The following is a 72,089-nucleotide window of genomic DNA, read 5'->3' on the forward strand; positions in this document are numbered from 1 at the left end:
ATGACCCCTGCTGAACTGGTGGGAGGTGCTGGTGGCAGGGCTGGTCTTGAACTGCCTGGTGAGAACTTAAGGCCAGGGGTGTCCATTGAGTGGGAGAGTCCAGTCAGCCAAAGGGTCTAACCCGGGCCGAAGCAGGGAGCAGAGGCAGCTGGCAATGCTAGAAGTCACCACAGATAAAGAGAGGAGCATCTTGGACTTAGCATGGTCAGAATCATCAGGGAGATTTGTTAAAACATCCACTGCTGGACCCCATTCCCAGACTTTCAGCATCAGCGGATCCGGGATGAGCCTGGAGGATCCGGGTTTCTAGCAAGTTCCCAAGTGATGCTGGGATCCAGAGAGCGCTCTTTGGGAGCCAGTGGTCTGGATCTCCCAGTGATCTGCTTTGCACTTTCTGCCTGGAGCAGTGCTGGGAGGGCTGAGGGAGGGGGTGGGAGAACGTGAACTTGGACGCTCACACCAACCACTGTTCACTAGCCACGTGGGACTCCCAGCAATCCCGTGAGACACATACGACATCCCCTCTCCCAGACGAGGATGGTGGCCTAGAGGGGCTATTTCTCAGGCTTGCAGATTCTGCTCTCACTGGCCTGGGGGCCCATGCATCAGACTACCTATAGCTCCCGGGGGGTTGGAACGTGCAGCGAAGGTTGAGAGTCACTGGTCTGGGACTTTCACTCCGAACCCGCGGCCACCCAGCGGGTGGCACCCACTGGTCACCATGCCAGCATAAAGAGGAAACACCAGACAAGGTCCCGTTTCTGGGAGACTGCCGTGTGCCCTACCCCCACCACGGAAGCAGGATCCAGAGTGTCCCCCCAGCCCCTTCCTGCAGCCCCAGCACATGCTCTGGTCTGTGCAAGCCTCTTGAACTATAGCGTCCAGCTGGTCGTGAAGCCGCTGTCCCCTGTGGACCACTGTCCACGGGGGAAAATGCCCTTAGCCTTTTGACACAAGTCACTGCGGAGGGAGTTATCTCCCTCTTTCCCTCCCTGAGGATGAAACCCCCAGAGGGAGGTGTCCCCAGGTCACAGTACGATTGCACCTATGCACAGACACTCTCTGACTCTCAATAAAGCCAGAATCATGAGCTCCCTTGGCTGAATCAGTGGGAAACCATTTCCATGAACACTAGATAGAATAGTTAACAGGGGCTTTCACAAACATCTAGAAAACATTTTCATTTTGTACATCCAGTTCTCTTGGCTTCTAAGAAAATTCAGAGGGCGCCTTCACCAAGGGCTGTTACAACTGCACAATGTCATTGCTGTAATGAACACCTCATACTCCATACAGATCCCAGCCGTGAAAACCCATTTTTAAAGTCTCCTCAATCCAATTAAATGCCTTCCTGGTTGTCTGTCTGGTGTGTCGCAACACTCGATTCTATTATCCTAAAATAAGCCATTTATAAGCATGTGTGTCCGGGTTTCCGACGTGCCAGGGGTCAGGCTCCTGGCTGCTGAGCCCAGGACCCAGAGGCGGTTGGGTGTCACGGGAAATGCTTGAGGGAAGTGGTGAGGTTTCCGCGGCGGGCGGGGGAGTGTGAATACAAGGCACCCCCCGGTGGAGCATGGCCATGTGTGGTGTGGGAAGGCCCTCTGGGAAGTGACGCCTGCCCCCCCCCGACCCCGCTCCTCTGAGAGTCCAGCTTACAGCAAGGCCCCTGAACACCCAGCTGGCTGGGGTCCCAGCAGGAGGCTCTCACCTGTTTATTTTGGAGTCGCGTCGGCTTCCACTTCCCCCACCACTGAAGAGCCTGAGATCAGGGAACATCTGTGAAGGGCATTCACCCGACAACTGGTCTCTGGGAGCCTCCTGGGCTGGGTGGCGACCGGCCTGGCATTTGGAGAACGCTCGCTGAGAAGTGGAAACATACGTGTGGGCCCTTTGAGAAGGTACACCCCGTCCTACCCGCTGCTCGGGAGTTTTTAATGATGCAGTGGAGGGTCCAGAGAGGGGGGCACAGTGACGAGAGGTGTGACAGCTGGAAGCGAGCTGGGGGAGCGACCCGCACATTCTGACTCAGACGATCTTTTATGTCTTTAAGCCCTTTCACGGGTGTTGTTCCATGTAGCTCCAGCAGCGATAAGGCCATTACACAGATGTGGAAACAGAGGCTCAGAGACACCATGCAACTCGCACACACCGAGACCGCTGAGAAGTAAATCCAGGTTTTCTGACTCCAAATTCAGTTTTTAACAAAGCTGGACAAATCTTCAGAGAGCAAAGGAAAAACTAGCACTCACTGAAGACATACTGTGTGTCCAGCTCAGCGTTTTTCCTGTTAATGCCTCTCCCAGATCAGCCCAGTGAGTACGAACTGGCCCATTGTACTGAAGGGAAGCACGCACAGCGTTTGATAATGTGACTGGCAGAAAGTGGTAGGAGCTGGGGTTAAAACCCGGTTCTTCCCACCTTTAAAGCCACTTTTCTCTCATCTCTACTACTCTAGTCCTTTTAAATTACCTATGAGAGAGCAGAGACGCAAGGGGTTAAGTGACCCCCTGGCTGGCACAGCGGGTCAGAGGGAGAGCTGAGCCTGGACTCTGACCCATGACCCCGCCCGGCTCTGGGGCCGTGTTATTATCTCATTGTCCCTGCCCTGAAATCAAATTATACCATAATGAGGGACCCAGTTAGTTCTTTACAAGAAGCTCTAACATTGAGCCGAACTGAGTGAGGAAAGAGGTCTGGGACTTCAAAATGCCCCGAAGAATGGTATCAAAGCTTGCGGCCAGGGGTGGATCCGGGGCAGTCCTATATATAGATGCAATTGTGCGCCAGTATCTCCAATAGCTCGTCTGAGCTACCTCGTAAACTCTTTCAAGTCCCGTTTCTCCGCGGGCACCGTACACTGTGTCAGGAAATCTGTGGACCCCGAACAGCTAACGCTATTGATTATCTCATTGTCTGAAGTAGCCGACGGGACTCTATTCAGACAAAGAAAGGAACAATAACCCAACGGCAGCCAACTGAATTGTGGGCACACAGTCCAAGTGGTGGCCGGAGCCCTGGAGAGCCTCTGAGAAGGACAGGGACACAGAGGCTATTCCTAGATCCCCCGGCAGCCCTCACAGCAGTGACAAAAGGAGACACAGATGGAGGAGGGCGTTTTGACAGATGGTCTCTATCCAGGGAGTAGCAGCAGAGATGCTGACGTCAAGAAGAACTGGGGGCTGTGACCCTAGTGATGACTCTATTTCCTGTTCCAGGCTACTTGGCAGGGATTCTGGTACGAGGAACACTTACTCACTGTCAAGACTTACTGGTGTCTACGCGTCACAATTCTTTGAGAATCTGAAGAGACGCGAGCGTCTTACAAGCGGAAGAGGAATTTTTCAGGGACAGTGGGTGGGTCTCAGACGCTCTGAGTGAAGTTCTGCCAGCATCTCTTTGTTGTTGCAAATTTTTATAAAGACTAATTAGTATGCGGGAGGGGGCAGTGGATCTCTGACCCTCTCGAGGGTCAAGGATTGGAAAGAAGGTCTGATCCATGTTACAGTGAGGACGGCGGGGCCCAAGAGACAGCACTAAGGGCCGCTGTGAACGGCTGTGCAGGCTGTACACCGAACAACTCTAGGGGGCGCCATTTACTTCCTAATATCTTTTCACATTTGTGCAGTGTATCATGTGCGAATTGTATGTGATGCCCTGGGTGTCTAGAACCTTATCAGTTCCGAAACAGAAAGATCAGAGAACTGATTCCAGGGAGAACAGGTTGCTGATGCTGGAATCTGCCTTGATCCAGCTATCCTGATGCCCTGGTGTATCTGGAGGAAGATGGCTTCAGGTTTGTTTGAACTTGCAGAACTGGGGCACCAAGCACTGTTACAATTTAGGCCTCAGGCAGTTTTTTGGATGAAACAGCATTCTCTCCCAGTTCTCCAGAGCCAGGGTAAATTAAGAAAGGTTTACCCTGAGGCCAGCAGGAACAGATGGCCAAACAGGAAGCCCTGCCCTCGGGGACAGTAGGAGCTTGGCCCTCTAGCCGCGGCACAGCCGAGCGCACCACACTGTGGCCAGCGGTTTCCCCTAGTTCTGTGAGCTCTGGCCGCCGCAAGGTGGGAGGCAGGGCTGGAGCCTGGCAGCAGCAGAGCCCAGTGAACCCCAGCGATTCCATGGGCGTCACACCCACAAGGACAGTCAGGGAGCCAGGAGCTGTGGCTGTTTAAGTTCCAGGGGCCCATCTGTGAGTGAATCCACAGGACGCTGGGAGCCTCGGACACACTTGCGGAGGGGGGATCTGTGAAGACAGATATGGGCTCTGCAGAGCCGGGCTACAGGGATCCGTGGACGTGGCCTCAGTTGTATCCAGAGGCTGCCAAAGCCCAGGCAGGCTGGCTACGCGGGGAGATTCATTTCACTGCAGAAACGGGGAGCACCCTGATGCTTCATCCTGTATTCCTAGGACTACCGAGGGGAGTGCAGAGGAGGGGCTACACCTCCACAGAAAGACTAAAGCAGCCTGCACTTCCCAGGGGTCAGAGGAAAGCCAGTGATGGAACACGAGAACAGGGTCACGGGCCAGCAGGAATGAAGTCATGGGGCGTCGGTGGAGGCATGGCAGGTGATACTCGAGGTCTTACTCCCCAGACTGTCTTGACCTGGGGCTGGGCTCACGGCTGTCTAGGAAGAGGACTTGAGGGCCTTGTGGAATCTTCCCTGAGCTCCTTCCTCAATGTCTGGCTGGAGCCAAAATCAGGAAGAGAATAAAACCCACCCATTAGGATACGTTGGCCTCGGAAGTCCCCACTCAGCTGACACAACGGTTATCGCGCTGAGTGTGTTGACGTTGTCCAGGCCTCACCAGAACGTCCTGGCAGAGGTGTCTAAATTAATCAAGATTATGGACAACCTTCTATAAGAGGGAACAAAACTGTGGCCTCTTCTGTCCAGAATGATAAGGCCGAGGAGGAAAATCATAGAATTTCATCAGATTCATCCAAAGAAAAGACAGGGCAGTACTGTTTCCGTGCAGCAAGAAGAAAACATACGGATTTACTCCAAGAAGTGGTGCCCTGAATGTCAGGGCGCGTGGGGATGCCCTTCTGCACGTTAGCCGTTAAGGACAGCCGTGTCTTCTCAGAGCCTTGCATGGTGACCTGCTGTCGACAGACAGGCTTTGAACGGGTGGTTGAAAGGGGCGTGCATCTCACCCACTTCAGCGTTTTGTTTTGTTTTCATGGGATTTGGGGGGTTAAGAGCATTTGGAAGAATGCTGGGGAAAAATAAGCTGGGAGGTTTTCTGTGGACTCGAAACTAATCAAACTCTGAAAGTCACATGTGCGATTTAAAAAAATAGCAAACGGTACCCAGAAAGCATCAACCTTATGAAATCTGTGCTTCCCCGGAGCCCCGGGCAGTGAGTCTGAACCAAGAAAGAAAAGCAAGATAGACCAAACTGTGGCTGGTCATAGTTGAGGGTAATACAAACCTCTGGCGCCATTTGCTATGGAGAGAAAGTCTTACATAGTCTAGGAAATATCAGGCTCCCAGCATTATCCACGTACTGCCTAGAAGATTTAATTGGCAATTGATCAGGCTCCGCTCTGATCCATTACGTCTTTTCTTTTGTTGTCTCAAATAATTGGTTCCCAACCCGTGAGACAAAAATCACTGGCAGGGCATCAAACACAGCACACATCATCTGTGGATTTAGTAAATATTTATCACATATTATATGGACCGCCATTTTTCACATCGGTATTAATGGGATTAATAAAACACAAATCTAATAGAAAACGTTACGAAAAGTTATTGACCCTTTTTGTCATGTACTTCTTCAGTCAATGGGACTAAGTAAATATAAATACTATTGTAAGTTTATGTCTTTCAAACTGTGGTCTAAAAACAGCATTTATTATTACGTTCTTTAACTATAAAAAATAATGAATTCTTATCTACCATTTATTGACCAATTTTTATGTGCCTGGCTACGTGTGGACCCCTTCCCATGACGTATCTCATTTAATCCTCATGACAACAAGGTAGGTGTTAGCATAACCCCTATTTTATAGATGGAGAAACTGAGGCTTGAAGAGTTTCTGGAACTTACTTGTGGTCCCACAGGGAACAAGAGGCAGAGACCAGGCCAACCTATACTTTAAGTATAAGGAAACATATCTCTCGTAACCCTTCTGTTCAGACATAGGGGCGAAACGTTTTAGATTTTGTCCCTCTGGTCATTTTTTCCATGCTTTGTTTTTCTCCACTGAAGTGGTTTTATGCAGAGTATTTTGTCTTGTACTGTCACAGTGCCTCTTTATATATCAAATGTTTTTCTGTAATGTCGTGCATGGCTTACCGTATGGTTGAAATTTTAGAAATTTCACCAGTTCCCTATTTTTGGACATTTAGATGATTTCTAAAGTTCATTATTAAATAATGTTGCGTGGGAGACTGTAAAACCTGTCCAGCTAATATTTGCCTCTTATCAAGGAGAATATCAAGGTAAGGAGTCTACTTCTCCAATCTCAGATCTGTGCTGGCCACGAGGCTTGATTTGCCGAGGGGACGTTAGTAAGTGCACACAAGCGGAGACCAGAGGTGTGCTTGCACGCCAGGGTGGCTCCCTGGCTGTCCTTGGGAACCCTAAATGGCCACCACAGGGGGTGGTCTGTTGCTCATCAAGGCTACCTAATACATGTTGCAAAGAATAATCTTGCACATACAAGTTTAAGAGTAGAAGTTCCCACACAGGGTGAGAGATGGAGTAAGGCTTAGGAATGGGATCAGGTTTAGAGATGAAGCAAGGAGAAGGGGCTCAGGGATGGGACAGAGTCACAGATGGGATGAGAGTTTAGGATGGAGGTGGGAGGCTCAAGAATATGTGAGGATGTCTGTGTGCATTTGCTTGGGAATTTTCAAAATCGGAATGTCTCCTGGCTTATAATACTGCACCAAAATGTCATCTACCCGAGAGTGCATACTTCAGCACATACTGACCAGCAACACGTGTTTTTCTCCTCCCTCTTTGCCAGTATGGTAAATGTCACTGACTTCTGCTGGCTTTGATTTTGCACTCTGTGGTTACTGGTGGAGTTGAGTTTGTTTTCACAGAGCTTCTCCGTTGTTTTCTTTTCCCTGTTCATATCCCTGGTCCATTTTACACTGAATGTTTCTCTTATTCTTATTCCTCTTCACACCTTTTGTTACAGATGTTGCAAATATATTCCTAGTTTATAGGCTGCCTTTTAATTATTTTTACAAGGCTTTTAAAAGGTCAACTTGACTGAGATGCAATTTGTTAATAAAATGAAGTCATTTAAAGTGAAAAGTTTGATGAGTTTTGACAAATGTATGTACCTGTGTAACTTCCACCACAGGCAAAATTGAGAACATTTTCATCACCCTTAAAAATTCTTTCATGTTCCTTTCCAGTCAATTTCCATTTCCACCCTGGCCCCAGGCAACCACTGATCTACTTTTTCTATCATTATAGATGAAAATTGTCTAGGATTTTTGATATGCAAAATGTATTTTAAGCTTTTTATTAGTCAAATCTAACCCTCTTTTCCTTTAAATGTGTTGGTTTAAAAGACCTTTCCTACACCTAAGATCACATGAGTGTTTACCTTTATTTGCTTGTACTCATTTTGACATTTAAACTTTAGCTCATCTGGGATTTATTTTAATGTATATGATGAAGCATCTATCATGATTTCCAAAGAGTTTATCAATTATCTAAGATTATCTTTCTTCCTTTTTTTTTTGCCAACTTTATCATGTGTTGAATACTGGCGTACACACACACACACACACACACACACACACACACACGCACACTTGGATCTGTTTCTATTACCTTATTTGATCCTAAATTATTGCAGACTTTTATAATTGCTATGGTTTCATAGTCCTTTTGGGTAACTAAGTATAAGCACTTCCTCCCCCCAATCACTGCTTATAATTCATCTCAACTTTTTCTTGGCAGTTCTTGCCCATCCTTTAGAATCACTTTATCAGATTCTAAAAAAAAAATGCCTGGGAATCATGGTCCTTAATCATTATTTACATTTTTATTGTGATTTACATTTTCACTTCCTTAAGTCTCATTTGTCCAGGTAGGTTGCAGACTTCCTAAGGACAATAGCCATGTCTTACTTTACCTCCTGACACCTCCACTGTGCCTGATATACAGAAAATGCCCAATACGTGTGTGCTGACAGAGCAACCACTCCCCAGAAACCTCCAACGCCAGAGCTTTTTAGAAATGTGTTTTTAGACTACTTACCAAAAGGGGAAAATAATAGTGGATACGGTACAGCTGATTTTGAGATGTATTTTCAAAAAAACTCAAATGAAATAGTTTGAAATATCAACATTTAAATGGTTCTATACAAAATAAATTAATAGATGAAATTTGAAATTAATGCCAAAAAACTATCCAAAGCCTTTTTTGTACTTCACTTTTACTGTCATGTTGAACATTAAAGTCTAAGTAAGCCATTACTCGGACTTTGCATTGTTTTGCTGTGAGTGTGTGTGTGTGTGTGTGTGTGTGTGTGTGTGTGTATGTGATGAAACCTAGTAAGATTGACTTCTCTTACAAGAATGTCTCCACATACAAATTTTTAAAATATAAAACCTTAAGAAAGGTGAACTAAATCTATATGACTGATTCACAGTCCTGACTTTCCAACCTTGGCGGTGTCCGTTTGCAGAGAAATCTACAATATTATGGCTGAAAGTGTCCTCGAGAGCCAATTCCTCCATTTAACTGACAAGGAAACTGAGACCACTGAAGAGTAAATGGCAGAACTGGGACTGGGATCAACTCCGCTCACTCCCGCCTGAGTGGTATTTCCATTACATTAGCCTGTGACATTGCAAATGTCTTGACCTTTTCTTAAAACCAAACGAAAGTTGCTTTGTTAGAAGCATGCCTTGTAAAATTTCAGCCCTTGTTTTGGGGGAGAGGGTTCATGAAATCAAACAAACTACTAGCAAAGGCCCGAAAACTCTAAGAAGATGAATTTTTGCTAAAAGATGCTCTTTAAAATGACCAACATCTCTTTCAAAACAAAATGGCAGCCCAATAAAGCTACTGAAGATTATATACAACAGGCATAAAAGTGAACAGAGGGAGAAGGAGAGAAAATGCGGCACTGATACCAAAGGAGAGTCACTTTCACCAACAAACAGTGTAATGGCAAAATCCATCAGGCTACCGAGGAGCTGCACAGAATGAAAGCGAGGCAGCCAGAGGCACTCAGAGCGGGACTGATGGAGAAAAGGGAGAATGAAACATACTTTGAGCAACTCTGTATCTCAGAGGATTTCACACTCGATTTCAACTACGGGGACGAAGCGCCGTGGGACGAGGAGTTTCCTAGATTCTGCAGCAGACAGCTTTACAACCTAGCGAGTAAATAAATAATCTAACCTGGGGAGAAACACCCCCCAGTCGGAGGCTGTGCAGCCTGACCGTCATCTAACCAGAGACCATGCCTTGCCCTGAGCCAGGTAACAGTGGCTACAGAAGACGGATGACAGGCAGGGGACCCACAGCTCCTTCCCTATAGTGCGATAAGGCAGGAGTTCACAGATCCAGGCACTGCACCTCAAGCAAAAGGGAAATATTTATGTTCACTTTTAGAAAAATAAACACCAAGAAGAGCACAGAATAGAGAGATGCGCCCTCTTTGTAAGGATGAAATTCTAGGACGTTCCAGAACCATGGGTACACTGTTTCCTAACACTCACACAGCTGTCAATAAAGTGAAGCTTAGCTCAGCTTGATATCTTCTTTTTGCAGATGGGGGTAAAAGAGTTTTTTCTCCAACTAGGGACAAAATAACAAATAGGGCGGTTGTTCTCTGGAAGCCAGGTTTCTCTGGAATGCCTGAATCATTTAGCTTGAAACAACACAACGAATGGTTTTTGAAAGAAGCAAGGCTGAGTTTAAAGAAAAAAAAAAAAAAGAATGATTCTACCTCACACCATATGCAAAATCAGTTCCAGCGTGGATTGTAGATGCAAATGTGAAAGCGTAAGAAAGACAATAACGCTCTAGAAAATAACATAGGAAAATACCTTCATGACTTTTGAGATAGACACGTATTTCTCAGACAGAACACACGGAAAGCACTGATCTTAAAGGAAAAACTGACAGTCTTGACTGTGTTACAATTAAGAACTTCTGATCAACAAATTCACTACTAGGGGAGAGAGTGAAAAAGCAAGCCACAGAGTGGGAGAAGATATTTGTAATACATATACTCAGTGAAAGGCTTGTGCCCAGAATATATAAAGAATTCCTACAAATCAATAAGAAAAAAAAATAAGCCAACTTTTAAACAGGAGGTCAAAGTCTTGAATAGGTGTCACACCAAAGAAGATAACCAAATGGTCAATAAGCATATGAAAAGGTGTTCGGCCTTACTGTTCATCAGGGAAATGCAAAGTAAAACTCCAGTGAGATTCCACTACACACCCACCAGAATGGATAACATTAAAAAGACAAACTATTTCAACAGTTGGCGAAGATGTAAAGTAATTAGACCTCTAATACACTGCTGGTGAGAATGTAAACTGGTACAACCACTTTGGAAAATTCTATGATAACACCTACTAAATTTGAACACACGAAAACCCCACCAGTCAGCAATTCTACTCTTGGGTTTCCATCACAAATGTGCACCAAAAGGCGTAACCAACAATCCTCCTAGAGGCATTCATTGAGCTAATAAGGAATATCATTCATTATAGTTCCAAACTGAAAACCAACCAGGTATCCATCCACAAAAGAATGGATGAAAAGTGCTATATTCATACAATGGAATACTACGCAGCAATGAAAAGGAACAAACGACTATTAGCACAGCATGGAGGAGTCTCTCAAACATGACTCTGAACAAAAGAAACCAGACACAAAGGAGTACATACTATATAATTCCGTTTAGACAAAGTTCCAAAACAGGCACACTTACTTCTAGGGTGACAGAAGGCAGTTGGTGGTTGGTTACCTTTTGGACGTGGGTGGGTGGTGACTGGGAGAGGCGTTTGGAGGCCTTCTTGGGCACTGATGACATTCTGTTTCCTGATCTGGGCTGGATTACACGGGAACGTCCACTCTGTGGAAACCCATGGAGCTGTGCGTTTAGGCTTTGTGCACTTTCCTGCAGCAGTAGTTGTACCTCAACCAAAAGTTTATCTAAAATTATCTGCACAACATGAATGTGTGTGTGTATACACACATTCCTGAACTATACACTTAAAAATGGTCAATTATGTGTTACGTGTATTTTACTACAATTAAACATTTTTTAAATGAATTTTTACTAAAAGAAGGACCCAACCCTGCTGACACCTTATCATTGGACTTCTGGCCTCCAGAACTGTGAAAGAATAAATTCCTATAATTTAGAGCCAAATAGAATGGAAGAAAATAAAATGTAGCCAGCCTCCTTTCCTCTACACAATGGAATAGTGTTCCATATTTAGCTCCACTGAGTTTCCATATCAGTATTTTTTTAAAGCTCAACTTAGTTTCTTATATTGGGAATAGCTGTTCGCCCAAATAAATGTTTTCAAATACAAAATTTATCTCAATTTAAATAAGGGAGTCTCATCCACGCGCTACGGCTAGTAGAAACAGTACGCACAGCCCTGGGCCTCGCCAGCCTCTGGGATGAGGTCGAGCACACAGGCCTCGAAATTGAAGGGTGCTCCCCACGTGGCAGCCCGAGGCCCAGAGGACAGAGTGTGGAGGCAGAGGCGCCCACAGAGGCCCAACCCCCACCCCCCCACGCCAGCGGTTGTTTTCCTCATTCGTCTCCGCAGCGTGGGGCTGAACCGGTGCCAGTGCTGACCTCAGCTGCGGTCCCCATGGACCACGTCCAGATTGCACAGAGGGCCTGGACCAGATCACAGCTCGGCCAGGACATGGTCCCGGCTCTGCCGCTGACCTCACAGCACATTCTTCAGAGCACTGCTCACTGTTTGCAGGAAACCTAACAGGAAACACATGTAGCTGTGCTGGTCAGACACCCATCCACTCACTTATTCATCCAACAAAGGTTGTCCGAGCATCTGTACGTTTGAGGCACTTTGCTTAGTTTTCTACAGCAGAAAGAAGCCTAGGCTCCACGGAGACGATCTTGTTAGACGTGTCAAAGGCTTACCTCGTGGGAAAACCTAGGGCCTGGATGCCCCCAGGAAGGACTGGAGGGACACAGACAAGAAGCAGGTTTCTGCACCTTTCCTTCTGACGTCCCACACCCCTCCCAATCCCTGCCTACAGTCTGCTTCCAGAGCCCTCGTTCCGGCACGGGGAGCAGGTGAGGGTGCAGAGCCCAGCAGGCTCCACTTCAGCCTTCCCGTGGACCACTGGTGGGCGCGGTAAACCTGTCCTCTGACGTAGGGTCATGGACACCCTTGGGATTAGCTCCATGTTAAGTCATTTTCCAAACCAGCTCTCTTCTGGGAAAGAAGCTATAGCCGTCATGGTTCAGGTGTTTGTCAAACACGTTTCTTCCACTCACCGGTCCTCCTTCGGAGCAGAATCCTGCTTTTGTTGAGATTTCTATCCTCCTCGATGCACGGTTCAGGGGAGACTCCAGCCACAGCTTGGACCCTGACCCGAGGAGAGATCCTGAGAGGTATGAGCCCACTGTGGCTTTCCCTCTCCCTTTGCCAATGGCTGCTTCAGGCTGGGTTTGTCAGGCTGGTTAGTCTGAGACCCAGGGCATCTGAGGGGCTTCTGGGACGATTTGCTCTCTCGTGCAGAGATTGTTTGTGGACCGATGATGCCCGGCCTGCTCTGGCCTGGGCAGAAGGAACCTGGCCCATTCTGACACCGTAGCCACTCAATTCATCGCCTCTGGAGACCCACTCTGAGCCCCTTACGATGGAGGGAATACATTTCCTTATTATTGAAGCCTATTTGAGACAGGGTTTTTCCATTCGTCACAGACTAAGGAATCCTGATTGATAAAGAAACTCTGAGCAGAGTCAGAAATCCCCTTGCAATTGTTTAGTGAAACGCCGTCAGGTCAGAAGGGAGGCCCAGGGTCCACAAAATCTGCTCTGGGCCCTCGGTCCCCTAGTTTTCCTGCTGGCACATTGGCATGTAACACATCTGTTTAGAAAGGACCACACAACACACACACACACACACACACACACACACACACACACACACACACACACACACACACACACACACACACACACACACACACACACACACACACACACACACACACACACACACACACACACACACACAGTGGACCTGGATTTGACTGCTCATTGCTGGAATTACTTCCTGTTTGTGAATTCTCTTCTGCTCAAGAAGCAGCCTTCTCAACCTGCTGCCTCTCCCTTCAAGCCTCTTTGAAAGAAAATTGAAACAATCTCAGCAGCTGTCGGAGGCTGAACGCGAGCCCCATCCCGCCTCCTGCTTTGGGGTCTTGCCCTGTCCTGCTCCTCCCAGGGGGCCTGCCCTCTGGGTGCTCAGACTTAGGCTGCAAACACCGCCTCTCAGCCACAGCCCCTGGTGTTTTGCGAGCAGTGGGGACGTGCCCCAAGGACGTGCTGCCGCAAGTGGTTGAAGACGGGCCCCTCTGACGATCCCAGGCGCCTTAGCCTTTAAAATGCCCGTTAGCACCGACCCGAGGCCGAGCCCATCCCACGCACCCCCCGACCCTGCACCACGTGTGCTGCGTCCTGGTCCCCGGGCAGCCTGAGGGCAGCCGCGGGGCTGCACACCCCTTCGTCTGCTCGTTGCACGGGGGTCGGGGCAGGTGGGGGAAAGGAGACCCCCGGGCAGCCCCAGACCTTCACTTCGCTCTAGTCTCCACGAGGGGGAGGAACGTCATTTCTGCCCCGTGAGAAGCGTCTCCTTGGAAGAGACGGCTGACGTTGACCGTCACCTTCTCCCCCCAGCCGCCTCCCTCCTCCGCCTTCCCCGACCAGTGCGGCCGCCCTCGGATCCCTTTTGTGCCTTCTCGTCCCGCCTCAGTATCTTCAGTCTTCGCTCGTGTTCAAAACCGGACACTGTACATCACTAAGAGTCTGACTAACGCCCGGGGTAACAGCATTACTTCCAAGCTATGGCGTGATATGTTTCTTTTGGTATTTTTCAGGATTCAGCTGGCCCGTGGACAATGGGGCCCGATTAAGACCCTCTGCAGCTGCGGGAACACAGTCAGGAAGGGGCTGGTCCTGGGCCCCGGGGCTCTGAAGAAGCTCCTCGACGCGGAGCTTCCAGAACAGCCTGCCGAGAAAGGCGTGGTCCACACAGCCCCTGCTCCTGGAGGAGCCCTGAAGGGCCGTGCAGTGTCCCTTCAGGGTAACGCTGGGGTCACCCAAGGGCCCCCCAGGCCTGCCCGCAGCCCCCTTCAGGCACCACCACAGCCCCGGGGCGGGCCCATCCTCGGAGCAGGCTGTGTGCAACCAGGAACTTCTGGGCCTGGCCTGTGCCGTCCCGTTGGCCCGCCATGCCGCCTCCCCCCGCCTCGCCCCTCGAAGCACCGTTCAAAGGCTCCTTTCCCTAAGTGTCCGTGTCCTCTCTGGTTGCAATTCCAGGGCACGCGGCTGCAGGCTGCTGCTCCGATACCCAGCCCCGGCTGGGATCCAGCAGGGGTCTCCAGGACCATCCTTCCCCCCCAACGACTGTGCCACTTGCCTCAGTGGAGGGCAGGGGGGACTTCCATCTACAGAGTGCCTGTCACTTGCTGGGCATCACGTAGGTTGTTTTATAAAAGAAGAGCATGTTGTTCCCGGGTCTACTTCACGAGGCTGGCATTGTCACCCCATTTCACAGACGAGATTTGCCAAATAAAGCCAGAGAGCTAGAATCAGGGATTAAACTCAAGTCCCGCTCTTGCGGTGACTGTGTTATTGTCTGTTAACCTTTGGCATTACCACCGGGTACAGGGCCTTGCACATAAATAACTCCCAATAAACGCGTGATCCTGGAGTGTTGAGAGAAAGCCAACTGGGCGTCTGAAGTACTGTAGTCACTGGCACAACTTTCTGGAGGGGTATTTACACTTTAAACTGCGGAGGATTAAGAGAAACAGGTGAAGGACTCTCTGGACTTGGTAGAAAGCGGAGCAGCTTCCCGCCGCGGCTCCTGCCCTCTTTCCTACCAGCTGCTCAGAAGGGACACGGTGAGTATTTCCCCTTTACCCTCGCAGGAGCCGGGGGGTGGGGGGAGCCCCCGTGGGTCCCCCGGGACACCTCGCTCTGCTCGTCGTCACCGGTGTATTCTGGGCTCTCGTCACACAGGACAAGAATCTCTGCAGCTCGGACGGCTGTCCATCCAGCCCTCCGGCCTCAGCACCAAAGGCCACCGCCTATACAGCTGCTGCGACGCCAGCAAGGACACCTGCCGACTGTCCCCTCCTGTCTACACCCTGCTTCTCTGTGTCGTCTGGTGGCCGGAAGCCAAGAGCCCTCTCCCCACATCGGTCAGCTCTGGGGTTCCTCCTCCGTCACACCGGGAACGGGCACAGCCCCCGGGTTTGGCCCAAGCACGCCGGCCCCTGCTGAGCCAGGAAACGCCGCCGGGCTCCCCTGAGGGCTCCAGCACCCACCGGTGAGCATCCCCACCGCGGACGGTCCTCACCGCACGTAAATGTCCTCGGAGCTGCTCTGCGGAGAGCAGGGCCCGCCTCTCCAACATCCCGCGTTCACGCCCTCATCAGCCACGGCGTCTCTGCGTTCGCCACCAATTCCACGAGCAGCAATTCTGGTCTCGTCCACAGACATTTAGTTAAGGCTCCACATTCCAGAACTTCTGCTGAGTCACAGCTGGGAGCCTGCCATACGGGTGTCTGTTCAGTTCTCTCAATCTGCTTCCCTGAGTTTGGCTTCCCCTGCCCTGGCCATCTGACCTTGACCTGACTGATCTCAGAGGCGACGGTGGGAGCCCCGCAGGAGGCGAGGCTTCCGGGGAGGGCAGCAGCTGGGCTTCAGAAGAGCTGCTCGGCCTGCGGGGACAGGTTTCCCTGAATGCGAGTCTCTGTCCCTCCTGGCACCACCGTGGCGGCCCGGAGGGCATGCCTGGCCCCAAGGCCCCGCACAGCGGGAGGCAGGACAGGTTGCCGTGAGCATCCTGGAAGCCCAGTGGCTGGCATGTGGCCCTGGAGCTCGGCTCCCAGCCCTGCCACTCTCTCACTGGGGACTCCCTTCCGGGTTTGGAGATCTGTGAGCAAAATGAGAAGACACATAATTCTGTTCTTCTGTCCCTCTTTATGTAAGCATTCTTTTTCTTGGGTTCTTTTCTTGGGGGGCAGCAGGGAGCAAACCAAAGTTAAACGGAAAGAGAGCCAAAAGCAGCAACACCCAGGGCTGAATTGTAGGCCTGAAAAATACAAAGTTAAAAGTATGTGCAGCCATCTCTGTGATGCTGTGTGATTTTGAGTAACTTATTCAACTTCTCTGGACCTAAGACTGCTCATAAGATCCAACAGTGCTGTCGTCAGGAATATCTCGTGTGTGTGTGTGTGTGTGTGTGTGTGTGTGCGCACGCGCGCGTATGTTCCTTGATGTATGTGGTTTTCTGAGCCCACTTACACTTACGATGCGAAGAGCCCTCAAGGCACTAGGTGATGCTGTTATACGTGCTGTGGGCAGTACTGTGGTATTGCACTCAAGGAGCCAAGGTTGCTATTATTTTCTGTTTTTCCAGAAAGCTAAGGGGAAACACAGAGCTCTATTGTTGGGGGAGCCTCCTCCTTTTCTGGCGGGGCAAATCCTCCGGGCGCGCACGCAGACGAACGGCAACAAGTCCCTGGCTTTGCCTGTGGAGATACCAGCGCCCTTTGGAAAAACTCCCAAAGTTGTTTTTCTCACTCTGTTCTCCCTCATGAGGGGAGAAGAGGTGGCTGGATTTCGTTACTCAACAATTAACAGAAATGAGGCAAATGAGAGAGCCTTCAAAAAAGAACACTCCTGGGCTTCCCTGGTGGCGCAGCGGTTGAGAGTCCGCCTGCCGATGCAGGGGACACGGGTTCGTGCCCCGGTCCGGGAAGATCCCACATGCCGCGGAGCAGCTGGGCCCGTGAGCCATGGCCGCTGAGCCTGCGCGTCCGGAGCCTGTGCTCCGCAACGGGAGAGGCCACAGCAGTGAGAGGCCCGCGTACCGCAAAAAAAAAAAAAAAAGGATACTCCTGCTTTCCAGGGAGAAACATTATTTGGGACATCACACTGCATTCGCCATTTGACTATCTACTTTCCATTTTAATTCACGTCCCACAGGTGGGAAGGAGCCCAGGCAGGTGTCTAGCTGGAGGAGGAAGCGGAAAGGTTAGAATGCAGATCACAGATCCGACGCCGAGTAGCGCTACTACCACGCGCCAGCAGGCAGGGCGGCGACATGGTGAACACACGTCTTGCCAAGAAGTGCCACGTGCGGTGCGGTGATTATCTTGTCCTTGTCTGGCCGGCATGTTTTCAGCTGAGGAGGCGGGTGAGGAGGGAGCCCGGGAATTTCTCCTCACTCCCCTTTCACGGAGATTCCCACGCCCTCCCGTTTGAGAAGAGTTGTGCTTTTGGAGGATATTCTCCTAAAGACAGCCCAGGGCACGTTCATGCTATTAATGGATCAGAGATAGAAAATGAAATTCTGCCGTTTCCCGCCCAATCAAGTTGTTCCCCGGGCCGGAACCCCAGCCCAGGTGATGCGATCTTAGCACCCATTCGCAAGGCTCACCAGTCTTCATGATTTTTTACATTTAATGAAAAGATATCCTTTAAGCTGACAGGCAACGTTAAGTCACTGGTAGCCAGCGGACGCCGCAGGTCACGGATAATTGATATCCAGCGATAATCCCCAAACCTCATTTGCATCAGTAATTCCAAAGCCCCCCCTACTCTTACTGGAGCTGCTAATCATGCAGCCCCCTTGCCTGGTTTGCACCCCCCTGCTCCTGCCTCAGCTCACCTCCCCGCGGAAGCGCTAAGTACTCAGCCCCGCTGGCACACCGCCAACCGAGGGAGGAGCTGCTATTTCCCACAGCAGAAAATAACTGAGCCGCTACGTGCACGTGCCCCATTTCACATACAGCTAACACCCCACAATCCAAGCCTTAAAACCTGCAAATTAGTGCATGAGGAGTACTACGAACAGAGGTGTGTTACAGTGTTTTGCTTCATAAACAGACTCACTATGAGACTCTTTAGGCCAATGGGTATTAATTTCTACAGGTTCTCAGACTCTTTCGAGAAATTAAAGAACACTATGGATCCCTAACCCCCAAAATTGTATTCACACATATACACATAAAATTTCACTTACAATATTGTGGGTTTCACAGAACTGAGCAGCTTGTAAGTACAACACACTACATGAGGGCTAATGTGAGGAATAAACAGACGTGTGGAAGCAACCTAAGTGTCCATCGACAGATGGATAAATAAAGAAGAGGTGGGACATATACACAGTGGAATATTACTCAGCCATAAAAAAGAATGAAATAATGCCATTTGCTGCAACACGGATGGACTTGGAGGGCATTATGCTCAGTGAAATGTCAGAGAAAGACAAATACTGTGTGATCTCATATATAAGTGGAATCTAAAAAATACAACAAACTAGTGAATATAACAAAAAAGCAGCAGACCCACAGATATAGAGAACAAACTGGTGGTCACCAGTGGGGAGGGGGGAAGGAGCAATATAGGGGTGGGTGTTTAAGAGGTACAAACTATTGGGTGTAAGACAGACTCAAGGATGTATTGTACAACACGGGGAATGGAGCCAATATTTTGTAATAACTGTAAATGGAAAGTAAGATTTAAAAATTGTATTAAAAATTTAAAAAGAAGAGCAAATAGATGTGATTTTTTTCTTCTATTAGCTTACAGTCTATAAGAAAGAGGAATGTACCATATAAGACTGGCTGTGTTAAGGGCTGTAATGAAAGTGCACCAATAAAACATATACACAATTTAATTACGTGTGTTTTATCAGGTAGAATGGACAGGTATTAGTCAAATCTGTTTGGGTTACTTTAAAGACTACACTCTGACATCCTTATAAAAATTACTGCAAAATAAATATCTATTGTTAATATCTGAAATCTATTGGGAACCTCTGCATAGGTACACGAGAGAGCAGAGTAGGGATCAATTATTTCTGACCAGAGCAGGGCTGTCAAGAATGACATCACAGAGAAGGCGACATTCAAACGGAGCCCTGAGTGTAATATGAAAAGAACTTCAGTAGGTGGAAGGACATAACATTAACGTGTTAGGAATCGCGGCCAATGGAAGGTGAACCAGCAACAGATATTCTACCTCTCTGGAATTGAAAGTCATTGGCATTTAGCAAAATTTAGAAGCACGTCAAATGCATAGGTGATAGGTCTATCTGAAAGCCATTTTCTCCTGCCTTTCCTCATATCCTCATAGTTTCACTAAAGGAATGTGTTCCCTCCACAAAAAGAGTCTCACAAACTCCATCTGAAATGTTTTGTTGGTGCTCCAGGCCCTGGGCACGGGTGGCCTCTCCCTATGGCAGGAAATTGAAATGGAGTGCCACGTCGATATAAATGCACACGGGGAGATTGCCAGATGGGACCCCAGCCCAGGGAGAGAGGCTGTGGTGTACCAACGGAAACTGCAGTTTTAGGGGTCGATGGTTCCTAGGTCAGGATGGCCGCAATGGAGAATTTCACTTTGCAAAAGCTGATACTAGGCAAATTCAGCCTTTATAGTGCTTTGCACTGAAGCGCCTTGCAAACACGACCTCTTGAATAAATGAAAACTACATCCGTAAGGAATCCCCAAAGTAAAACTCCTTACCTTCCCTTAACAAGGGAAACTGGAGTTAACTGGCCATCTGTCTCTTTTTAAATCAAATTTTATTATGACTCTTTAGGCCAGGTGTTTTAAAAAGTTAGATCTGTTTTAAATTAGAACTGCTTTTGTTTCAAATAAAATCTAATAGAAGACTCCTGTAAAGTGGGGAGCGGCTCTGGTTAAAGCAGGGCTGGGGCGGGAAGGGGAAGCTTTCCTCCAACAAGTGGGCCATGGGCCAGCAGCATCGGTGTCACCTGGGGGCTTGTGACAACTGCAGCATCTCACATCCCGCCCCAGACCTGCTGCACCAGAATCTGCATTTTGACAAGATCCCAGGTGATTCAAATGCACATGAACGTTGAAAAGCTCTGCTCTAAGGAATCTCCAGCCTTGTGCGATGTTTACCAATAGAAAAGAAGAACTAGAAGTTGAGGTTTTCCTCATTTTGAGATGGAAATAAATTACAGGTGACATTATTTTCTCCGGCAGTTTATGAAGCAGGGAGAGACCCCATGATCGATCATCCCTGCCGAAGATGCAGGCAGACCAAGGCACTGGACCCCCCTGAGGCCCGGCTGAACTTTCCGGGAGTCCCGGCATCTTGCCTCTGGTACTTCAGCTCTGCTGCTGGTCTCCGCCTTGGGGGTCCCATCCTCCCCACTGAGATCACTGAGCCCATTTCAGAAACAGCAATCTCCTCCTTACCCCCTCCCAGCCCAAAGAGGGCACACACTACAGTCCCTTTAAAGATGCTGGCATCCCAGCACCAGTGTATTTTTTTTGAGTCGTCCTGGGGACATAGTTAGAAGGGGTGAGCAGGTTAGTACGTTTACTCCAACAGTCCCATCTCCCTGGGTTCGTATGCCTCTTTTAACCATATCTAAGAATTTCTGGCATCTCCACTTAACTTCATGCAAGCTACCTACATTTCAGTCAACCAAACAGGCAAACAGAATCATCCCCAGCTACTCAAGAATAAAAAATCTCCAACAAATGTACCCATATTGATAAATTTCATCCAAAAATCATCGCAGAGGAACTGTGATCCTGAGGTCCCTAGAACTAAAATAGTTCTAGGCAACCCACCAAGATCCTACTTGATTTGTATAAAAGCAAAGAAACAAACAAGCCAACAGAACTTCTTAGCCCGGTGACTGGCGGTCATCAGACCGATCCTGAGGGCCCAGGTCACTGTTACGGAGTCACAGCCACTCCCCCGCCCCAGGGTCAGTTCAGAGACACAGAATGAGGGGATGCGGCATCTTTGAAGCAAGATGCTGCAGGAACAGCACAAACGCACAAGATTCATCTGCCCTCCGGCCGTCATGAAGTTAACTGCCCTGTCCTTGGATCCTGGCTCGAAGATCACGTGAATGCCTGGGGCCTGGGAAAGCCTCTGAGGTTTACCAGGTAGAGGGGACCCTTATGAAGTTTACCTGATAGAAAAGGTTTCAGATCAGACTGTCCCCTGTGAACTCAATGAGAAGTCATGTGTGGCTACTGTCCTAGTTCCCGAACTGCACATTCAGAGTAGACATGCTTGGGAATCCCCACGTTGCCTTCCTGACCTGCGGAGTGAGGGTTATTACAGGGCGAAGTCCCAAGTGGAAGCCTATGCAAACACCCCTCCCAGCTAAATAATCAGTCAAGGGCAGTATGTCATCCAAGAGGAAATTTCAGAGAAGATTTTACCAGTTGAAAGATGCAGGAGCAAGGTCCTATCACACCCTCTTCTGACTCACCCGTGGCCTGTGTAGAAGATGGGCGTATGGACTGTTGTAAATCAACTGAGTGGGGAAGCTAACTGCACGTATGCTCCTCCAGGTATAGACTACTGACTGGAGAAAATCAGTTTAACTGCCAGAGGGGACTTCCCTGGAGGTCCAGTGGTTACGACTCTGAGCTCCCAATGCAGGGACCCGGGTTCGATCCCTGGTCAGGAAACTAAGACCACACGGTGCAGCCAAAAATAAATTATACACACATACACACACACACACACACACACACACACACACACACACACATATATTCTGCTAGAACATGTGTGTATATATACATATATACACATATATTCTAGCAGACTAAGTGTATATATACACATATATATACACACGTATATATACAAAAAATTGTGTATAAATATATATATATACACATATATTCTAGCATCTATCTATCTATCTATATATATATATATATATCTGCTGGAACCTCGTGTACAGCTATTGATCCAGAAAACACTCCTTCTTCTTCTCCCATAAGCAGAGAACACCAAACACATTTTTATTTCACCTGGCAAGGATGGCAGTACACTCCAACAGTCCCATCTCCCTGGGTTTGTATGTCTCTTTTAACCATATCTAAGAATTTCTGGCATCTTTACTTAATTTCATGCAAGGTACCTACATTTCAGTCAACCGAACAGGCAAACAGACTCACGCCCAGCTATTCAAGAATAAAAAAAATCTCCAACAAGTGTACCCATATTGATAAATTTCACCCCAAAATCATTGCAGAGGATTGCCTTACTCACGACGACATCGGTTCCAGGCCTCCGTGTCAGGTTTAGTCTGCAGAACATTTCACCCTGATCCATTACACTGATGATATAATGCTGATAGGACAAGTGAGCAGGAAAGAGCAGCTTTGTCACTTACTAGGACCTAACACCTCACGTGTCTGTGATAGAACACGGTGCTGGATGGAGCCTGCACAAGAGCTGCCGGAGGATAGCAGCACAGGTGCCCAGGGTTTGGCATAAATCCACGTCTGTCTCTTTGAGGTGCAGCTTTCGGCTTGCTACTACCTTTAACGTCTGAATGTACATGAAACTTCAGGTGCACAACACGAGGTTGTTATTCTGACCTGCCAATCCACCAGTCACTCATGTCCCAAAGCACTCCGTCGTCAGTAGCAGTGAAATGTCCAAACTGACCTGAGCAAGTGCTGAAAGCGTAAGTGATTTGCATTCACAAGTGGCTTCTACGTCCACGGCATCTGTTCCTGCAGCATCACCACCTCTCTTTCGAGCTACACCTGTGGCCTCGAGTGATGTTTCACAGGACCAGACAGACGGGGAAGAAAATAATTCTACCTTAGTCTGCAGACGGTTCTGCGTGATATGTGGATTCTACTCAGAGGGGGACCACTACAGCATTTCATCCCCAGCTAGAAGTGGCCCTGGAGCACAGTAGGAAAAGACGTTGTCTCGAGTGCAGAATTCCGGGGGGTACATCTGATCGTCCACTTAACCTGGAAGGAAAATCGGCTGCATGGATGGGTATACACTGATGGGCAAGCAGTGACTGAATGCTGAGCCAGATGGTCAAGGACGTGGACAGCTCAAAACAAGAGAATTACTGGCAAGGATGTCTGGGAAAAATACTTGTGGACGAGTCTCAGAAGGGTCGAGAGCATGGAGACTCTGTGAGTCACGTGACAGTCACCAAAACGTAGAGAGCGTGGCCTGGTCTGTGGACACCATTCAGTCTCGTCCTCTAGTCACCCACTCTTGGGAGGAGTAGCCAGTCACCTGGCGACAGGCTGGTAAGGTCGAACCCCTCTCATCATGGAAGAGGCACTGTTTCTTCCTCGTGAAGTAGATACGTTCGAGACCTGGATCTGCTTCTCCAGCCTTTCTCTGCTTCTTCCAAAGACACCGTCAGTGGGCTCGTTGAATTGTTTCATCTGATATTTCACTCAACATTGCCTCTGACTGAGGAATTTCATTTCATACCAAAAGAAGGGCTGATGGCTTTGCCCACGGGGTCGCTGGTCTTACCATGTTTCTTATCACTCAAGAAGCAGCCAGTCCTAATGGAGAATGGAGAACGGGGGATGGCCTGCGGACGACTCACAGTGCCGGCGAGAGAGCGCCCTTTGTGAGGCTGCACTGCTGCCCCAAGGAAAGCAGGACGTGCCCTGAACCAGTGGCCAATGGAGCTAGAAAACAGCAAGTAGGACAGCAAATCTCACTATCGCTCCTAAGGACCATTTACAGCCAGACCTCAGACCACTCATGCATAAAGGTTTCCATCCCCTCTACAGCAAAGCGCTGCAGACAGCTGAGGGTCTGGTCGAAGGCAAAAGAAACACAACGGGAAGTAGAGGGAAGGAATTTATGCCTACCAGCTATGGCCTCTGGCCCACTATAAAGACTAATATTGTAATAACCACTCCGGCATTTTACCCCTCTCTCTGTTAGGGATGTACTTACGCACACTAACCAACTCTCCTTTTCTCCCTCATTCTTTCCTCTGCTATTTTACATAGAGTACAGTCACACCTCAGAGATACTGGGGGTTTGGTTCCAGACCATCACAATAAAGAGAATATTCCAATAAAGCGAGTCACACCAATTTTTCGGTTTCCCAGTGCATATAAAAATTACGTTTACACTATAGTAAAGTAAGTGTACAGCAGCATGATGTCTAAAAAACCAACGTACATACCTTAATTTAAAAACGCTTTATTGCTAAAAACCGCCAACCGTCTTCCGAGTCTTCAGTGAGTGGTGATCTTTTTGCAACAGTAACATCAAAGATCACTGATCACAGGTCACCATAGCAAATATAATAATAATCAAAAAGTTTGAAATATTTAGAGAATTACCAAAACGTGACACAGACATGAAGTGAGTAAATGCTCTGGGAAAATGGCACTGACAGACTTGTTCTGTGTGGGGTAGCCACACACCTCCAATTTGTAAAACACTCAGCATCTGTGAAGTGCAGTAAAGCAAAGTACAATAAAACGAGGTCTGCCTGTAAATTGCTGGCTGTTAACTGTGTATTTTGATGTTGGGTTTCAGGAAATCAGAACAGGATTGGAACCGAACTGGAGGAGGAGAGAGCATCCCCGGGTGCGGAAGGCCCTTGGGAGGGGAGTCGGGGTCTCCTGTTTTGAGGAAAGGATGTGCACGTTGGTACGTGAATAGTTACGTTATGTCAGGGAAGCGTGTTACTACTGTTGTTGGTGAGAAGCTCAACCACAGATGGAACGTACGTGTGGATGTTGAGGAGCTCGAGGGATGGACCACTGTGCCCAGGTGCCGTGGGCCGGCTCTCCCAGTATCATTCTGGCCCCTGGTGGCCAGCCAGCCCATCCTGCCAAGGCCAGAGAGGTAAAGCTGCATTTCCCAGATTGTCTCGCCACGAGGACCTGCCAACTGGGAGAAGCAGGAAGAGAGGCAGGTGTGAAGCATGCACTTGGGCCATGGATCCTAGCAGCGCCGGCACCCGCAGCCCGTCTGGGCTGCTCCCTTCTCGGCTGCGGAGTCAGCGTTCGGCTCCTGTGCCGTCTGCAGCCCCAGGGGCAAAGCGCCCGTCACGGCAGAAGCTATAAGTACGAGGCTGGGGCTCCCTCAGAGAGAGCCCAGCAGCTGTGTGAACATCTAAGCCCCGGTACCAAACCCCTTTCTGCCCCGGCCGGCTAGAGAGGCTTCTGTCCTCCACCATGAGCCCTGGCTGACGCTCCAGGAGGGGCCAGTGTTGCCCGTAGACGCTCCAGAAACATAAAAACTGATGTCCATTCATTTGGGCACTATGGACTATTTATGGACACTGACAACGAGAAATGAAAGGAACATGCCAATTGTATAAGCCTATTATGTAAAGGGCCTTTTCAGAAAGCTTCAGAAAATACATCGGTCTAGTAAGTCATCATGACCCTTCGCCTCTGAAGACAATTGTGTGTTGGGGCTCCTGGCGCACATTGTACTTGTATTTAACACTGTGCAATCGCTACAAAGACAAATGTGCCCTGGCAGCAGAGGCAGCCCGCCCAGTGCTTTGGGCGCTAGGGCAGGTAGCCTGGGTTCAAACAGTGGGCCGACTGCTTGCCAGCCATGAGCCGTTAAGTGAGTTGCTTACCCTCCCTGGGCTTTATTTTCTTCTGCTGTAAATTGGGGATAATTATAGTCCCTGCATCACAGGGGTGCTGTGAAGGTGCATTGAACTCATGCACGTAAAATGCTTGGAACGGTGTCTGGGGCCTAGTAAACTGTGCACATCTTTGCTGTTATTATTATTACTATTTAATGTTAACATGTTGGCTTCTGGACTTGCCGGTAAAAGGAAGATGCAAAAAATATGAGGACAGAAATAAAGACATACTACACTGTGCTGGACACAAATAATATCTTTAGGTGTCAAATGTCCCCTAGACACAGCTCCCTGTGGGAGCACCTGACGGCACGTCGCCAGCCCCAAGGCCGGTGTGCAGGAGGAATCCCACTACACGTCCGCAAGAGGCCACGGCAGCCAGGAAGCACTCTGCCCAGGGATCGGGGAAGGCAATGCCATTGCCACCGCGACCTACTCACTGTGAGTGGCAGCGCCCCGCCCGGGGCCGAGGATCTACCTCTATTGAGCAACCCTCTCAGCTGGAAACAGGAAGCGCTTCCCGACCACCCCGAGGGATGTGGCCAGGCCGGGTGCTATCGCGGGTGTGAACATCGTCTGCCAGGCTTGAAAGGACACGGGCGGGTACGACGCCCCCGATGCCCACGGCCATCAGCGCTGGCCCACGTGTGCATGGCCCAGTGCAGTGGCCACCAGCTTCGTGTAGCTGCTGAGCCCTTGCACTGCGGCCGTTGTGACCGAGGCACTGGTTTTTGTATTTTCTTTCTTTTCAGTTGGTTTGGATTTAAAGAGCCACACGTGGCTCCCAAAAGTCGAGGGCTGTGTCCGTCGTCTTCCCCGCTGAGACCAGAGCTCAGCGACCTGGCCATCGCCCAATAAATAATGCGGCCAGTAAATGAATGTCCAGGTGACAAGTGCGGCTGCCGTCGTCCCGTGTCCGTGAGGAGTTACGGTGGTGTTCTTAGTGCCGCCCCGAGCAGAGGAACTTCTCACCACAAGGTGGCAAGGATGGGAGAGGGCAGCGGGGCAGACGCTGGGTCTACACCAGCAGATCCCGTCTGCTCAGGCCTGCAGGTGAGAAGCTGCAGGGGTCACTGCAAGGTCGCAGGTAGGACCTGGCCCGGTGTCAGTGCTCTGCCTGAGCCCACCGGATCCATCTGAAGCCAAAGGCAGCTCTTCTGGACAGACTGACCTCGGACTTCTCCGCTTCCCCGCCCTGCAGCAGGCAGAGAGCTAGAAGGGCCTAAGAGGCCACAGGTGTCCCCAGCTGTGGAACGAAGGCTGCAGATGAACACAGGCCCAGCCCCCCTGCTGTGGGTTGGGAGACTCTGAGCTATAACCCAGGCTCCAGGGTCCCCTGCAGGGCCGGGCTGAAGCCGCCTGAGTGGACTCTGCCTGCACGCGCATACTTCCCGTCTTCCTCCCCTTCCTGGTCCCGCTGCTGCCCCCGACCCCTTACCGCTCTCCCGAGAGCACGTCCTTGGTAATCGCTGCACATAAATCCTCCTCCAGAGATCTGCTCCAGGGAACCTTCCCTAAAAGGACACCTTGCTAACCAAACTCAGAAGAGGCCGGATAATTGGTGAGATCACCAGTTTGCTAACATCGTCTCCAAGCAGCCTCTGTTGGGGTGTAGCACTCGCCGCTGGGACGTGCTCTCAAGCTGAACCAGGCGAGAGTCCACGTGCCACTGGATGAACCCGAATCAGAGCAGAGCGTGGGAGGATTTTCAACGATGTTCCCGTCTCCTCCCGGGAGCCGGGCGGTCCACCAGTCATCCTGAGAGGAACACGGTCCTGGAGAGATGGTATTGGAACAGCCTCCTCTCCCTAGGCAGAGGTGCAGGGACCCATTCTTTGGCTCCCTTCAGGGTACCCAGAAGACCCTGTCCCCCTGCCCCCACTTTGATTTGGACAACACAGCAGTAGCTCAGGCTGTGACCACACACTTGGGCTGTAACATGGTCATTTATTTCTCAGTCTCAGCAGACCAGGCATGTTCTCTTGAGGCTACGCCCTGGCCGCTGTGTTAGTCAGGATTCCCTGGAGAAATCGGACTAACAGGGCGTGTAGACAGAGAGACAGATTTATCTTAAGGAATCGGTCCATGCAGCTCTGGGGGCTGGCGAGTGTCAAATCTGGAGGGCAGGCAGCAGACTGGAGGCCCAGGGAAGGGTTGTTGTGTAGCTGGAATCTGAAAGCCTCTGGAGACAATTTCCTCTTCTTTGAGGGACCTCAGTCTTCTTCTCTTAAGGCCTTCACCTGATTGGATGAGGCCCGCCCACATTAGGGAGGGTAATCTGCTTCACTCAGAGTCTACTGATGTAAATGTTAATCTCATCTGAAAAATGATACCTTCATGGCAACATCTAGACTGTTGTTTGACCCAAACCTAGATGCCATGGCCTGGCCAAACTGACACATAAGATTAATCATCACAACCACCTTGACTGAACGGTTTTCTGCACTTAAGACGACCTCTGTCCTCCCTTATGGACATGGGACAACTTGCTAGTGTTCCCAGCAACAAGCCACCACTCCATGTGGCTGATCTCACTCATCTTACGTTGGCTCTTGTTGACTTCAGCTTTCTGACCCGAATCCCAAGTTTTCCTGGCTATGCCTTCTTTGGGACATGTGTCTACCACACGGACTACACTGAACAGGGGACAGAAGAGTGTAGAGGTTAAGAGACTGGGACCCTGAATCAGACATGTCTTTGAATCCCAGTTCTGCCCTTTACACACTGTGCGATTTGAAACAGGTCACTTAGCCTCTCTGAGCCTTTCCAAGCAGTAAAACAGAGCAAGTATAGCATCTTAAGGACGTTGTAACAAGTCAATGGAAGCTTCCATGCTACAAATACTCATTGCCCACCGACTGCAAGCCAGGCACTGCAGCAGGCCCGGCCGTAGCGGTGGCAAATAAAGAACAGAGGTCTGAGTCAGGGGACCTTCAGTCAAGAGTGGAGCTTACATGTAAAACACTTGTCACAGTCCCAGACACATGGTCAAGAGTAGCTGTCATTGTTTACAGCTGAGAGCCACTGATCGCTAACAAAGGCCTCCTCTGAACAGGCAGAGAACCACTGTACATTTCCTGAAGAAAGCAAAGAATTGAAGGAGTGCTGTCAGAACACACAACCTGTACTCACTCAGACACCACCGTGGCCACTAGTGGCTCATGGCAAAATGAAGGGATGGTCCATCTGGGCAGGTAACTTTTAATCTGATGAAAAGGGAACACAGCAAGGCATTCGTCTTGGGAGGAACGTATAATTAGCATCCATGGCTTTTTCCTCCTCTTCTGTAATTAGGATTTAGAGCATCCAAACCAAGACACATGATCTGAGTGTATCTGAGGGAACAACGGGCAAGAGCTCTATGAAACTGGGATTGTTCCAGCAAACTCATGATTTGTAGCCACCGTGGAAGCAGGCTTCACTTCAAACTCATCTTGAGGAACTTGGTCTCCCAAATGCTTCCGTCGTCTCACTCTCCTAGCAGGAAGTTTCTGCGTTTCATGTCTTGCCAGTGTTATTAAGACTCCTTATAATTAGACGTTTACTTGATTGAGCTCACGTGGGAACTTCAATCGCAAACATACAAGATCCCGGTCCTGCGGAGCCTTGTCAGTGGGGAGACAGATAGAAACAATCGCTCCGATTTCATTACAAATTACATGAAAGAAAAGTACAGGAAGTTATAAGCCCATCACAGGGAACGTAATGCGGATGAGAGTCATAGAAGGTGCGTCAGTCAGGCTCTTGCTGGCAGGTAACAGTGACTAATGCTGGCTGACGTAAGCAGGAAAAATACTGTGCTGAAAGAGGCTGCTGGATACTTAATAGATTGCTGGACAGGCTGGAAACCTGGCTCAGAGCCTCCTCAGCCAGAATGGACGCCCACAGTCACACCACGAAATGCAGGGCAGCTGGGCCGCAGGCAGCTCCCACCCTCCTGACTCAGACCCGACTCTCCTCACGGCTCCTGCTTCGTCGCGTCACTAGCTTCTACCCCTATATCTGGGAGGAGTCACTGGACTGGGAAAGCCTCGGTCACGTATCTGCCCCTTTCCTGCAAAGAGACTGAGAACACAAATGCTCTGTGTTCTTAACAGAAATACTCCCCCTTAAGCTGTAAAGTCCTCGGCGTTCTTAAACCTGGCAAGAGAAGTTGCTCCATCCGTTTACTTTCAAGAGAACTGAAGAGAATAAAACAATTGCCACAGAGAAAACAGTTTTCAATTATTTTTTGAAGTCAGAACAGCATAAAGACGTTACCATCATACCCTTATTGGACGGTGTTTTGGGAGTCTCCAAGCTAATAAAATTGCACAGAAGGAAGAAGAAATAAGTGGTATGAAAATTGGAGGAGAGGAAGTAAAATTATTACGTCCAGATTTATGATTTCATTTTAGAAAAAAAAGTAAATAAGGAAAAATTAGCAAAGGGTATCAGTATGGTGGTCAGTTACTAATTTCAGAAGCAAAAGCGCTAGTTTTCATGTACAAGTAACAACCAGTTAGAAAATATAATGGAAGAAAATAACCTATTTATAACTGCAACCACAATGATAACACATACAGGAATCAACTTTTTAAAATGTACGTGTTTCTACAGAATGAAAATAGTAAACCTTTACTATGGTACGTAGAAAAATTAAACACTCACAGGAAAAACATACTGTGCTCTTAGAGAGATCTGATATTGCAGAGATGTCAAATATTCTTAATTCATAAAATTAATATGAACCCTACAAAAATACCACCAGGACTCATTTTTAATAATCTAGGCCAGCGGTTCTCGACTATGGGTAGTTTTGCCCCCGAGAGGACCTTTGACAATCTAATGTTTGGCAGAGTGGGGTGCTATTGGCTTCTAGTGGGTGGAGCTAGGGATGCCGCTATTAACATCCCACAAGGCCAGGACAGTACCCACAGCAAAATGTTAATAACACTGAGGTTGAGACTCTGAGACAGAAGGACTGACCCTTAAGTCCCCGGTTGAGGGGTGGGGAGGAGGTAGGGGTCACGCAAGACCAGTCAGGAAAATTCCTGGGGGACAAGCGCGGACAGTGTTAAGGGACTAGTCTATTTACATATTCAAGAGCATGCTATAGCATCTACAGAGGTTGGAACAGTAGGGTTCTCATCCTGGCACCACTGACATTTGGGGCCAGTAAGTCTTTGCTGTGGGGACCTGTCCCGTGCTCTATAGGATACTGGGCAGCCCATGCCCAAAATTCCAGCTGCACGCCTCTCCCCTCAGCTGTGACAATCAAAAATGTTTCCAGACTTTATTAACCATCCTTCGGGGGGCAAAACTGTCCCTGAGTAATAACCACCGAGGTAGACATATTAATGGAACCGAACAGAGGATCTAGAAATAGACCTAAATACATTTAGGAATTTGATGCGATAAAGTCAGTATTTCAAATCAGTTGGGAAAGATTAGTCAACAAAAAGCAAGAGCAATTCAGCGGACAAAGGGTAGCCTTTCGACACGTGGTGCTGAGCAACTGGACATTGCAAGCCAAGAGATGAACACTCACCTGACCTCATGTCTTATACAAAAGTTAGCCAGATGTCTGGTTTCTGCTTCAACAAGTCAAAAGCTTGGCAGTCATCAGTCCCACCCTCACAATAAGAAAAAAGCAAAGCAAACTGTAAATCTATAACTCTTCTTAGATCCTTCAGAGAACTGAGGTCACAGGGCAGACTGCTGCCCCCAAACTGGAAAGACAGGTAAGTACAGAAACTCACAGCTGAATACAGAGACTCATAGCTTACTGGAGACAGAAGCCACAGGGGCAAGTAACCAATGGACAGGAAAACTCGCATGGTAGCTGGCTAACTCTTTGAGCCTGAGTGTGGGCTAGCTTGAGATCCAAAACCTCTGGGGCCCAAGCTTGGTGGCAGGGGGTAGGGTGTCCTCACTTCCATGAGTTTTCCTCCAGGAGGCCCCACCAGGCTCTCAGGGTGAAGAGCAGAGAAAAAGCCCCTTCTGCTTGCAGCAGGGGACGGGGAGAAGTAACCATTTAAAAATATGCCCAGGGGGCTTCCCTGGTGGCGCAGTGGTTGAGAGTCCGCCTGCCGATGCAGGGGATGCGGGTTCGTGCCCCGGTCCGGGAAGATCCCACGTGCCGCGGAGCGGCTGGGCCCGTGAGCCATGGCCGCTGAGCCGGCGCGTCCGGGGCCTGTGCTCCGCAACGGGAGAGGCCACAACAGTGAGAGGCCCGCATACAGCAAAATAAATAAATAAATAAAATAAAAATATGCCCAGAGAGATCTTTTCTGATTAGCACTGGGCTTCCCTCAAAGGAAACTCCTTTACCAGAGACTTAACCGACAGGGCGTGGGGTGGGGTGGGGACCGGAAGTACCCAAGTCCAACCCCCTCTAGCCTTCCTGTCTCACCTGCGGGGCAGGGGATGAAAAGCCAAGAAGCACACGTGAAAGTCACGGCCCAGCAGCACTGCCTCAGCAAAGGACTGGGTCCTAATCGCAAGACCCTCCACACCTTACGACCAAACCAGTCGGCCCCTGCCTACTAATGCACATGGGATTGCAGCTGGAAGAACTACGAGGCTGAGATTCTTTGAAAGAAGGGGTCTCTAGAGAAACCCCAAGACCACTGAAGACACAAAAACAAGGACACTGGAGGACTGAAGACTCTGCCAGCCTTAAGCACAAAATAACTCCTAGCCAGATAAACGTAAAACCTCGCACTAGGGGCCTTCTGCCTCAGTTTCTGTTGCCAATGAATCGTATCTGGCTTTCAAAAGAAAATTATAAGGCATGTTAAAAAATCTTTTTAAGTCTAAGAGACAAAGCAAGCATCAAAACCAGACTCAGATATGACAGTTTGGAATTATTTTTGGAATTATCAGACCAGGAATTTAAAATAACTCCAATTAACATGCTAATGGCTCACATGGAAAAAGGCAGGCAACAGGCAAGAACAGATGCTTAATGTAAACAGAGAGAAATGAACTCTAGGAAAGAGTCAAAAGGAGATGCTAGAAACCAGAACCACTGAAACTTTCTGTTGAAATGAAGAAAGCCTTCACCGGGCTCATTAGCAGACTGGACACGGCTAAGGAAAGAATCAGTGAGCTTTAAGCTATGTCCATAGAAATTTCCCAAACTAAAATGCAAAGAGAAAAAGGAATAATTAATAAGAAAAGAAACATAATATGCAAGAGCTGTGGGACAATTACAATTGTTAGGATACACTTAATGAGAATACCAAAAGGAGAAGAAAAAGAGGAACGAACAGAAGAAATCCTTACAGTAAAAATGGCAGAGAATTTTCAAAACTTAATGACAGAAACCAAACTATGGACCCAAAGGGCAGAGAACACAAATCAGGATAAATACTAACAAATCTACACCCAGGCTTAGCGTATTCAAAGTGCAGAAAACCAAAGGCACAGAGAAATTTTGAAAGAACCCAGAGGAGCGGGGGAAACATCTTACCTATAGAGGAGCAAAGATAAGAACTACATCAGACTTCTCTTCTGTCTTTATTTCAAGATGGCATGATTGACTATGTACAAGATCCAAAAGAATCGACCAAAAAACTCCTGAAACTAATAATCAATTACAGCAAAGTTGCAGGATACAAGGTTAATTTACAGAAGTCAACTGCTTTCTTATATACCAACAATGAACAAGTGGAATTTGAAATTTAAAACACAATACCGTTTATATTAGTACCCCCAAAATGAAATACTTAGGTAGAGATCTGAAAAAATATATACAAGATCCATATGAGGGAAATGACAGAACTCTGATGAACAATTTTAAGGTAGAAATAAATAAATGGAGAGATATTCCATGTCTGCAGATAGAAAGACTCAATATTGTCAAGACACCAGTTCTTCCCAACTTAATCTATAGAGTCAGTGCAATCCCAGTAAAATTCCAGCAAGTTACTTTGTGGACATTGACGAACTGTTTCTAAAATTTATATGGAGAGGCAGAAGACCCAGAGTAGCCGACACACACAGAAGGAGAACAAAGTTGGAGGGGTGACACTATCTGAATTCAAGACTTACTATAAAGCTACAGTAAAGGATAGCGTGGTATGGGTGAACGAATAAGCAAATAGATCGATGGAACAGAATAGAGAAACAGACCCAAATAAATATAGTCACCCGCTCTTTGACAAAGGAGCAAAGGCGATATAATGGAGCAAAGATAGTATTTGCAACAGATGGTGTTGGAACAACTGGACATCCACAAGCGTAAAAATGAATCTAGACACAGACCTTACACCTTTCACAAAAATCAGCTCAAAATGGATCCTGGACTTAAATGTAAAATGCAAAACTATAAAACTCCTAGAAGATAACATAGGTGAAAACCTAGATGACCTTGGTTATGAATATGAGCAACACCAAAGGTGGGATTCATGAAAGAAAGAGTTGATAAGCTAGACTTCATTAAAATTAAAAACGTCTGCTCTGCAGGAGATAATGTCCAGGGAATGAGAAGGCCAGCTACAGACTGGGAGAAAATATTTGCAGAAGACACATCTGATAGAGTACTGTTATCCAAAATATACAAAGAATCTTAAACCTCAACAGTAAGTAAACAAACAAAAATTACTTCAAAGATCTTAACAGATATATCTCACCAAAGAAAATATACAGATAGCAAATAAGCATATAAAAATATTCCCCACATCATATGTCATCAGGGAAATGCAAATTAAAACAGCCATGCGCTGCCACTACACACCTATGCGAATGGCCAAAATCTGGAACACTGACAACACCAAACTCTGGCGAGTTTGTGGAGCCACAGGAGCTCTGGTTTATGGCCGGTCCCTCTGGAAGACGGTCTGGCAGTTTCTTACAAAACTGAACATAATGTGACCATATGATCCAGCAATTGCACTTTTTGATATTTACTGAAAGGAGTTGAAAACTTATGTCCACACAGAAACCTGCAGCAGGATGTTTATAGCAGCTTTATTCATAAACGCCAAAATGTGGAAGCAAACAAGATGTCCTTTAGTAGGTGAAAGGATAAATAAATTGTGGTACATCCAGGCAATGACATATCATTCAGCGCTAATGATATTAGAAATGAGCGGTAAGACCATGAAGAGACAGGGAGGACCTTTAAATGCATATTATTCAGTGAAAGAAGCCAATCGGAAAAGGCTACATACCGTATGATTCCAACTCTATGACGTTCCAGAAAAGGCAAAACTATGAAGACAGTGGAAAGACCAGTGGTTGCCAGGGGTTGGAGGGTGGTGGGGAGAAGGGATGAACAGATGGAACACTGAGGATTTTTAGGGCAGTGAGGACACTCTGTGTGATGCCATGATGATGGGTATGTGTCACATACTCTTGTGCAAATCCACATAATGTCAACACCAAGAGTGAACTGTAATGTAAACTATGGACACTGGGTGATTATGACGTGTTAGTGCGGGTTCACCAGTCGTGACAAATGCACTGCTCTGCTGGGGGTGCTGAGCGTGGTGGGGGGGCGGGGATGGGGAGTCGCTGTACATTCCTCTCAATTTTGCCGTGAACCTAAAACCGGTCTTACGGAAAGTCTTAGAAAAAGAACGCATCGCCATTTATAGCATCACCATATAAAAGTGAAACAGGCATAAATCTATTAAAAATAGGTACAGGATCTATATGAGGAGAATTATTGATACAAATCTCTGGTGAAAGAAATCAAAGAAGATCTAAATGAACGGAGAGATATTCCATGTTCACGGATACGAAGACTCAACATTATTGTCTGTTCTTCCCAAGTTGATCTGTAAATTCAACACAAGCACAATCAAAGCCCCAGAAGTTATTTTGTGGATGTCAAAACAATGATTCCAGAGTTTATATGGATTTGGTAAAAGACTCAGAATAGACAACACAATACTGAAGAAGAAGAAAGTTAAAGGACTAACACTACCTGACTTCAAACTTACTCTAAAGCTACGGTAATCAAGGGAGCACGGTACTGGTGAAAGAAGACACAAATTGAACAGTGACATGGAACTGAGAGCCCAGAAATAGCCCCTCACAAATACAGTCAACACATCTTTGACAAGGGAGCAAAAGTAAGTCAGTGGAGAAGATAATAATTTAACCATAATGCTGGGAAAACTGGAATCCATATGTAGAAAAATAGAAGATAATATCTGCAGTGAAATCCTCCCAGAGTTTGAATTACTGGTGTAGACGCCTTCCTGAGAGCGATTTTAGAAGGAGGAAGTGGGCAGTATGCACTGGGTGCCAGCGTTGTCTCGCTGTGTTTGGGGAGAGGTGTGGGTGTGGGTCTGCTGGGAAGAGAATGTTTCGGAAAGAGGAGAAATGCTGCAAGCGGAGATGGAGGTTGCTGAGGAAAAGCTCTCAGCCCATCCTACCAAGCTGCACCCTGCCTTACCCCGTCTTCTGATGGCATCTTTCACGATTCCTTAATTCCAGAAAGCGTCACCCTGAGGAGCTCTCCCTGGTGCTCTGTTCACCTGGGGGAGCAGGTAAGGGACAGCTCAGCACCCACTGCCCTGGAGTCCCAGGGTTGCATCACCTCAGTCTGAAAGCTGCTGGCTGCGACGTGCTGGGGGTCCCCGCCTGCTTCCTGGTTGAGTACAGACAAGGAAGCAAAGGGGCCTGCCCGCCTCCCTGGCCCGCCCCCGCCGTCCTGGGGCTTCTCCCTGCTCCTCTTTGATGGGGGTCTGCCCAGTCGCTCCCCATCTAGGTGCCGCCATGGATCTTCGGCAGTCAAGTTCATTAATCTCACCAAGGTGCAAGAAGTATTTCCCACACTTGGGATTGACGTTCCATCAGGTCCCGTAGAATACGGCAGCACATAAAATGCCTAGTTACCCACCCACCAAACTGCCTTTCCCTCCAGAAACAGGAGAGGCCGACGGAGATGTCGCCTGCCGTCCTTCTGCTTCCTTTAGTCCTGGGGTCATGAATAGTCATATATGCAAATAGGACACCCTCCCCCGCCTCTGGTCAATCGTCTATTAACTGAAATCTTACCCGAAGCCTCCCTCTCAGCCCCTAGCGGACGGCAAATCAGGGTCCTAAACCTGATGAAACACGCATTGCTCTGGGTGGTATCTCTCCAGGCAAGGCTGTCTTCTGGAATTCAGATTCTCCGCACAAACGGCATCCTGGCAGGACACCCGCGTTGCGCGTTTGCAAGTCAGGCCCTCTGAGGCTAAATTATGCGTTTGCCCAGGTCACAGAAAGCTGGTAGAAAGTGGATTTTCCACTTGGCGCTTGCGCCAGTCAGCTCCGCTGCACCAAAAATGGACTCCATTCACTATGTATTTGCATTTACAGACCACAGGGCCAGGCAAAGCTGTTAGTCTCCCTCCTTCCCTCACCACCCCTTTTAAAAGGTTGCCCTGGAAGCCTTCCGCTGAAGTGACAGCTGGGGACTTGCTTTTTGCTCCCTTTCATCACCGCCTGAATCTCCCCGAGCAGCTTTTGAAGCCCAGGGAGCTCAGTTTTCTTGCAAGGATGCATTTCCCACAGAGAGGTCCCCGTTACGTGTCGGACATGAAGCTCTGTAGTCCTGGCCCTACACACGTGTCCACAGCCCCGGGTCCTGGGGCCAGCTCTAGGTCTGGGGCCTTCTGACACCAGGAGGGCTCAAAGTTTGGGGACACCCTTTACATTCCACTTTTTTCAAGCCCAAGATGAGGCCAGTCGATCTGGCAAGCTTTGTGTTTTCTATCATTGTGAGAAGCCCCGAAAGCTATTAGAATAATACGATATTTCATTAGGGTACAACTCTTAGACCTAGGTAACTGGGGCCCCTGAACTAGGCCCCAGACTTTGGGGGGCCTACTCTGGCCTTCCTCCAGACGTGTCCCTCCTCACAGGGCCAGGCGTCCGAGAGCGGAGGGGAAAGTCCCACCTGAGGACGAGCTCCCCTTTTAAACGACCATCCCCAAGGGGTGACTAAGGGGAGGCTATTTGCAGCAGTGAGGGCTGGACAAGCGACACACACCCCAATGAGGCTGGCGGTCCCTCCAGGCGCAGGAAGGAGAACGGAGGTGGGCTGCACAGCGGCGCGGGGCTCCCTCTGTAAGGGGCAGGCCTCTTGAATTAGACCTCTAATGAACTGCCTCTTGAAAACAATGAAATCACACGAAATAAGAGCTACGTCAGGAAATGCAGGGTAAAGGGCACCATTTAACAGCAAGAGGCGTTTGTACCAGGGATGCATTTGGATCGTGTTCTGTGCTCACAGCCCCTTTGCCGGCTCGCCAAGCCGACGTCGTCTCATCCTACCCTGCCAGCACAGCGCGATGCCGTCTTTATACCCACCCCCCCAAAAGAGAGTCCCTTTAGGTCGACACCAAGAAAGACTAATCAATTCCTGGCTTACACTTAACTGTGGGCTGTCCTCCTTGTTCTCTTATCTTCTGATTATAAGTCTCTTCCCAAAGGAATGACCCTGGAGACAAAGCAGTACTGGGCTGTTGACCTGAGCAGTAGCTCCAATGCAGTCTGTGCGTGGCTTTCTGTAACAGCCACATGTTCTAGTTTATGAATTTGATGCTTTGACCTCTTGGGATGACCCCGGAGGGACTGCCCCTCCCAGGGTTACTCAAGGCCTAGCGACAGTAACAGACTCACTCGTGACAGTCTTCTTCATATTCAAACCATGCACCCAGAGCCCAGGACCCCCCCACCCCCTTTATCCACCTACCATCCCCCCTCATCAGCCAGGGCTGGGTACCACACAGCTAGGGGCAGCCCTGTGCCTGGAGTGCACTGAGACGCTTCACCCTGGCCAGTTAAGCCCGCTCAGCCTGCCTCACCTGCTCCCTCCCGTGGAAACCACATCAGAGGCTCTCGTCACAGGTTCCCCCTCCCTCTGACCCTGGCGCTGCCCCCCCGCCGCCTGCCCCCGCGGCCCCTCCTGTCATGCTGCCCCCTGCATCTTGGGGTCAGTGAGCACAACAAGCTGTCTTCTCAATGGCTGTCAGCTGCTCATCTGTTGACCTCCCCAAACCTGACTGATAACAAAACCTACGTTTTAAACCGCTCTCTGCCTTCCATTAGGAAGGAAGGAGGCAGCCCTGGCGGTTTAAGCTTTGGGCTGATCCCCGAGCTGCCTGGCATGGGGTGAGGGGAGGGGTGTGCCTCCCCGACAGCGGGAGTAGTGTGCCTCCGTCAGGGACACAGCCTCCTCGCTCCCGGGAACTGCCCTGAAGGGTTCTCTCTGTCGCCACAGACGGGAGCCCAGGGTCCCACTCCTCCAGTAACCGGGTGTGAGACCTCGGGCAATTGACTTAAATCGGCCTGTGTCGCTGTCTCCTCATCTGTAAAATGAGGATAAAACTCCACCCACTTCATGTAAGGAATAAAAGAGGTAGTACGTACAGCTCCCAGAACTGTGCCCCGCCGCAGACGCACTCAATGAGTTCAGGCTAGACCCACCTAATGCTGCAGTGGTCTCTGCTCTGGTGACCTAGCGTCAACCCCCCAGCAAGACTTTTAACTTTAGAGACTTTGGGAAAGAAGAAACTGCAGTATTACACGTGGGCTTGAAAAAACGTGTTGTTGTGTGATGCTGGTCACGGGCCAATTGGGGGATGCAGGCGGCCATTTGAGATGGTCCCCTGGATGGAAGAGACCTCGCTCGGTCTGCTCCATCCTCCAACTGCCATTTCCTTCTCAGCAGCAGTGGTTCTCAAAGTGTAGTCCCCAGACTAGCAAAATCAGCATCCCCTTAGAATGTGTTAGGAATGCACATTCTTGGGTCCCACCTACTGAACTAGAAACTCTGGGTTTGGGGTCCAGCAATCCATACCTAACAATCCCTGCAGGTGGCTCTGGGGTGCGCTCAAGTTTGAGAACCACTGTTACGTAGGAGTCAAACCACCCAGCACTGCTGGATCTGAGCCGGCTGGGAACGAGGGCAACTTCCCCAAGGGGTTTGGAATTTCCAAAACTTAGAACCAATAGAGACGATATAGCCGCATCTGAAACCTGCTCTCCCCAGACCCGTACAGTTTACATCAGCCCCGTGGGTGATGGAAACATTCCACCTACCACTTCTTCAGCTGGTCCATTGGCAGCTTCTCCAAAGGGCTCCCCTACCTTCCAGGGCCTGACCACTCCTTTCTCAGCCCCTGCCAGGAGGACGGGGGGCAGGGAGATGGGGCTGGGAGCTCGTCTACGACGAGGGCATCTGTCCCTGGCGAGTCAACATTCCTTATTGGCTGCTGCTTCAGACAACACTGCTGTCAATAATGCGTCCCTCAAAAGCCACCGGGAGGGTCTCGCCACCTCTCAGGACGTGAAAGGAGATGTTCTGTGTCTAAAATCGAAACTGCTTTTGGCTTGGATAGCGTTGTCTTGTAGAGTGCGGTGCACAAACACACATCAGTTGCAGAGAAATGTTATTCGGAAACTAATGGCAAGTCCCCCCCGGGCTATGCAGATAAACAGTGACCCGCAGAAGACACCCGGGAGAAGGTAGCTCTGGAAATGGAGGGAAGCTGTAGTTATACTTACACTTCTGGGACACCCAGGAAGAAACTCTTTTTCCAGCTCATTGAGACCTGCACCCACCCCCAGCTCCTCTACTTCCTCCTGTCTTGTACCCTCAAATACCCCTCCTGCCCCAGCCCAGACCAGGTCCATCAATTACAGCCTCTACCCCAGCGCTCCTCAAAACTTGGACCCCAGTTAAACCAGGATGTCCGGGTGGCACCCAGGCATCCGTGCATTTTTAAAGCTTCCCCGGTGACTCCAGTGCGCAGCCACGTTTGGGAACCAGGGCCTTCCTTTGTGCCTGCCATGACACCAACTCCGCCGCAGTCCAGTGCTGCTCTGCGACACCTGGCCTCAGCCACGGAGCCCGCAGGGGCAAACGGCGCTGTCTGACGTGCACCTCCCAACCTACCCTGGGACCGCAGGAAGTTCGTGTGCCCCTGGCTGTCACACTCTCCTATCTTCCACACCTGCTATGTCCAGACTTGCCATCTTCCTCAAACCCAGGCCCTTGTACCTTCTGTACACTTCTGTACCTTCTGTACCACTCAGCACATCCTCGCTCAGAACTCCCCTACCTCCTGTGGATTTCCTGACCCTTCTTTCTCCCACTCTTTTCTCCACAATGAAAGGAATATTCCCAGTTCCGCCCAAGACTAACCCCCTTCCTAGGTTCTGGATCCCCTCCCCAGGTGGCCACACTTGCTCCACTTACCCCCCATTCCTTGATTTGTAGCCCTCCCTCTGGACAGCTTTTCCCAGCAGCCAGTGAACATGCTCAAGCTTCCACCGACAAGAGTTAGTGTTTTTAAATGTCCATCACATTCCTGTCTTCCCCGATCAAACTCACCAGTGGCACCTGGTTGCATGTAATGTTGGTTGTCCCCAGTACCTGAGCTCCCTTTCTTCTGTAGTAATAGCATTTTTAGCTGGGCACATGGCAACCCAGAACAAAGACTACGTTTCCAGCTTCCCTTGCAATTAGATAAGCCTTGCGGGTTTCAGCCAATGGAATGTGAGCTTATGTGTTGTGTGATAGTTTGTAGGAATGTTCCTTAGAGTCAATGTAAGTGTGCACTTTGCCTCTTCTCCGCTCTCCATTTTGCTGGCTGGAATGTGGATGTGATGGTGGGAGCTAAAGCAGCCTTTCTGAACCATGAGGTGGAACCACATATTGATGATAATGGAGAATTAGGAGAGAAGGAGACTGACTCCCTAGTGATCATGAAGCTACAACACCAAACTTGGCCTGCCTGCATTTACCTGAGAGGGAACTAAACTTCTGTTTTGTTTAAGGTCCTGCTACTTTGACTTTTCTCTTCTTTGTAGCTGAACCTAATCCTAACTAATACACAATTTGGTACCAGGAGTAGGATTCTAGAGGTGGTTTATTGAAAGTTGTGTAGCAGAGGCGGTGAAGACCCGATATGGCAGTCTAGAAAGGGGTGACTTCTATTATTTCAGTTGCAAAATAGTTGTCAGAACGGTCAATTGTGAGCAACGCTGTGCTAAGCCATGTTGCAGCCTGAGGCAGAAGGGGATTAATCCTGCCTACATCTAAGAGTTTCATATTTTGTTCATCACAGACTTTTTAAAAATATCACTTTAAAACATTATTTATCTTGATTACTGAGGGTTGTTTTTTTTTTTGGTGCCCTTTAAATTTTGCACTTGAGGGGACTTCCCTGGTGGTCCAGCGGTTAAGACACCGCACTTCCATCGCAGGGGGCCCAGTTTCGATCCCTGGTCGGGGAACTGAGATCCCACATGCCGCGCAGCACAGCCAAAAAATAGAAGAAAAAAGTTAAAATTTTGCACTTCAGGGAAGTGCTTCACTTACCTCACCCCAGTCCCAGCCCTGCCCGTATGGTTACACCACATGCCATCCAGGGGCGCATCAGCAGGAGAGATTTAGAACACTTCTGTGTGTTGGTAACTTGTGATCTTTTTCAACAAAGTCCTACGAGAGAGAAATTAACTCTGGTTATAGCTATAGCTTATCTGCAGGCAGAGATGAAGGGGATAACTGTGTAAAGTGGACTCCCTTTGCTGTGCTTTGCAATCTAAACTCACCGAGAGCTCATCATTGGAATCTTCTGAGCTGAAAACATCCACTGCTTCTGCAGCGCAAACTTACAATATTACGAGCAGTGACTTCAAAGTGACAGCATGTGGCCACAAGTTTTTTTTAAAGCAACTTCCTCTAGGTTCTCTCTGCCGGGCAACAGGAACCTCCGCAGCAGCAAAGTCAAATCCCACTTAAGCCTTTGGCGTCAGATGGCCTCTAGGAAGCCACCGTCGTGTTGGAAGAGAAGGAGATGGCAGAGCACAAAGGCTGTAATTCAGTCTTCAGGTTTAAAACTCTGTCACGATAGGTACTCATTTGTGGTTATTTTTCGAGAAACTGAAGCTAAACAGATGGAAAGCTTACACTTTGAGGAGCTCAAATTACTAAGAAATCATAGAGCTGGCCTGAAATAGCCCAAATTGTTCAATCTTTGAGGCGCTCTCAGAACCCCACAACTGGCCCGGCTGGAAGCGTGGCGCCCATTCTCCAATGCCCCCTTCAGAGGCGGCCATCCAGACACCACACAGCAAGGAAGCGCCCTCCTACCCCGCCTCCCGGAGGGCAGGCCCAGGCCCAGAGCACAGTGCGCACAGAGCAGAACCGGTGCTGCAGAGGAGACGATGCTTCTCCACCCTGCTCGGGTGTCTCCTTGAGGACATAACAGGCCCAACAAGAGGTGCAAACTTTTGATTTCATGATGCGAGGTGACAAGCCCTCTGACTCCATCACCCGACATCCTCATCTCCAGTGGATGACACCCCAGGCATCCAAGCTTCCAAGACGCCCCAGGCATCCTGGAGGCAATCACAGCAGATAAGAGAAGGTTTAGTTGTTCCTTCTCCTCCTTTGCTGTATACATGCTGAAGTTCGATCTAGACTTCTAGGCGTTTCCGTTCTACCTGCCACGCACATGATGGGTTCATTGATCATTATTCTACATTGAATTGTGTTCTCTCTTCTGGTTTGCTACAGAGGGGCTTGGCTGCATTGTTTTACTCTCCCCACCAGGGGCTGCCATACGGACTAACGAGTGGACACACTCCTGGTGGAAGGGGCTCTCCCTGCTCTATCTCCAGGGGTTGGTATTGGTGCTTCCCATCCTCCTTTTACTGGAATTTCTCTTGTGATCGCCCTGCTCCTATCCAACCTTGTATTTTGGGTGTGTTGGGAGAGGTGTTTCATCTCCTGGTTTATAGGTCACCAGAACGGGAGGCACCTATCTGGACTAAGAAAACGGCTGTGTGTCACCCAGACATGTTAGACGTTGAACTACCTTTGAAAATACAGGTTTTATTATTATTTAGGTCTGGCAAGGCCTATAGATCAGGAGATGATTGTCCTTGAAAAGATACTTTGTTACTCACAGATCCCAAGGGGAGAGGGCACACCAGCCACAGGGGCCCACACGGGGAAGCACGGGTTTGTCAGGAGGCCAGGGAGGGGTGAGCTCTCGGAAGAGCCTCTATTGTGGTTTCAGTGGGAAGGAACAGGCGAGTCGGGGTGAGCAAGTGTAGGATTGGCTGGTTTGAATCATTTCAGTGGGCTCCGAGGTGTAGGTCTGTCCCTGGCTGTCCGGTTCCCAGCCCCAGGTGATGAGGGCAGGTGACCGTGGCCCAGAGCGTGGGTGCTGGTAAAGGAGGTGATGGGGCTGTGGGTTCTGGATTTGTTGGTTTGTATTTGAAAGGCTCACTGTGGGCAAATTGTTTACTGTCTCCAGAACTGGCTAAACTTGAGAGGGGCAGTCCCTCCATAGGGGATGCCTATGTTCTACTGGAGAAAAGGAGGGTGCCCGTGAGTGGTGACAGAGGTGTTGCAAGTTGATCCCAATATATACACCCCCTTCTTCTGTAGTAATATAATTATTTGCTGGGCACATGGCCTCTCAAAATCTACATTTTCTAGCTATTTTTTCAACTAGGTTTAGTTATGAACTAAATACTAGCCAACGTGATATATACATGTCATGTAGCAGTTTCCAGTAAACTTCTTTAAGATACACTAATTCCAACCCCTTGCTGCTTTTTCTCCTACTTTTCTTCTTCTGGCTAGCTGGAATGCAGATGTGACAGATGGAGCTGGGGCAGCTGTATTGGCTCATGAGGTAAAAACCACACGTTTAGGATGTCAGAACCACAAAGTAGAAGCTCAAATCCCTGGGCTGCCTTTATGACAATATGGGTAAATATTAATCTACTTTAATTCACTGATATTTTCAATTTTCTGATGCTCACAGAAGACCCTAAGTTAACTAATTAAATAATCTAGATAAAGCTAAGATGTTTCATGGGCCATGTCACCACTGTATTGCATTCAGACACCAATCTAACATCCAAAGCAATTACAAAGCTGTTTAAGTCTTTAAAACTGTCTCTAAAAAATGCCAAAGTGGATTTTTATTCATAATACACAGTGCGCTTATTAAAATCCTCTTTTCCCTTTTCTTTCTCTTACATTGTAGACAGAGCAGCATCCCCCAAATCTCTCTTCCAGTGCTGTTCTCTCTCTCAATTGCTCCCCATCTCCTTTCTCCTCACTCACCTCTGCTCCCTTTCTGGATTTACTCTTTTCCTTTGGTACAAAGCTTTCTGCTCTTTGAAATAAAAATAAATCATTTTGGGCTTCCCTGGTGGCGCAGTGGTTGAGAGTCCGCCTGCCGATGCAGGGAACACGGGTTCGTGCCCCGGTCCGGGAAGATCCCACATGCCACGGAGCGGCTGGGCCCGTGAGCCATGGCCGCTGAGCCTGCGCGTCCGGAGCCTGTGCTCCGCAACGGGAGAGGCCACAGCAGTGAGAGGCCCGCATACCGCAAAAAAAAAAAAATAATAAATCATTTCAAATTCCTTTCAATTCTCTATCACCATGTTGATCAACATAACAAAAAGCCCCAATGCTATCGTACAACAATAAAGCATCCTTCTTTCCAAAGAAAGGAAGGAGAAGTCTTCTGCGAATACTCAGGTGTTAACCTTTTTTTTCCTCTGTCATACTTTACTTAGGGTTGGTCAATTTGAGAACTCATAGATCCCCTGGAAGATTCTATCCACCTTACCTTGAAAAACAGCACACTGAAACTAAAATGTGATTTTAAGCCGTCACTTGGCACCAGCATGACCATGAATGTGAATGTCTGGCTAAAAGATGCTTATCCAGATAATCTAAAACATGTTCCCTTTATCGTCACCAAAATAAAATCACAATATTTAAATATTCTCATAAAGATCCCTTGAATGACACAGACTGTATCTGCACACCTCCAGGGGCCTGAAACACCTAATGAAGAAATGCTAGTATAATTCACTTTACACACTTTGAAAGTTCTATCACGTTTTCAAGAACTATAGAAAAACCTTCTCAGGAATTTTGATATAACAGCTGCTTTTCCTATAAAACAGAATTAATGATCGCTGTACAGTATTAATTGTCGAATTAAATTAGGAAATGTGTATGGAAATGCTTAGGAAATTCCAAAGCTTGGTACAAATATAAAGATTTTATGTAATGTGAGTACACAAGTTCATGGCTGACTCAAAGACAAAATATTTTTTTTTAATATTGGAAATCAGTCCTTACAAGATATACTTTAAAATAACTAAAAAAAAAAAAAAAATCACACCCACAATTTGTCCCAGTAGACCAGCTAATTTGCTGTCTGATAAACTTACTAACACAGAAGGGTTTATTGATATTGCTTCTCTGCTAAAGAGAAATATTCTGGGAACAGATGCAGAAAAAGATAAATAAATATGTCGGTCTGGCAGAGGAGTTGAAACAAATGTGAAATTAAAGGACATCAAAACAAAGCTAGTAATCATCTCTGGGACGGTGGTGATTCCACAGATGTCAATTAAGCACCACAAGATGGATTAGATCCACTAACCATCACTGGTCAATTCAGAAGGCACCAGTTCTGGATACCTGCCAACATAATTGGATATTTTTGTTTCTCCAAGACATAATTACAATGTGCTTATCTTGTGTTACATACACATTGAGACCAGGTTCATCTGAAAATATACTAATAAGTATCCTGGGACTCCCTCAAGGTGGAGAATGTTTTCCTCTATAAAAACAAGGTACAGTCAACGCTCCACATCCATGGGTTCCGTATGCGTAGATGTGACCAACGACAGATCAAAAACATATATATTTTTTAATTGCAGGAAGTTCCAAAACACAAAACCTGACTTTGCTGCATGTTGGTAGCTATTTACGTAGCATTTACATTGTATTAGGTATTAGAAGTAATCTAGAGATTAAAGTATTATAGGAGAATGTGTGTAGGTTGTATGCAAATATTATGCCATTTAATAGAAGGAATTTAAGCATCCGTGGGAGGTCCTAGGACCAATCCCCCATGGATACTGAGGGACGACTGTATATTCAGTTACAGAAATGGTATCCCTGACTATGGTCCAAATAAACAAGTTGACATGAAACTAAGTGGCCCAGCGGCAAAGCTGATCATTTTAGAACACATCTCTGGACTGCTCTTTGCAAGGAGTTTTAATGTCTAGACAGGTGTGACCTGAAGCCAAATTCCTAGATGACAAAGGTATGATACGCTGGTCAGGTATCAGGGAGATGGTAAGAGTGTGGAGCAGGTCGAATGGGAGGCTGCACGTGTTACACGGCAGAAGTGGTGGAATCTTCCAGGTGGTCTAATCTACTGGACTTTCTTGAAAGTTATCCATCTAGTTCTGTAGATGTCCTATGTATGTTCACAACAAAATGACTAGGAATAAAGGCAAAAGGAATCTGAGGCCTTAACTCTTTTTGGTGGATTAGAGACCCTCTAGGTTAGTATTGTCCAAGCAGAAGACATGGACCCAGATGGTGCATGAAAGAATTCATTGAGATTTGGGAAAAAAATATTAGAATTTCTATTTATAACTTTAACTTTTTATTGCAGTGAAATATACCTAACATAAAATGTACCATTCTAACCTTTTTTTTTTTTTTTTTTTTTTTTTTTTTTTGCGGTACGTGGGCCTTTTACTGTTGTGGCCTCTCCCATTGCGGAGCACAGGCTCCGGATGCGCAGGCTCAGCGGCCATGGCTCATGGGCCCAGCCGCTCCGTGGCATGTGGGATCTTCCCAGACTGGGGCTCGAACCCATGTCCCCTGCATCGGCAGGCGGACTCTCAACCACTGCGCCACCAGGGAAGCCCTCCATACCCTTTTAATACTAACTCCCCACCTGCCCCTCTCCCAGCCTCTGGCCAGCACTATTCTATTTTCTGTTTCTATGAATTTGACTGCTCTGGGGAACTCATACAAGTAAAATCATATACTATTTGTCCTTTTGTGACTGACTTATTTCACTGAGCACAGCATCTTCAAGGTTTGTCCACGTTGCAGCATGTGTAAGAATTTCCTTCCTTTTCATGACTGAATAAAGTTCCATTGTAAGTGTATAGATTCTGTTTATCCATTCATCTATCAATGGACACGAAGTTTGTTGCGCCTTTTGACTATTGTGAATGATGCTGCTATGAACATGGGTGTGCAAATATATGTTTGAGTCCTGCTTTCATTATTTTGGGTATATACCCAGAAGTAGAATTACTGAATCGCACAGAAATTCTATTTTTAATTTTTTGAGGAACCACTGTACTGTTTTCCACGATGGCTTCACCATTTTACGTTCCCACCAACAGTGCACAAGCGTTCCAACTTTACCACATCTTCATCAACACTTGTTATTTTCTGTTTTTTATTTTTAATATATTGGCACCCTAATGGTGTGAAGAAGCATTTCATTGTGGTTTCGATTTGCATTTCCCTAATGATTGGTGATGTTAAGCATCTTTTCATGTGCTTATTGGCCATCTGTGTATCTTCTTTACAGACATGTCTATTCAAGTTCTTGGTCCATTTTCAAGTAAGATTTTTGTTGTTGTTGAGTTGTAGGGGTTCAGTGTATATATATATATATATGCTGGATAATAATCTCTTATCAGATAAATGATTAGCAAATAGTTCTGCCCATGTTGTGGGTTGCCTTTTTATTCTGTAGATAGTTTCCTTTGATGCGTGAAACTTTAAATTTTGATGTATTCCAATTTATCTAATTTTCCTTTTGCTACTTATGCTTTTGGTATCATATCCAAGAAATCATTGCCAAATCCAGTGTCATAGAGCATTCCTTCTATGTCTTCCTCTCTAAGAGTTTTATAGTTTTATCTCACGTGCTTAGGTCTTTGGTCCGCTTTGAGTTAAATTTTTGTATATGATGTAAGGTAAGGGTCCAATTTCATTCTTTGGCCTGTGGATATCCAGTTTTTCCAGCATCATTTGTTAGAAGGTCTGTTCTTCCCCCATTGAATGGTCTTGGCACCCTTGTCAAAAATCATTTGACTCTGTATGTGAGGGTTTATTTCTGGGCTCTCTATTCCATTCCTTTGGTCTATATGTTTGTCACACTGCTTTGATTACTATAGATTTGCAGTAAGTTTTGAAATTAAGAAGTGTGAGACCTTCAAATTTATTATTCTTTTTCAAAATTGTTTTGGTTATTTGATGTCCCTTGAGATTCCATATGAATTGTAGAATAGATTTTTCTATTTCTGCACAAAACCAACATTTTGGGATTTTGATAGGGATTGCCTTGAATCTGTAGATCATTTTGGGTGGAATGGACATCTTAACCATATGAAGTCTTCTAATTCATAACATGGGCTGTCTTTCCATTTATGTATCTCTTCATTAATTTATTTCAGCAACGTTTCATAGTTTTCAGTGTACAATCTGTCTCCTTGGTTAAGTTTATTCCTAAGTTATTATATTCTTTTCATACTATTGTAAATGGAATTGTTTCCTTAATTTCCTTTTCAGATTGTTCATTGCTAGTGTGTAGAAATGCAACTAATTTTTATATGTTGATTTTGTATCCTGCGACTTTGCAGTTCATTTATTAGTTCTAACAGGTATTTTTGATGAAATCTTTAGTGTTTTGTTTTTTTTTAACATGTAAGAATCATGTCATCCGCAGAGATACCGTTACTTTTTCCTTTTCAATTTGGATTCATTTTATCTCTTTTTCTCGCCCAATTCCTCTAGCTAAGACTTCCAGTTGTTGACTAGAAGTAGCAAAAGTGGGCATCCTTGTTTTATTCTCAACTTTAAAGGAAAAGTTGAGTTTTTCCACAGAGTACGATGCTAACAGTGAGTTTTTCATGTATGGTCTTTATACTGAGGTAGCTTCCTTTTATTTCTAGTTTTTTTTTTTTTTTTTAATTTCTAGTTTTTTATATGGCCTTTATATTAGGATACTTTCCTTTTATTCCTGGTTTGTTGGGTGTTTTTTTTATCATGAAAGGGTGGTGTTTTTTTAATTAAATGAAGGAATTTTGTCAAATGCTTTTTCTGTATCAACTGAGATGATCATGTGTTTATTTTTTCTTTATTCTGTTAATGTGATGTATTATATTGACTGATTTCCATATGTTGAAACGTCCTTGCATTCCAGGAGTAAATCCCACTTGGTCATGGGTAAAATCATTTTAATATGCTCTTGAATTCAGTTTTGCTAACATTTTTTGAGGATTTTTGCATCAATATTGATCAAGGATACAGGTTTGTAGTTTTCTTTTCTTATAGTATCTTACAGTATCCGGTTTTGGTATTAGGGTAATAATGGTGGCATAGAATGAGTTAGAAAACGGTCTCTCCTCTTCAATTTTTTGGAAGAGTTTGAGAAAAATTGTTGTTAATCTTTTTGAAAATGTTTGGTAGAATTCACCAGGGAAGCCAATCTGATCCTGGCCTTTTCTTTTCTGGGAGGTTTTGTTTTTTTTGTTTTTTTGTTTTTTTTTTTGCGGTACGCGGGCCTCTCACTGCTGTGGCCTCTCCCGTTGCGGAGCACAGGCTCTGGATGTGCAGGCTTAGCGGCCATGGCTCACGGGCCCAGCAGCTCGGCGGCGTGTGGGATCTTCCCTGACCGGGGCACGAACCCGCGTCCCCTGCATCGGCAGGCGGACTCTCAACCACTGCGCCACCAGGGAAGCCCTCTGGGAGGTTTTTGATTACTGATTCAATCTCCTTACTAGTTACAGATCGGATCAGATTTTCTATTTCTTCATGATTCAGTCTTGGTAGGTTGTGTGTCTAGGAATTTGTCTGTTTCATCCAGGTTATCCTATTTGTTGGTATACAATTGTCCATAATACTCTTTTGTAATCTTTTTAATTCTGTAAAATTAGTAGTGTCCCCTGTTTTATTTCTGATTTAAATTATTTGAATCTTTTCTCTTTTTTCTTAATCGGTCTGGCTAAAAATTTGTCAATTTTATTGATCTTTATGTACAACCAACTCTTGGTTTTATTGATTTTTAAATTGTTTTTTCTATTCTCTGTTTTATTTATCTCTAACTTTTATTGTTTCCTTCCTTCTGCTAGCTTTGGTTTAGTTTGTTTTACTTTTCCACTTCCTCAAGATATAAAGTTGGGCTGTTGATTTGAGATCTTTCTTCTTTTTAAGGTGTTTATAGCTAAAAATTTCCCTCTTAGCATTGCTTTTACTGCATCCCATAAATTTGGGTATGTTGTGTTTTTATTTGCATTTGTCTCAAGGTATATTCTAATTTCCCTTGTGATTCCTTCTTTTACCCACTGGTTGTTTAAGAGTGTGCTGTTTAACTTTCACATGTTTGTGAATTTTCCAACTTTCCTTCTGTTTGTGCTATCTAGTTTCATTTTACTGTGCTTGGAAAATCACAGTATGGTTTAAATCTTATTAAATCTATTAAGACTTGTTTTGTGCCTAACATATGGCCTATCCTGGAGAATGTTCCATGTTCCCTTTAGAAAAATGTATATTCTGCTGTTTGTTATTGGGTGGAGTGTTATGATACGTCTGTTAGGTTCAGTTGGTCTATAATGTTTTTCAAGTCTTCTCTTTCCTTACTGATCTCTGTGTGGTTCAGATTGTTCTATCCATTACTGAAAATGGTATTAAATTCTCCTCCTATTATTGTAGAGCTACTTATTTCTCGCTTCAATTCAATCAATATTTGCTTCATATATTTTGGGCTTCTAACATTTGGTGTTCGCATGTTTATAAGTATTATATATTCTTGGTGAATTGACCCTTTTATCTTTATGTAATGTTCTTCTTTGTCTCCCATAAGAGTTTTTTTTTTGTATTTTTTTTTTTGCGGTACACGGGCCTCTCACTGTTGTGGCCTCTCCCGTTGCGGAGCACAGGCTCCGGATGCACAGGCTCAGCGGCCATGACTCACGGGCCCAGCCGCTCCGCGGCATGTGGGATCTTCCCGGACTGGGGCACGAACGCGTGTCCCCTGCATCGGCAGGTGGACTCTCAACCACTGCGCCACCAGGGAAGCCCTCCAGTAACAGTTTTTGACTTAAAGTCTATTTTGTCTGAGATTGATATAGCCACCTCTGCTCTCTTTTGTTAACTATTTGCATGAAATATGTTTTTCCATTTTTTCATTTTCAATCTATATGTGTCCTTAGATCTACAGTGAGTATTTTGTATGCAGCATATAGTCAGATTCCATTTTTTAGTCCACTCTGCCAAACTACGTATTTTTATGGTAAGTTTAATCTATTTAGATTTATTTATTATTACTTTTATATTTTATTGAGTTTAATCACTCCTTACATAGCCATTTTGTACTCTGCATCAGAAAAGTAAAAAGTATCTGATACCCTTGAAAGTCTAAATCTAGCATTGATTGTGTCTATTGGCTCCCCTTTATTTGTGCAACTTATTTCCTTATGCATTTGGTAGTTCTTCTATTATGTTTTACTTCACTGAATGTAATCTGTGGGGACCCTGAGCACCTAACGTGGGGGCGCTTTACTTCTGAGACAGTCAAGAAACCTAACTTAGTTCCAGATCCCTCATTTTGCCACGGACTTAACACCCTGTTGACCACAACTGCTGGTATTTGCATTTGTTCAGCAATTTTAATGTCCAAGTTTGCTTATAATTTATCTTCTGGTTTCAATGCACTGTTTTATTTATTTACTTACTTTTTTAAATTAAACTTTTTATTTTGAGACAATTTTAGAGTCATATGCAGCTGCAAGAAATAATACAGAAACAGCCCATGTACCCTCCATCCACTTTCTCTTAATGGGAACATCTTGCAAAACTACGGTGCAGCATCACAATATTACAGGATATGGCCACTGATAGTCATTTACAGAACATCTCCATCACCACAAGAATCCCTCATGTTGCCCTTTTATAACCACATCCACTTCTCTTTCATCTACATCCCCTCCATTTTATGATTTTGTCATTTCAAGAATGCTATAAAAATGAAATTATCCACGTAATTTGGGGTGATTAACTTTTTCATTCAGTATAATTATCTGGAGATTCATTGTTGTGTGTATTAATAGATCATTCCTTTTTATTGCTGTATAGTATTCCATGGTGTGGATGGAGCACCATTTTTTGAACCTTTCACCTATTAGTTTTTAGTTTGGGTTATTAAAAAAAAGTTCTTATAAACATTCATGTACAGATTTTTCATGAATGTAAGTTTTCATTTCTCTGGGATAAATGCCCAAAAGTATCATTGCTGAGTCACATGGTAATTGCATGTTTAGTTTTGTTTGTATGTTTTTAAAAGAACCTGCTGAACTGTTTTCCAGAGTAGCTCTACCATTTTATATTCTCACCAGCAATGTATGAATGATTCAGTTTCTCCTCATCTTCACCAGCATTTGGGGTGTCACTAATTTTTATTTTAGCCATTCTGATGGGTGTATAGTAGTATCTCATTTTGGTTTTAATTTGCATTTTTCCCTAACGGCTGATGATACTGAACATCTCTTCATGTGTTTATTTGCTGTCTGTGTGTCTTCTTCATGAGATGTCTCTTTGTGTCTTTTGACTATTCTCTAATTGGATTGTTTGGTTTTGGCAGTTGAGTTTTGAGAGTTATGTATTCCAGATTTTAGTTTTTTGTCAGATATGTTGTCTGCAAATATTTCCTCCAATCTGTAGTCTGCCTTTTCATCCTCATAATAGGGTCTTTTGCAGAGCAAAAGTTTTTAATTTTGATGAAGTCCAATTCATTGTTTTTCCTCTTAGGAATTATGCTCTGGTGCCAAGTCTCAGAACTCTTTACTTAGCCCTAGATCCTGAGGTTTTATCCTGTGAAATTTTCTCAAAGGTTTATAGTTTTACATTTTACATTTAAGTTCATAATCCATGTCTAGTTAATTTTTAATACTATGTGAGACTTAGTTACTTTGGTTCCTTGAAAATTTCCCAGACTTTCTTGCAAGCTTAGCAATGGGTCAAAAATAATTTGGAAGAGAGGAATTTATCCAAAATCTAGCTGTATTATAATGGAAGATTCCTTTAGAATATCCCTTCAGAATATCTAATTCACCATACTTCATATTTATTTTAATTCCTAAAATAAATAGTTTAAGTTCTATTACTACTTAACATCAGACTACCAGTGTGGCTTTTGCTCATCTGTCTTTCATATATGGCTTACAAGGTCCTGAGGAGAGGAAGACTTTTGTGTCTGGTGGGGTGGGAACTGGGGCTCTCCCTGGCTTGTTTTCTTTCAGATTAGAAGCCCCTTTTGCACTTTGCGTGACTCTGATTACATGTGTGTCTGCCTCACAGTGTTTCAATTAAACTAATTCCGATAAGACACAATGACGACTTTAAAAGATTTTTACAAAAAACAAAACAAAACATTCTCTGTACTGAAGGTAGTACTAATACTGCAAACATAGATGAACAGCAGGATTGTGACAACACTGCCCCTCTGCTCCTGCCATGGGCTCTTACACAGCCCCACTGTCAGTAAAAGTAGTGACAATCCAACCTAATTTGACAAGGTCGCGGCCAAAAATCTTCAAAATCACCAAGGCAACTTTCTGAGACGTGGATTTACTATTATGAACAATGAGACCTGCCCTGAGTGTATCTTGCTCCGTAAAGGATATTAGCCATCATCGTTGTGCACATGGGTTTGAGGGAGGGAGACATTCAGCTGCAAAAAACCAAAATCCAACCACAGTGACTTAAGACCGAAGGGGGTTATTTTCCTCTAGAGGCAAGAACCTCGAGGCAGGCAGCCGTGGGCACTTGCCAGCCGCTGAGGGAATTATCCAGAACCCTGCTGCCTTCCGTCTGCTACCTCTGTCTTCCTCACCAAGTAGCTTTCGTCTTCAAAATGGCAGAACCACTGCTGCATCGCAGACAGACGTCTCTACTCACAGACATCTCGCTGCACTGCAGGCAGGAGGAAGGGCAAAGAGAATACGATGGTGAGGAAGACATGATTCTAAGTTTCAAGTAGCTTTCTTTTCCAGCAAATTTCCTTAATTATTTCCCATTTTTTATCTCCCTTCTCATATGAACTCAAAGCCAGAGTCTCTGAGGGTCAATGCTCCACGCTACACAGGAGGAGCTTCACTGCCTTCATGGTAAAAGTCATTTTTTTAATTAACATCTTTATTGGAGTATAATTGCTTTACAATGGTGTGTTAGTTTCTGCTTTATCACAAAGTGAATCAGTTATACATATACATATGTCCCCATATCTCTTCCCTCTTGCGTCTCCCTCCCTCCCACCCTCCCTATCCCACCCCTCTAAGTGGACACAAAGCACCGAGCTGACATCCCTGTGCTATGCGGCTGCTTCCCACTAGCTATCTGTTTTACATTTGGTAGTGTACATATGTCCATGCCAGTCTCTCACTTCATCTCAGCGTATCCTTCCCCCTGCTCGTATCCTCAAGTCTGCTCTCTAGTAGGTCTGCGTCTTTATTCCTGTCCTGCCCCTAGGTTCTTCAGAACCATTTAAAAGTCCTTTTAAACAACCCAGCCACTCCCTGCTACGGAAATCACTAGCCACTGGCTGTCATTGTGTCAATTTGTTGTTGCTAATGAGATAGCATTAGTTTTACCATTCTTAATGTTCCATTTACCATTCTTAATTTACCATAAAACCATATGTCAACTGTCCTATCAACAAAAACATATCAGTAATGGCAAAATAGTAACAATATAATACTGTCCCTTAGTAATATTTATGTGGTTGACCTCTGCATTTCTTTAAGATGTGGTATATGCTGTCTTTACTACAGGGCTGTCACCTTGCTGAGACATCTCAAGGTGGGGTTCTCCTGGCACTGGGACTCCACAGTAATGCTAACGCATCTTCCCAATGGTGAAGCTATGACCAGGGATTCCAAGGTGACTTGTGGGCATTTTCCCTTCCAGAGAAGAGAGAAAAATACAAACATCATTTCTGGCAGAACACCCTGAACTGTGTTGTGTGTGTGTGTAAACAGAAATAGAAATAGCTGTAAGCACATATGCAAAGCATGTACGTGGAGGTTATGAGTGACAGCCCCCATTTGCAAATGTCCAAGAAATATAACTTTCGTGAACTTCTTAAACAGTTTAATTTCTATTCGGCTCATAAGCTATGAAGACATGTTAGCCTCAGCCTTCATGGGCTTCTGCCTTCACTACAATGGCCAGAGCAAGGTTGTAGGACCCTATACAGTGGCAAGGCATGGGGAGTTGCAGAATAATACCCTCCTTTACCATCTGCCCACACAAATTGCCATTGAGATCGTCCACCATCCTCGGGTCCAGATGCTCTCTACCTTTCTGAGTCATGGTGGGGACACCACCATGACTGAAAATCTTCTCAAGGTCGCCCAGCTCCCTAAATGTCCCTCCCAGCCTCTTTCTCTGGGGTCTTGCCACCTCCCTGGTCAATTTTCCTATTCACTTCTCTCCTAAGCCCTGGTAAATCTTTTTCTTGATGGGGGAATGGGGAAATTCTGTGTTCTCCATGGTTTCTGGCAGGACTTTTTGTCTGTGCCCCAAATCTGTTCACCTGCTCTGGGCTTAGACTTAGAAACTAAAGCAAAACAGACTCAGAAGTGATTTCTATTGTTGATCCTGACACAACCCTCCCCTCAGGTGATTAACCAAGTTTCAATGAGCCGAGTTATCTGATTGGAAGGCCAGAGGTCAACATAACCAAAGATATATTTCTGCCGTATGTTCTATATACACGTGTGTGTACATATGTACACATATATATGCATATATACATATATGTGTGTGTCCAAAATATCCTAGCCAGTGCTAGTATTTACTGCAACAGAAAATTTTGTAAATTATAAACTATGTTTCTGCTAATACATTCAATTCAATGTTTTGTTTTGTTTTGTTTTTTGCGGTACGCGGGCCTCTCACTGTTGTGGCCTCTCCCATTGCGGAGCACAGGCTCCGGACGCGCAGGGTCAGCGGCCATGGCTCACAGGCCCAGCTGCTCTGCAGCCTGTGGGGTCTTCCCGGACCGGGGCACGAACGCGTGTCCCCTGCATCGGCAGGCGGACTCTCAACCACTGCGCCACCAGGGAAGCCCCAATTCAATGTTTTTTGACTCTCACTTTGTCTTTGGAAATGAAGAACATAAACTATTCTAAAGAATTATAGATTGCTTCTCCCGCACCAAAAAAGTCTTAATTGAATTGAGGTTTAGGTTTTAAGGATACACACAAAAAATAAACAGGAAATTAGAACCATTCAACATGTACAGAAGCTGTAATTCGAACAACATATGGTAATGTTGAGCGGGGAGACTCATAATAATTAACATTTGTAAATTGCTTTCCATTTTACTTGCATGTATAATTTAATCTGATGCTCGCAGTAGCCCTGAAAACTACGCTGTGATTATTACCTCTGTTTTACAGATGGGGGGAAAATAGGACACCGAGATGAAGAAATTTCTCCAAATTCACACCATTAGTCAGTGGGAACTGGAGCAGGGGTGGTTCACGTGAAAAGTCTGCCCACGTTACAGACTCCAAAAAAGGTGAAAGATAAAGAAGACAGAAATGTGCATTACATGCAGATGTGTTTCCCATAAGTGAATGTTCTTGTGTGAACCTCTGTGTTGGTAGGTTGAATTGTGTCATACAGTGGCTCTAAATCCAACTGAATCAGGATCTCTGGGTGTGAATCCCAGGCACTGGCGTTTTGGAAAGTTCCCTGGGTGGTTTTCTAATCAGCAGCCGGGGTGGAGAATCACTAGGTTTTGTTTTTGTTGTTGTTGTTTCGTACGCAAACGCAAACGAGGGGTACATGGAGCGTCAGAGGGAGAGAGAGGCGACCCTGTCAGAGCAAAGAGAAGGTGCAGATTGAAGAGGTCAGACATTTGGAGCTGGGGTGGGGAGGCTGGGGAACTAACTTGATAAAATGTGTTTTAAATAGCTGTGCGAGGCCGCAAAGCATCACAGTGTAGGACGTAAGGACACATCAGCGACCTGACTTTCTATTAATATTTTCAGATTCAACTGAATTTACAATAAACTTACTCAAAAAATTTGAAACCCGTTAAATGGTTTCGCAGCCCTTTGGAATCTCTGTTCCCTGAAAAGTACAAAAGTTGCAGGGCAGTTTTCAGCTTCTGAGATGACTAGAATAAGAAGCTACTTCCTTGCCATAGACATTTATAAAGCAGAACCAAGTGAAAGAGGTTCTGAAAGTTTCTTAAACAAAGTACAAAGCGGACCTTTCAGCGTTGCCAGTGCCAGGTGTCACTAAATTGATCTCCCAAGCAGGTGTACAGAATTACACTCACAGAGATTACATTTCTCCATATTCTTACCATACCTGGTGCTACTGGACTTTTAAATTTTGGCCAACTTGATGAAGTGAGCACAAGAAGAAATGAAGAGAAGGAAATATGTACAAGAATAAAAGATAAACTTTTGATTCACAGGAGGATAAAGAAGCTATAGATGTAATAACTGATGGAGCGCCACACAGCAGTTAACATATATTAACTGCATCTACCGGTTTCGATAAATCAAAATATCAGACCTAATACGGAGCCACAGAGCAAAGCCGCCAAGGATGCAGACAGCGCGACGCCATTCTTGAAAAGTTTTAAAACACAGAAAACACTGTATATTTATGAAGCAATGCATATGAAAGAAAAATACAAAATCATGCCTGGGAAAAATACACACCAGCTTCCAGTGGTTTCCTAAGGTAGAGGGCAGGGGGAAAGTCTGAGATTGGGCTTGAGCTGTTTTTGAAATATCTTACTCCCTAGCGCCAATTACAAAAGGCACACGTGTGAAGCAGATATAGAAACATTAATAAACTTTTTAAAGTACGACAACATGGTAATGACCCACATGATACAAGAAGAGGGGAGAATAGGTCGAGTGGGTGGCCTGGCCCTTTCTGTCCTTTCCATAAAGTGGGCGATGGGTTCTTGTGCCGAGAGAAGGGGGTGAGGGGAAGCTGGAAGTACCAGGAAAGTGAAAACAAGAACAGCTGTGGAAGGAGGCTGGCAGGGAGTTGGCTGGGAATGAAATGAAAGGCCAGATTCTGAAAGCTCACCTTGGCACCAGAACCGTGCTAGGCGTTCGGGCCGCGCCCAGCTCTCCGCTTTCTTCGGCAGGGCTCGGCAATCTGGGATTCAGAGGTTAGAAGAATGAAGGTGGTGGCAGCCTCCGCAGAAATGGGTTAAGGAGGGAATGTGAGGAACATACTGCTCAGATGCACGTGGCGATAGTGGGACAAGGGTGGGCGTGTCAGGAGGAAACAGTCAACAGACCAAAGGCACCGGCCCGGTCAGCCTTTTCCAAAGTGTGTTTTGTAGAACACTAGACCTTTAAAACACGCTTTTTAAAAAAATGGTCCTTTGTCAAATGATTTTGGAGCTTCATAGGGGACATGAACATACTGAAAGGGCTACGAAGTCCAGAATAAACTTGTTTCGCTGCCTAGCACTTTCTAACCTTATTTGACCTTGCGATACTTTCTCATGTGCCTCGCAGCAACAGCTGGTGCAGTATTTCTAGCAGTCAGGATAAGGTAGGCTGTGCTATAGTGATAAATCAACCTCAAAACCCAGCAGCTGAGCACAGCCAGCGTGGGTCCAAATAGCCACTCAGGAACCTGAGCTAATGGAGCTGCCAGTGCTTTGTGACCATCTCAGAGTGTAGCTCCAGGAGCTGCCAGGGCAGCGGAAGCAACCACGTGGCGAGTTAGCGATCACTGTGACTGAGATGATACATGTCACTTCTGCCGACAGCTCATAGGCCGTAACTAGTCACGTGGCCTCACCTAACCATTAGCAGACTGTGGGATGCAGTTGGAAAAACGTTCGAGGTCACAGAAGTCCAAGGAGGGTGTTAGCAAAGTATTCTCTGCTGTGAAGAAGAAAAGATTCTGCTCCTTCCTGTAACCGAGGAGAAGGAGAAGAAAGAGAAGGAGAGGGGAGAGGAGGAGGAGAGGCTGCCGCGTGGCCGCGTCGTTTACTGAGATCTTGCTCTATTTTAGGCATTTTGCTAAGTGCTTGCTGGACACGCATGATGTCATATATTCTCACAAGACCCTCAGTAAGATACATTATTACCCCCATTCTGCAAATCAGAAAATCGAGGCTTAGGAAGGTTAGCTGATTGGTCCAAGGCCACACAGCCAGTAAGTAAAGGAGGCTGGATCCAGACCACCGTCTCCAGGACGGCACAGCCTGTACTGACCACCACTGTGCTCGCCAATCCCACACCTCAACCCTGTGCTCACTGTAGCGAGGCTTCTCATTTCATCCTCGGAACAACCTCGCCGGATGGACATTGTGCCCTCATTTCACAGTGCCTGGCGGCAGAGGGCTCTGGCCCAGCTCTCTTTGACGCCCAGAGTCCATGTGGGCACACTCGCTCCCTCAGACTTGTCTACCGTTTTGATCCCAGTGTGTGGATTCTCTGGACTCCCCTCAGCTAGATTACGGTTATACACGATATTCTGAACCAGACCTGGGGACGTACCTTCGTTTCATTGGGGCCAGAATGATGCTTGCAGCTTTATCCAGATCTTACAAGGTGATGATCTCTGGACTCATCTGGAAAAGCTCCTTTGTGTCAGAAAGCTTGAAGTCCTTGTATCTTGAAGCCCCTCCCCCAAGTATATATTTTTGTGCACATCCTTCCTCTTCCTCTGAGAGCATCATGAAGCCTTCCTACTTCTCCCCCATGAGTCTGGCACGCACTCCCCAAGACAGCTTTGTGTCAGCTGCAAACTGGAAGGTTTAAACACATGCAATTAAAGCTCAAAGTCAAAGGGGACCGTCTCTGAGGAAGAAAGTCTCAGGAGTAACAGGCTCCCAGCTGTGAGGTTCCTCTGGGTCCAAATTAGAAGTCCGTGAAGCCACCCCTGAGAGCTCAAGGAAGCGCCTGAAGACCCATCTGGCTGATGTCACAAGTGGCTGGTGAACCCAGATGCTTGCTTTTCAAGGAACTTAAAAGATTGACAGGGCTTCCCTGGTGGCACAGTGGTTGAGAGTCCACCTGCCGATGCAGGGCATGCGGGTTCGTGCCCCAGTCCGGGAAGATCGCACGTGCCGCGGAGCGGCTGGGCCCGTGAGCCATGGCCGCTGAGCCTGCGCATCCGGAGCCTGTGCTCCACAACGGGAGAGGCCACAATGGTGAGAGGCCCGCGTACCGCAAAAAAAAAAAAAAAAGATTGACAGCAAGCCTGTGGCCCAGTAGAGTGGCAGCAGCTGGAGGTGGAGTGGAGGGTGAGTCCTGCATCTCTAAGGGGCCACGTGAGCAGCAAATAAGAAATGTATGTTGGGCAATCAGCCCACAAGGCAAATGGTCCCAGCAGCGTGGATGCGAGGGTGAGACAGAAAACCTGTATATCAGCGGTTTAACAATACAGTGTCTTGTGTGCTTGTTTGTTTTGTCCCCCACATAAAAGCAGTCTGAAGGTCAGCCTCCGTGGCTACAGTGTGGTTCCGCGACGTCACCAGGGACCCTGCAGACTTCTAGTTTTCTGCACCCTGCTCGCAGCATCCATCCGCGGGGGAGAACGGCTGCTGCTGCAGAGGGTGTCCCGGGCTGCAAGGAGAAGAGCAGAGGGCGGACGCCACAACTCCTGCTGAAATCTCCTTAAACGTCCCAGCCACAGGGGCACTGGGAAATGCAGCTTCTCAGCCAGGTCCATTGTCGCCTTCCAAAAATACTGAGGAGTAAAGGGGAGATGGGAGTGAGGTAGTACATTACGACTCTGGCCCCTCAAGGAATCCAGTAAACTGCACACACTCACAGGCGACTCCGGGAGACTCCATCTAGACTGAGTGAGCGCTCGTTTCACTGTGATATTTGTACTCCGGGAGGTGGGCCAGGTCTCCCCCTCACCGCACGTCACCACCCGAGCAGACGTCACCACCGCCCCCAACAGCGCTGCCCAGCTGGCAGAGGTCCCTAGACACGGAGGTGAGCTCCACGCTGCAAGATGCTTCACCACCATGTGCTGCCCCGGTCTGCCCCTTGCATCCTGCAGAGCCAGTGAGCCTAATCCCAGACCCCAGCAGGTGGTTCTCTTCAAGCTCGAGAGCATTATGTTCACCTACATCTAGGGGCAGGGGGCGGGACTCTGAGAATGAGCCCCTCCTCTCTGCTGTACCCTTCACGAGGGGCACCCTGACCACTGAACAAACAGCGACTAAGGACCACTATGTAGCAGGCACTGTGCTTGGTGTGGAGTCTGCAGAGATGAAGAGCGCTTCTCTCCTGGAGAATCAGAGACTAGTGGGACAAGCAGGTACACGGACAAATCACAGTCTGACATGGGAGGGCTGCAGCAGAGGTGTGAAGGGAGCCCAGGGGCAGCACGGAAGTCCCTGACTGCACCCGTTTGTCTCAATGCATCCAGGCTGCTGTGACAGAGCACCACAGACTGGGCAGCTTATAACAACAGAAATGTATTTCTCACAGCTCTGGAGGCTGGAAGTCCAAGGTCAAGGAGCCAGCAGTGCTGGTGTCTGCTGAGAGCCTGCTCTCTCAATCATGGAGAGCTGTCTTCTCCCAATGTCCTCACGTGGCAGAAGGCTCTTTTATTAGGGCACTAATCCCATCACGAGGGCTCCACCCTCATGACCCAATCACCCCCCAAAGCCCCACCTCCTGATACCATCACCTTGGGGATTAGGATTTCAGCACATGAATACTGGGGGAAACAAGCATTCAGAGCACAGCACTGGTGGATCCCAAGGTCTAGAACACTTCCGAGCACCTGGGCAGCTTATAAAAATGCAGGTTCCTGCATCAGGGGCTCTAATGTTATGGATTCTGAATCCAGACCTACCAAACCAGTGTCTCCAGCTTTGTCCTAAGAATCTACTGTCTTTTTCCCACAAAAATCCCAGATAATGCTGACACAGCAGCAGATCCCGCTTGGAGAAATTCTGCTCTAAGGGGTGAGGTGGGGTGAACATGCTGGAAAAAGCAGGCTCCAAGGCAAAGATTGGAGAACTAATAGGGAGGGTACCCCAGGTGGAGGGGGCAGCTGAGACACAACAGCCCATCAGGGTCTGATGTGTCTAAGAAAAACAGGACCCGGGGACTAGAGCACGAGCCTGGGGGCCTCAGGAGGTGCCAGGTCTACAAAGGTTGAGGCCGGACTATATTTGCAGCACTTCATACAACAAGGGTTAAACAATTCTCTTGTAAGATGAGGCTACAAGTTGGGGACCCAGGGGCCCCTGGGTTTCCCAATGAAGGGCTGACGAGAAGAACCACAGGCCCTTGAAATGGTCTCGACTGACCACAGATCTGTCCCAGCCCCTGTGCCCTGCCCTTTGACCCCTGCTGCCCCTGCCCCACCTGGGCCTGCCCCGGGCCCTTCACTCGTTTCAGAGTTCACATGGTACCATGTGCCTTGGGCTTAGCTACCCTTCAGTTTCTATTTTGGTTTCTAATGCTTGATACTTAATATCTAACAATTTTCTCAGTTTTGTCCTGGCTGGTGGAGGTGAGGTCCGTCCTCTGCTCCCCAGCCCGGGTCGGCCACTGTCCATCGTTCTACTCTAGATCGTTGCTGAGCCACGGGTAGGCCAGCGTTCCTGCACCTGGGTGCACGCTTCCTGGATGACCTGAGGAGTTTCCAGGTGATTCTCATAAGGGCATCGATGCCTATAGGTATTCTTTGCTACTCCTGATCCGCTTGAATTGAGCCTGTGTTCAGAATAGGCCTTTTCTCACTTTACGGAAGAAAGCCATATCCCTCATCCACCCCAAATCTTGTTTTGGTTCTTTGCTGCAGGAGGGTACGTGAAACAACAAGATAAGTTCAAGTTAATGATAAACCAAGGCCCTTAAGCTCACAAGACTTTTTGTCCTTCCCTGTCTGGTACATATTTCTGCAAGAAGAAGGGCATGCTGGCCCACGGGGGCTCATAACTCAGAAGATCCAAAGCAGCACAAGCTTGTGATGTTTATCCATTAAAATGTAATTTTTGCAGGACTATCAGATTTTCCAAAATACAATAAATCAACAAAAATTTCACCTGATATCGCTCAGATAGGGCATGCTGTGTTCAATAAAGTAATGAAAATTTGTTTTATCCAATAATATGAAATATTTGCTCAGATTATAATCAATCCTGATCTTCTTTCACCACATAAAATATTTAATACTTCCTATCTCTTATTAATAAGAAATAAACATTTAAACATAGGATGAAAAATTTTAGATGCCAACTTAAAAACAGGTGGATGAGTACATAATTTTCAAAATTCTTTTTTTTTAACATCTTTATTGGAGTATAATTGCTTTACAATGGTGTGTTAGTTTCTGCTTTATCACAAGGTGAATCAGCTATACATATACATATGTCCCCATATCCCTTCCCTCTTGCATCTCCCTCCCACCCTCCCTATCCCACCGCTGATCTCCCTGTGTTATGCAGCTGCTTCCCCCTAGCTATCTATTTTACATTTGGTAGTGTATATATGTCCATGCCACTCTCTCACTTCGTCACAGCTTACCCTTCCCCCTCCCCATGTCCTCAAGTCCATTCTCTACGTCTGCATCTTTATTCCTGTCCTGCCCCTAAATTCTTCAGAACCATTTTTTATTTCTTAGATTTCATATATATGTGTTAGCATACGGTATTTGTTTTTCTCTTTCCGACTTACTTCACTCTGTATGACAGACTCTAGGTCCATCCACCTCACTACAAATAACTCAATTTCGTTTCTTTTTATTGATGAGTAATATTCCATTGTATATATGTGCCACATCTTCTTTATTCATTCATCTGTTGATGGACACTTAGGCTGCTTCCATGTCCTGGCTATTGTACATAGAGCTGCAATGAACATTGTGCTACATGACTCTTTTTGAATTATGGTTTTCTCAGGGTATAGGCCCAGTAGTGGGATTGCTGGGTCAAATGGTAGTTCTATTTTTAGTTTTTTAACGAACCTCCATACTGTTCTCCATAGTGGCTGTATCAATTTACACTCCCACTAACGGTGCAGGAGGGTTCGCTTTTCTCCACACCCTCTCCAGCATTTATTGTTTGTAGGTTTTTTGATGATGGCCATTCTGAACTGTGTGAGGTGATACCTCATTGTAGTTTTGATTTGCATTTCTCTAATGATTAGTGATGTTGAGCATCCTTTCATGTGTTTGTTGGCCATCTGTATATCTTCTTTGGAGAAATGTCTGTTCAGGTCTTCTGCCCATTTTTGGATTGGGTTGTTTGTTTTTTTGATATTGAGCTGCATGAGCTGCTTGTAAATTTTGGAGATTAATCCTTTGTCAGTTGCTTCATTGCAAATATTTTCTCCCATTCTGAGGGTTGTCTTTTCGTCTTGTTTATGGTTTCCTTTGCTGTGCAAAAGCTTTTAAGTTTCATTGGGTCCCATTTGTTTATTTTTGTTTTTATTTCCATTTCTCTAGGAGGTGGGTCAAAAAGGATCTTGCTGTGACTTATGTCATAGAGTGTTCTGCCTATGTTTTCCTCTAAGAGTTTGATAGTGTCTGGCCTTACATTTAGGGCTTTAATCCACTTTGAGTTTATTTTTGTGCATGGTGTTAGGGAGTGTTCTAATTTCATTCTTGTACATGTAGCTGTCCAGTTTTCCCAGCACCACTTATTGAAAAGGCTGTCTTTTCTTTCTCAAGATTGCTTTGGCTATTTGGGGTCTTTTGTGTTCCACACAAATTGTGAAATTTTTTGTTCTAGGTCTGTGAAAAATGCCATTGGCAGTTTGATAGGGATTGCATTGAATCTGTAGATTGCTTTGGGTAGTGTAGTCATTTTCACAATGTTGATTCTTCCAATCCAAGAACATGGTATACCACTCCATCTGTTTGTATCATCTTTAATTTCTTTCATCAGTGTCTTACAGTTTTCTGCATACAGGTCTTTTGTCTCCTTAGGTAGGCTTATTCCTAGGTATTTTATTCTTTTTGTTGCAATGGTAAATGAGAGTGTCTCCTTAATTTCTCTTTCAGATTTTTCATCATTAGTGTATAGGAATGCCAGAGATTTCTGTGCATTAATTTTGTATCCTGCTACTTTACCAAATTCATTGATTAGCTCTAGTAGTTTTCTGGTAGCATCTTTAGGATTCTCTATGTATAGTATCATGTCATCTGCAAACAGTGACAGCTTTACTTCTTCTTTTTTGATTTGGATTCCTTTTATTTCTTTTTCTTCTCTAATTGCTGTGGCTAAAACTTCCAAAACTATGTTGAATAAGAGTGGTGAGAGTGGACAACCTTGTCTTGTTCCTGATCTTAGAGGAAACGGTTTCAGTTTTTCACCATTGAGAACGATGTTGGCTGTGAGTTTGTCATCAAAATTCTTTTACAAGGCTCACAAGCCAATGTTTGAAGACACTGGAGTAGGACACTTGCCATCAAGGATCGTGGTTATTTTTATTATATGTCAACATGCATTAAGTTCCTCCTTCGGGCCAGGCACAGTGGGCTTTCTTTGAAATAGATGGGTCTCTCTGTGCTGGGTCTCCCAGTGGTGAGTCACCTGGTCTCAAAGCTCTCCTGTCCCCCCACACTAAGGAAAGTGTGCATGAAACTCCTGTGACTCGCCCCGGAGGCCCTGGAGGGAGGGCAGCTGGTACCCAGGCACAGACGGTGGGGCCTTGTGTTCTCTGTGTCCAAGTGCGTGAGGACATGGCAACTCCAGGTGGGCTGTGCTCCAGAGCTGGTCTCCAGGTGGGGTGCGGGTCCCCTGGGAGGGCACTGGTGGTCCAGAGAGCCAAGCCACAACAGGACACATATAAAGTCTTCAAGTAACGGATATACGTACATACTGGGAGTGGTGCTCAAAAGTGTCCCCCACAGGGGTCATGATCCAGCAAGAGATCAGTGTGGGGCATCAGCCACGAGGCCACTGCAGAGGAAGCCGGGCTGAGCCGACCTTGAGTGATGGATGGGCTGTGGCTGTGGGTCCTTGGAGAGAAGCAGGGAAGATGCCCAGTCGCAATCATTTAGGCAGACGTTTATCAAACAGCTGGTCTGACTCAGCTCCGCTCAGCACTCCGAGGACTTGCGGGGAGGCGGGCACACATGTGATACGGGGTCCGGGGGCGAACATGGGGACAGTCCAGGTCTCACGCCAGGCAAGGCCGTGTCCGTGGTGCAGGGAGCGCCCCGGGAGCTTGGGAGTGGGAGAACTCACATCGGTCGGACGGCTTAGGGGCCAGGGTGGCCCTGCACGGGGGTAAAGAGATGGGCGGGGCCAGGAGAGGTGAGTAGGATGTGGGAAGAGGGAGGGGCATCGCCGGTGGGGAGAATAGGTGCCTAGGAGTGGACAGAGCTGACCGCGGGGGGTTGAACAGCAGGGAATGGCCGCGGAGTGTTAAATGCCAGGGCTGGCCCGGCTGCTAAGATGTCATTCCTTCAGCTGGCAAACATTCACAGAGCACCCGTTCACCAGGTACTGCAGGAACCCAGCGAGGAAGACAGCTCAGCCTTGACCCTCACAGACACTGAACCAGAATTGGGATTGTGAGCGGGGCTGGGAAGACAATGGTCAGATGGTCAGGAAGCTCATGAGAGGCGGTCTGACCTGGTCCAGGGCGTATGAAGCGTCATGGGCATCAGGGCAGACTGGTGGGTTTGAGGGGGCGCCGGAAAGTATGTGAGTCAGACTGGGGGGCATCTCCAGAGCCCAGGAGAAGCCACTGCTCTTTGTTCCCAGTGCCTTGGGGACCACGAAGCCATCGCATGTTCTTCTCCAGGGAAGTGGCTTATGGCTGGTTAGGCCCAGGAGGATCCACGTAAGGCAGCGTGCAGGACGGGTTTGGACAGAGAGGGAGTGGCCACCGGGGAGCCAGTTAGGGAGACGCTGGGAGAACTTAGGAGGGATGGTACACATCCTGCATCGTTGGGTTCCAGGCCCACAGGGAGGACAGATGCACCCATGCCCTTGATTTAAGAAAAGGTTCCCGCCACAGCTCCATGGACAGTCTCTAGTCGCCACGGACGTGCTTCCAAGGGAGAGCTTTAGACCCCAGGGGAGGGGGGTAGGATATGAATATATAAATCTTGATAGAAAACAAACAGGAGACAGAGTTATGTTTTTGAAAGTATAATTACATTTTCCCACATTCATTTCAAGCTATTATCAGCTTCTTTCTTTCTGTTCTGTTCTTCTTTCCTCTTTAAAAAAAATTTTAATGTTCTTGTGTGAGTATGATTATTATATTCAAAGTGCTTGCAACGAGCCCACCTTAACTGAAACCACAGCTCTTAGGATCTCACCCCAGTAGGATCTGCACCCCAACAGGGCAGAGAGGAAATGCAGAAATGGGGTGGGGCCTTCAACTGCCCAGCAATGGACAGTAATAACCAGACCGTGGGATCACACTTCAGGCCCTGGGAAAGCGCGGGAATGTTTAGATGGCTGTTTCCAGGGAGCACCTGGGACATGTGCACACGGAAGGCACCTCCGCAAAACCCGGTCCAGCTTGGGCAGGGCCCAGGGTGCAGGGTCTGGTGGCAACCGAGCTCTTTCCCCCTGGTCGGAGCCCAGGGCCAGGAGGACTGAACTTGCAGGTCTGATTCGTGGCAGGGTCAGCTAGCTTGGCTCCGAGGAGAACTATTCTCTCCACCAGCTGTGCCCCCAGCCTGGCCAGCATCAGACAAGCACAAGCCGGGTGGCAGGAGCCGTGTCCTCCCTGGGGAAACCAACTGGGCGCTCAGCCTCTCGGCAGGCACGTCAGGGTCATTATATCTGCAAACGCCTCCCCTGTAGTGTCTTCAGTCCCCTTCCTGGGAGCCACGCCATGAACATAAAACGTTCCCATTTAGACTTGAGGAAGGAAGCAGTGTCCGTTGGGTGAATCAAAGGCTTGGACGTGGAAAGAACCAAGATTTGCTTCCCATCTTTATGGAAGATAATCTGTTCTCGACATTAAAAAGTACTTAAGGCCAAGGGAGAGTTGATGTGAATCATTTTAACCAGAGGCTCAAGGAAGCGGAATGGGGTACGACCCCAGCCCTCTCCCCAGGGTACACAAGCAACAGTTTCTACAAGTGAGGTCTTGAGCACCAGATGTTAAAAGGCAGAGTTTATCAGCAATCTCTGAAACACCCACGGCTGTTCCTCTGACCGTGAGCTTACGTTTGACAAGAGACTTGAGCTCGTCACTGTACTTTTTCTCTTTTCCTTTTAGATGTTTAAAATGCATGTCTGAGCTCATTTTCAGTGGCTCCTGTCTACCTACAGGAAAGAGAAGACGTCAAATCCCTGCCAAGCCAGATGGTCTGGCTTTATCTTCATTTTGGCTAAAAATGAGATGCAGCCTGTTCTAGATTGTCACGCACACCAGGTGTGTCCTTTCACGTAAGCCATGGTCACTCTTTCTTTAAAGAGCCTCTGCATTGCTGCAGTAAGAGCTATGCCTCCAAATGCTTTCAGGCTAGTTTTAATTGTTTTACTCTAAGAAGGTATCAGCCATAATAAAGATGTGTTATTTTTACTTGTTTTACTGACACCTGTAATTCTTTCAATGACATTTCCTATTCTGTCTCCAAAGTTGATGCCAAGCCTTGATCTACTTCATAAAGATACATCTTTCTGGACTCAAACCTGAGGGTGTGGGGCAGAGTAGGAAGTGCAGAAAAGACAAAGTGTGAAAGCATGAAATTAAAAGAAAAATTAGTCCATGGAAATCATGAGCGTGCCATCTTTGTTATTACGCAAATCCTTTGTTATTATGCAAATCCTTTCCAGATTATTATTTAGATGCTCATTTTGGAAATCAAAACATCTCTATCAAAACATAAACAAAGGGCTTCCCTGGTGGCGCAGTGGCTAAGAATCCGCCTGCCAATGCAGGGGACACGGATTCGATCCCTGGTCCGGGAAGATCCCACATGCCGCGGAGCAACTAAGCCCATGTGCCGCAAGTACTGAGCCTGCGCTCTAGAACCCACAAGCTGTAACTACTGAGCCTGCGAGCTACAACTACTGAAGCCTGCGCGCCTAGACCCTGTGTTCCGCAACAAGAGAAGCCACCACAATGTGAAGCCCTCACACTGCAACGAAGAGTAGCCTCTGCTCACCACAACTAGAGAAAGCCCGCACACAGCAACGAAGACCCAAGACCGTCAAAAATAAATAAATAAAATAAATAAAAACATAAACAAAAATATTTAAAGCCAACATATCTAAAGATTAATATTCTTAATGCATTCAAAAATATTTGGTTGAGCTGATAGTCAACAATTGTTTGACCTACAAAAATGTTAATTAAGACGCAAGAGGGAGGAGATATGGGGATATATGTATATGTATAGCTGATTCACTTTGTTATAAAGCAGAAACTAACACACTATGTAAAGTAATTATACTCCAATAAAGATGTTAAAACATGTTAATTACACATGATTCAATTTAATACTAAGACCTTACTGGATAAAGGGGTCCAGATTATTAGTAGAAAATACAAATGGCTTAAAACATGTGAAAAATGTGACTTTACTAATAATTAAATAAATGCAAATACAAAGCACAAACAATCCATTTTCAGCTGTCATAAACGGCGGGGATGTTTAGAGAGTCCGCCTGCCCGGTGCTGTGTACAGGGAAACAAGACAGTGCTGGAGGGGATACAAGGCAGCACAGCCTTTTTGGAAAGCAAACTGGCGATAATGTAACAAAAAAACCCTTGTTTTAACTGTTCAAATCTTAGTTCTAGTAATTCCAGTTCTGTGAATTTATCCAGGGGAAGAAAATGTTCTGTCCAAAGATATACATTGCAGTATTTATAACAGTAAAAAATTGGAAGCAAACCCACGTCTAAGAATAAAGAAATTAGGCAGTAATTAGAAGCATGGAAAGCAGAGTCAAACAAACTTGTCTATGAATCCCTCTTTGGCTGTTCAAAAATTGTGTAATTTAGACAAATTGCTAAAACTCTGCGCCTCAGTTTTCTTATCAATTTACATGATGAGAATAAACTTCTACCTCGTTGGGCTGTTATTGGAATTACATTGAAAAATGTATATAAATTGCTTGAACAGTGGAATGCAGAAAATATCAGCTTCTCTGTATCATTATTATTACTTGGTCATCTTCAGTTTTGTTCAGCTATTGAAAGAAAGTTCAAGCATAATTTGTAATAATAACAGGAAATATCATATTATGTTATATGAATGATCAGAGCACACAGTTAGATAGAGATCATGGTCCAGACTCCGTAAGATATGCACAGATAAAAAATAAGCCAAGATTTAACGGGGGTTGTCGGGGTCTCGGAATTAGGAGCTACCTTCCTAACGCGCTTTCAACGTCTGTGTCATTTCTAACTTAGTTATAATGAAAATGCGTTATTTTTTATCAATGAGAAGGTTAAATTGTATTTCCTCACATACAACACCTCTGGTGTTGGCCTCCAGACAGAGCAGGTAATTGTTTTTGTCCCTGGCTCCCAGGCAGGATGGAAGGGCAGCTGGGACGCAGACAGAGACCAGACAAACACCTGGGACACCTATCTTCAGGGTCCTGGATCTGCAACCCTGGCCCCAGGGGAGGGGAGCGTCAGGGAGATCAAGGCTTCATAGTGGAGCCCATCACCCCCTCTCAGGATGCTGCCCCACTCATGGTCCCCTGGTTCTCTGAGGTACTTTGGTTCCCTCTCCTGCTGATGGTGGGATGGAATAATTTGGCTTAAATATTCTGTCAGCTCTTATCCCTTTTTATGGGTTGAATTGAGTCCCCTTCCAAATTCACGTGTTGGATTCCTAACCCCCGGTACTTCAGGATGTGACTTTATTTAGAAATAGGGTCATTATAGATGTAATTAGTTGAGATGAGGTCATTAGGGTGGGCCCTATCCGATACAACCGGGGTCCTTATAAGAGTGGAAATACGTTTTCGTTTTTGTTTGTTTTTGTTTGGCCGTGCTGAGCGGCTTGCAGAATCTTAGTTCCCCAACCAGGGATCTAACCCGGGCCCCAGCAGTGGAAGCACCAGGTCCTAACCACTGGACCTCCAGGGAAGTACCAAGAGCGGAAATTTGGACACAGAGACATGCAGACGGTGGCACTCCCTCCACACAGGGAGAACGCCATGTGAAGATTGGAACTACACTGCCACAAGCCGAGAAACTTCCAGAAGCCAGGAGAGAGGCCTGGAACAGCTCCTTCCCAGCCCTTCAGAGGGAGCCTGGCTCCACCGATACCTTGATTTCAGACTTCCAGCCTCCAGACTGTGAGACACAAAATTTCTGTTGTCTCTGGTACTTGGTTACTGCGCCCTAGGATACGAATAAGGCCCCTGTTCACTCACTGCTGTCATCTCTCCCTCCTGCCTGCCCTTCCAGTGACAAAAATGAAAGGCCTCTGGATCAAATGAGTGTCCGGCTCTGGTCCAACGGGCAGAACGGAGCGGAGAAGCACGCCCAGGCGCCGTGTGGCCTGCGATGCAGGGGAGTTGCTCTGAACCATCAGAGTCCAGCCCTCGGCGCTCTCAGCCCCACGTGGGGAGGGTGCTACATAAACTCTTCCACCTGTTGCCCAGACGCCTCTTTATGGTAAGAATCTCCCTCCTCTTTCACTGAGTGTGTTTGTATCCCGTCTACCATAAAAATGAC

At 46.8% G+C, this 72,089-nt stretch overlaps 1 long non-coding RNA gene across 1 annotated transcript; it reads right to left on the reverse strand.

The window, feature by feature from the left end:
* Positions 1-1,670: 1,670 nt before the first annotated feature.
* On the reverse strand, positions 1,671-60,434 carry LOC141279626 (uncharacterized). The gene is made up of 3 exons (XR_012334208.1): positions 60,000-60,434; positions 41,956-42,075; positions 1,671-1,860 (listed from the first exon to the last, which is right to left on the reverse strand). It is a non-coding gene; the product is annotated as an uncharacterized lncRNA (long non-coding RNA).
* Between the last annotated feature and the right edge of the window lie 11,655 nt (positions 60,435-72,089).

Source organism: Tursiops truncatus, chromosome 10 (assembly GCF_011762595.2).
Source record: "Tursiops truncatus isolate mTurTru1 chromosome 10, mTurTru1.mat.Y, whole genome shotgun sequence".
Taxonomy (NCBI): domain Eukaryota; kingdom Metazoa; phylum Chordata; class Mammalia; order Artiodactyla; family Delphinidae; genus Tursiops; species Tursiops truncatus.